This window comes from Pelophylax lessonae, assembly GCF_965119305.1.
Source record: "Pelophylax lessonae genome assembly, chromosome: 11".
Taxonomy (NCBI): Eukaryota; Metazoa; Chordata; class Amphibia; order Anura; family Ranidae; genus Pelophylax; species Pelophylax lessonae.
Window position 1 is genome coordinate 147,950,526 of NC_138778.1, and position 72,089 is coordinate 148,022,614.

At 43.0% G+C, this 72,089-nt stretch overlaps 1 protein-coding gene across 1 annotated transcript; it reads right to left on the bottom strand.

Annotated features, from left to right (window-relative positions):
- Positions 1-30,513: 30,513 nt before the first annotated feature.
- G6PC1 (glucose-6-phosphatase catalytic subunit 1) lies at positions 30,514-36,862 on the bottom strand. Its single transcript, XM_082271564.1, has 5 exons — positions 36,552-36,862; positions 35,658-35,767; positions 35,353-35,458; positions 32,892-33,007; positions 30,514-31,028 (listed from the first exon to the last, which is right to left on the bottom strand). Exons 1-5 carry the CDS (start codon positions 36,782-36,784, stop codon positions 30,517-30,519), a joined length of 1,077 nt encoding a protein of 358 aa, XP_082127690.1. The 5' UTR covers positions 36,785-36,862; the 3' UTR covers positions 30,514-30,516.
- Between the last annotated feature and the right edge of the window lie 35,227 nt (positions 36,863-72,089).

Genomic DNA, 72,089 nt, shown 5'->3' on the forward strand with positions numbered 1-72,089 from the left:
ACTGACACCCGTCCACTGACTCTTGTAGCTGAAGGGATGGCCCTCTAACGACAGGCCCTATGACACAGATCTGTACTCACTGTATGCAGAATCAGATCTTTTTCAGTGTCTCCCTTCTAGTCAGCTCTGCAGGACCTCCAGTTTCAGTTACTCTCTAACTCTTCAGCCCTCAGGTTGACCATCCAAGGCCGCATGGCAACCTCTACAGAGGAGGGGCAGCCACCCCCTCCCCCTGGCACTCCGCTCTCCAGCTGAAAGACCGCAAGCACATGTGCCCTTGCCATTTATACAGTATCTCAGCATGCATCGAGGCACTTTCCTCTGCCATTCACCAGGGCTGTACGAAATGCCTGTGCACTCATTTGTCAGGCTTCCTCCCACTGTCCAATATGCCTCACTATTGGACCAGTGCGAAACACTTCAGACAAACTGAGCTGCACCTGAATACCATGAGCAGACTTTACTAGCAGATCCTGCTCTCTGGTAGGCAGAGAACAATATAGATTTAGCTGGCAATCTTTCTGGTAAGCAGAAAAGATCCAAAACTATACTCTCTCTCTAGCACCTACCTAGGAGGGTGCTACATCCTCCCCCTGCCAAACTGAGCCATGTCCTTACTGTCTCTGGGCATTGGCCCCTACAAAAATACCTGTACAAAAATGTACATGGAGTATCCCCCAAACTTGGAAAGGGGGAAAAGGGAAATAACATTTGTACAGGGCCATGGGACATACCCCATAGGTGGCCAGTAGATACAATAAATTACATGAAAAAATATGGACCTCTGCTGTACAATATTTACAAATTTACACATAGTGTAAATTTACACCAAGTGCATTATATTAATGCACCCAGCCAAACAAAAATCTGTCTGACAGGAATAGGTTAAACATCCTGACTAACTAACATTTTATACATATATACATGAAATAGACAATGGATGACTTTTCAAAGGCATGAAGATCCTCTACAAGCCTGTAAAGGAAAAGGATGAGCACATAGTAACTCTAAATCCTACATACTCACAGTGAGACTGCCCTCTCCGCAGAGGCAACCTTCTCACCTGCAAAATCTCTAATTCTAACGTTCTCATAGAGACTTCTGATGTATCTAGCCCCCCTAAGGCCTAGCAATAGGCATATTCTCCCTCAATTACCAGGGCACTGACTCTTTCTTATTCTAGTCAGACCCACAAGTTAGGATGAAAAAGTGCGGAGTCCACCCGACTGGTGTTCACAGTGTCCTTCTCTCTGTAACACCAAGGCAACACATCTTCTCCTGGTGGCAGGCTATTATTGGACCTGAGCAAGAAAACTCTGGCATTCCTCTCTCTGAAGAGACAATGAGCCGCTACCCTTCTCTCACAAGGTAGCAACTCGCACAAAGTTTCCTCCAACATCACTCTGGCCCACTGGCCTAAAGGATCTTTGCAAAGTGTCCTTTAAACAAAGTATCTTTGTAAAGTGTCTTTTCTCAATACTTTACTTGGCAAGAGTGGTGGCACATGGCCAAAAAGATCTTTACAAAGTGTCCTTTAGCAGAGTGTCTCTGTGATTTAGGGGTTTACCTCCTCCAGGTAGCAGCCCCTGGCTTTAACAGGAGAAGTCCTTTGTGGCAAAATATATTTCTCCCAGGTGCAGAAACTATAGCAGTTTAGTTGATCCCCATCTTCTTTTGCAAGGATAGAAGGGAAAGGGGACTTGGGAAAAGGACATCTAGCCTTAACAGCAACATAGTATCAAAGGAACTCTTCAGGCACAGTAGCCCCTTTGTAATTCAATGCTTTTTCAACAGCAACAACAAATTCTTCAGGTTTACTAGCCCCTTTGTAATCCAGACTTTGTCAGCTGAAACAAGAACTCGGCATACCTCAGTAGTAATGGTCAGGATGTGATATGCGGACGTTCTTGCCTTCAGGACTCATGACACTGATGGCCCAGGCTTGGCCTTTTCCATCTATGCAGTTGACCTCTGCTCGGTCAATGTAAATGGACCACCCCAGGTTCCAATTCGCCTTGATAGACAGGAAGGTGTCCCACAACTAAAGCCTGGATTGGTTCCGATGTGACTTGGGGACATATAGTAAGTCCCAAACAGCTTCTTCACACCAAGCCCCTCTCTTACCCTCAATTTCCTCCATTACCTCCAAGGGAGCATATGGATAATCGTATCTGTACTCCATGGCCGCCATTCCTTTGGACAAGGCGTTGACAACGTGAGAACCTGGTGAGTTTTTGCCTGTCTCCTCTCCCAGGTAGGGTGTAAGGGTTCTCCACTTTCTTGAATAGTCTGGAGTAGGTGTCGTTCTGTGCCCAAGCAGGGCATAAGTGCGAGGTAGGGATAGATCCCTTGTGGCTTAGACCTCACAGAACCCCAGGTTCCTTGCGCACTTCATCCGAGCAACCACTGCCTCTGTCTCTTTAATGAGTGAACTGAAACTTGCAGGACTTCTTTTTCCTTCAATTCCCTAGTCCCACTCAGCCTCCACTTCTGATTTCCAGTCATTGATTCCCTCTTCCAGGGATCCACAGCAATACTGGAAACTAGGTGACCCCACATCAATGGCCCCTGCCTCCCCCTCACTGGCCAAACTGGAGGGCTTCATTTTTTGGGCCCATTTACTCTCCTCTGCCTCTTTAAGAGCTGGAATGCTAGTGGCTGCCACTACCACCAATGTGCCTTGTGACTGCTCAGCTTTTACAACTTGTGTGCATTGCACCTCTGAGATGTGGGTCTCCCTGGTTTGGCAGATGGTAGTATAGGTTTGCATCACTGATCCTGGCCCCAGGAGTACTCTTGGCACTCCTCGTGCTCTCCCAAGAGGTATAGCAACTCTGGGTGTCAGCAGTTTATAAGTGGTTCCTACTTCCCAGTTCACATACAATCTTCTGAGCTGGCAATCACTTTGTTCTAGCTGCAGCGACATGTCACCGCAGTGCCCACACTGGCCCCATGCTCGCAGCCGCACAGACACATTCAGGCATTTGCCACATACCAGTTCAAGGTGTTCTGTGTCTGACTCTCCGGTGGTTTCTCCTCCTGCAAGGCAGATCTCTTTCTCTCCCGCGCAGTGCAGTAACCCCTTTGCCGCTGCTGTAACACTGCCCAGGCTGCATGAATGGTACTGCAATGCAGATGGTGTTCCCTGCCACAGACACACATACATCTGCCTCTTCTGTCTTTACTTGAGCTCCAGTTGCACTTCTCCATTCACAAGCCAACCCAACTCCCTCACTGCTGTTAGAAATTGTCCTGCTCGTTAAACATTTTCTTCCACAGCACATGTACTGACGCAGCCCCTGACGCACTGATCCCTGCGTCCTGGGTCACTGCTTGAAAGCACACTTGCACTGATTACTTTAACCACTTGCCTACTGTGCACTTAAACACCCTTCCCATCCAGGCCAATTTTCAGCTTTCAGCGCTGTCACACTTTGAATGACAATTGCGCGGTCGTGCTACACTGTACCCATTTGAAATTTTTATAATTTTTTTCACACAAATAGAGCTTTCTTTTGGTGGTATTTAATCATCTCTGGGTTTTTTATTTTTTACAAAAAAAAAGAATAAAGACAGAAAATTTTGAAAAAAAAAAAAAGTTTTTCTTATTTTCTGTGAGTAAATTTTGAAAATAAATTTTTCTCCTTCACTGAAGGGCGCTGATGAGGCGGCACTGATGGGCACTGATAGGCTGCACTGATGGGCACTGATGAGGTGGCACTTATGGGCACTGATGAGGTGGCACTTATGGGCACTGATGAGGTGGCACTTATGGGCACTGATGAGGAGGTACTAATATGCCGCAATGATGAGCACTGATAGGCGGCATTGATAGGTGGCACTGATAGGCGGCACTGATAGGTGGCACTGATATGCGGCACTGATAGGCGGCACTGATGAGCACTGATAGGCGGCACTGCTGGGCACTGAGAGGTGGCACTGCTGGGCACTGAGGTGGCACTGCTGGGCACTGAGAGGCGGCACTGGCGGGCGGCACTGATGGGCACTGAGAGGCGGCACTGATGGGCACTGGCGGATGGCACTGATGGACACTGACGGGTGGCACTGATGAGCACTGATGGGCAGAACTGATGAGCACTGATGGGCAGCACCATCAGTGCCCACACTCAGTGCCCATAGTGCTGCCAGTCAGTGCTTATCAGTGCCTAGATGAGCAGGCACTGATGGGCACTGACTGGCAGCACTATGGGCACTGATTGTGGGCATTGATGGGGGACACTGATGGAGGGCACTGTGGGCACTGATGGGGGGGCACTGTGTATGTTTTTTACCTTTTAGTAATCAGGGCACTGGTAATCAGTGCCCTGATTACATGTCTCTTTGTCCCTGGCGCTGTGCAGCTCTCCCTCCTTCCTCACACTGCAGGCTCCGTGTGAGGAAGGAGCGCCGGCGATGAGAGATGATCTCATATGTTTACATATGAGATCATCTCTCATTGGATGATCCGATCACGTGGTGAATGGCCGCTGTGATTGGCCATTCACCACGATCTGTGATCGGCTGTGTCCAAGGGACACGGCCGACACAGATTCTCCCCGCTGCGCGCTCGCGAAAGCGCGCGGGGGGCGTGTCACTGGGAGGCCGTTTAAAAACGGCCTCCCGAAAATTCGAGTCTGCGCTGCAGCCGTATATAGGCTGTAGCGCGGATGGGAACTGGTTAAAGCAGACATGGTTTTCTCCTACAATACAGCACATCCTTTCACCACCGACACTCCAGCACTTTACTTGAGAAGACATTTCTTGGGTAAATGTCCCATCGTTGCAGGTAGCTTTCACTGCTGTAACCCAGAGGAAATCCCAGACGACGCCTCCAAATGTATCACTGTCCCTGTAGGGCTTGCTGTATGATGACTTCTTGGGCACCCTCTGATTTTCTGCAGACAGTCACTAATGGACAGGTCACACATCCATCCTTACTCCCAATGGCGCGTTACTCAATAAACAGTTCAGGGGTTTTTGGTATTTATTGTGAAACTTGGATGGGAGAAGGAAATAGTGGGATACTTCAACTTGAACTATTTACAGTTAATAAGAACAACTCTCACTTGGCCTCACCAGGTTACTTCACCAGGTGGAAGCAGTCACACTGCTTTAACCATACTGCCACTTGTATGGAGGCAGTTAAGTCTTCTTGCTCTTTCTGGCAACAGACTTGACAAACTACATTATCTTCAGGACACTTTCTAGAATCCCATTTACTGAGACCTGTCCACTGACTCTTCTAGCTGAAGGGATGGTCCTCTCAGGACAGGCCCCATGACACAGATCTGTACTCACTGAATGCAGAATCAAATCCTTTCCAGTGTCTCCCTTCTAGTCAGCTCTGCAGGACCTTCGGGTTCAGTCCCTCTCTAACTATTCAGTCCTCAGGTTGACCATCTGAGGCCACATGGCAACCTCTACAGAGGAAAGACCTCCAGCTGAAAGACCCTGACAACATGAACCCTTGGCATCTATACAGTATCTCAGCATGCACCGAGGCACTTTTCTCTGCCAATCACCAGGGCTGTACTAAATGCCTGTGCACTCATTTGTCAGGTTTCCTCCCACTGCCCAATATGCCTCCCTATTGGACCAGTGTGAAACACTTCAGACAAACTGAGCTGCACCTGAACACCATGAGCGGACCTCACTAGCAGATCCTGCTCTCTGGTAGGCAGAATATAGAGAACAATATAGATTTACCTGAAAATCTTTCTGGTAAGCAGAAAAGATCTAAAACTATACTCTCTCACCTACCTAGGAGGGTGCTACATATAATTTTTTTTATCTGCAATGGTGCTGAAAAACTAAAACAGAAAAACCATTGAAGTGATAGTAAACTCTGTTACACCTCTTATCCACACAGGTAAACCTATAATAAAGCTTACCTGCAGGTACTGTTAATATCTCCTAAACTTGCACAGTTTAGGAGATATTCGGAGTGAGGCTCTGAAGGTCTGGCTTTCAGTGATGCACTTTCAGAGCCCGTGCTGTAAAAGGCGGCTCCTGCGCGCATACGCGAGAGTGATGTCATTGTGCCCCATGTAGCCAGAGGCCGTGAACCTGGAAGGAAGACCGAGGGAAGATGTCGGTCCTGTTAGCAGTGACATTGTGGCGCTGGAGGGCTTTGTTCTAAGGTTGGTTGTGATGCATACTAGCACATTATGACATTGCCTTGCAGGAATTTTTTTTTCTAGCAGCTACGGGTTTACTACCTCTTTAACCACTTGCCGACCAATCGCCGCAATATAATATACTGCGGCAGGTCGGCAGGTTCCCGCGAATTCCCGTATCTGTACGGCCATTCGCTGAAGCAACCCTGGGGGTGCGGCGCGCGCTCACTCGCCAGCGGGGAAGCCGATTCATGGGGCTGACGGACGCGATTGCCACTAGGCACCCACAATCGCTCTCCATGAAGAGAGAACAGCGGTCTGTTGTTGTAAACATAGCAGACCGTTGTTCTCTCAGCTATCAACACAGGGCTCCTTTGATCGCTTCTAGGTTAACCCCCTCAATGCCAGTATCATTATTACAGTAACAGTGCATATTTTTAGCACTGATTACTGTAGTAATGTCACTGGTCCCCCAAAAGTGTCAAAAATGTCAGTTAGGGGTCTGATCTGTCCGCCAGAGTCCCGCTAAAAATAGCTGATTGTGCCATTACTATTAAAAAAAAAAAAAAAAAATGACAAATCTTTCCCCTAGTTTGTAGACGCGATAACTTTTGTGCAAACCTAACAAAATGCACCTATTAGGGTTTTTTTTTTTTTTACCAAAAATATGTAGCAGAATACAAAATTCCTAAAAGGATGAAAAATGTGATTTTTAAATGTTTTTTTGGGGAATGTTATATAGCAAAAAGTGAAAAATATTGTTTTTGTTTTCATAATTGTCGCTCTTTATTTGTTTATAGCGCAAAAAATAAAAAATGCAGAAGTGATCAAATACCACCAAAAGTAAGCTCTATTTGTAGGAAAAAAAGGACATACATTTTATTTGGGTACAGCGTCGCATGACCGCGCAATTATCCTTTAAAATAATGCAGTGCCGACAAAAAATAATAAAATAACTTCTTTAAAAAAAAAAGTAACACAGTGCCGAATCGCAAAAAATGGTCTGATCAATAAGGGGGAAAATCTTCCGGTCCAGAAGTCGTTAAGTGAACAAAAAAATGTGCATGGGAAACTTACACTAAAAAGAGCACTTAAGGTTGTGCAAATGAGAAGAAAACTGGTAGTATACCGCAATTGTAATCAAATAAAACATCCTCAATTCTTCAAGCATGGGACAATAGCGCAGTATAGGTTACAGGTAGGACCTCTCCCTGATCTCCCAAGGCGCAAGGCTAATGACAGGGACAAAGGGTACAACATGGTCAGCCTAGACAAAAGGCCTGGTGGACCACTTTCCTCTTGGTCATCTGAAGCCAACCACCAAGTACTAGGTCGAGGGGCTCTCCCGAAGAGAGACACCCCGTGTAGGATTGTCACCTCATCCCTTTAAACCAGGACACACATTAATTACACAGGTTCTGTGGCTGAATAAAGTGGTAAAGTGGGGAGAACAGACGCCGCAGACTCTCTGCCTTCCCAGCCCATGTCCAGGCAAGGTAGATCCATTCAAACCAGGAAGAACTGGGCTCATCATGTTTTCCCGGGGGAATTACTCCCGTGCCCTGACAGCCTGCGAAGTCTCGGTTTCTGTTCCAGCCAGTACTAGCCTTCAGAGCCCCCATCATTCCAGCGGGGATACTACATAGCCAGCCACTCCAGCTCCCAGTTAACCCAGGATGATGGCATTGCACCCATACTGGACACTGATAGGAACAGATACTACACCCGATCTTAGCCAAAAGGCTGAGAAGCGATATGTACTAAATATCACATTTATCTGTAGGCACTATTTAAATTAAAATCTATGTGAAGAAGAAAAGTCACCAGTTTCCATGTACTGTAATGACTTTTGCATATGTCTATATATTCAAATTGAATACATGATATATAGGGCAAGAAGCCTAACTGGGGTCCCCCAGGGTTCTGTCCTGGGACCAATCCTGTTTAATTTATTCATAAATGATCTAGAGGAGGGGATATCTAGTACAATCTCAGTATTTGCAGATGATACTAAATTAGGCATGCCAATATCTTCTATGCAGGATGTGGAAACCTTGCAAGCAGACCTGAACAAAATAACGGGGTGGGCAACTACATGGCAGATGAGATTTAATGTAGAAAAATGTAAAGTAATGCACTTGGGGGCCAGAAACCAGAAAGCAAGCTACTCACTAGGGGGGGAACCTCTGGGTGAGTCTAGGATGGAAAGGGACCTGGGGTACTGGTAGACAACAGGCTTGGAAGTGGCATGCAATGCCAAGCCGCTGCAAGCAAAGCCAACAGAATACTGGGTTGTATAAAAAAGGGGATTCACTCCAGAAATAAAGAGATTATTCTTCCACTCTACAAGACTCTGGTCCGGCCACATCTGGAGTATGCTGTCCAGTTCTGGGCACCGGTCCTCAGAAAGGATGTGCTGGAACTGGAGAAAGTCCAGAGAAGGGCAACAAAAATAATTAGGGGAATGGAGGACATCAGCTATGAGGAAAGACTACAAGCACTGAACTTATTCTCTCTGGAGAAGAGACGATTGAGGGGGGATATGATATCAATGTACAAATACTGTACTGGCGACCCTAGCATAAGGAACAAACTATTCAGAGAAAGGAGATACAATAAGACACGTGGCCACTCACTAAAATTTGAGGAAAGGCGGTTTAACCTTAAAGTGCGTAAGGGGTTCTTCACTGTAAGAGCGGTAAGGATGTGGAATTCTCTTCCGCAAGCAGTCGTATCAGCAGGGAGCATCGATAGTTTCAAAAAACTATTGGATGGACACCTTAAAGACCACAACATACAGGGGTATACAATGTACGGTTAAAAGCAAACACACACACACATCATAGGTTGAACTGGATGGACTTGTGTCTTTTTTCAGCCTCACTAACTATGTAACTATGTAACTATGTAACTGTGAATGACCAAGTATATGGCACTGGCTGGTGGCCCCTTCAAGTCGCATGGCAGAGTGTTTCCTGCGATTTGTTGCTCCCTTTTCTACAATCAACTGCATGCAGGGAGAGGAGAGCCAACGAGGACCTGGATTGGCTGCCATCACAGCCCAGAATATGTCTGCGCCTACCATTGGGTCAGGAGAGGATTCCTATTGGCAGCTGGGAACTAGTGGCTTCACCCAACGAGCCTGGGAAGGGACAGATCAGCCATGACATGCAGGCCGAAGAGTGGGAGCCCAGAGGACAGGTAATGGGACTGTTGTGTGAGGCTGCAGGACTGAGCTGCAGAGATCTGTGGAATTGTGCATTTGTGTGAGCTAAGCAGGCAGAACTTTAGGACAGCCCGCTGGACTGTAAGGTGGGATTTTGCTCCTAAGAAAGCTGCTGTGAAGAAAGGAAACCCCCAATGTGACACATAACCATTAGGTCACTTCTGTACCCTGGGCAGGGTGGGGTTGATTTACTGAAACTGGAGAGTGCACAATCTGGTGCAGCTGTGCATGGTAGCCAATCAGCTTCCAACTGGCAGCTGATTGTTTTTTTTTTTGCAGAGCTGCACCAGATTTATCCAGTTTTAGGCTCCTTTCACACATATGGTCCGTTTGTCCGTTTTTTCATCCATCCGTTGACGGATGAAAAACAGACATCAATCTATCTCTATGTAAAAACGGATGATCATCCGTTAACATCCGTTTTCATCCGCTTCCGTCAATGTCCGTTTTTTTGAACGGATGAATGCCCTTTTTTTCATCCGTCAAAAAAACGGATCGGACGAAAAACGGATGACAACGGATGAAAAACGGATGACAACGGATGAAAAACGGATGACAACTGATGAAAAACAGATAACTGACGAAAAACGGATAACAACTGACGAAAAACGGATGACAACTGATGAAAAACGGATGAAAAACAGATAACAACTGACGAAAAACGGATGAAAAACGGATAACAACTGACGAAAAACGGATGAAAAACGGATAACAACTGACGAAAAACGGATAACAACTGACGAAAAACGGATGAAAAACAGATAAGGCTCCTTTCACACTAAGTGTCCGTCAAACGGACTCCGTTTATCTCCCCGGATGAAAAACGGATAACAACTGATGCAAAAGGGATGACAACTGATGAATAACAGAAGACAACTGATGAAAATGGATGACAACTGATGAAAAAGGGATGAAAAACAGATGAAAAAATGGATGAAAAATGGATGGAAAACTGATAAATTTTGACATGACTGAACTGATGAACTGAACGGACCGTATGTGTGAAAGGGACCTTAGTAAATCAACCCCAGTGTGCTTAGAGTCCAGGGCCATATGCTGTGTGGGGGATCAAGCTGCAGAGACCACAGAGCTTCAAGTGGTCTTGAAGCTCTCTTCTGACTGACTTTGGGAAGTGTTGCTCTTGTAGCTTTGGATTTAATGCAACATTCACACTTAACAGTAACTGGACAAGGGGATATTGTTAGATCCCTTGTCAGATTCCTCCTCTGTAGTTCCTGTATGCATTCTGGGTGTCTGTAACCTAGACGTCTGTGCCATATATGTATACAGTCATTGTGCTTGTGTGTACATAATCTCACCTTTTCCTTCACTGTGTCGAGGTGATACAGATGATCATCCAGCTTGGCACTTGCTACTGTCTGGTTGCCGTTTAGGATTGAACACTTGTCACCTTGGAATGTTACAGTTAGTCCTCTGGCTGTCAGACGCTTCACAGATAACAGTCCTCCTTCTAGATTAGGAACATAAAGCACATCTTTCACTGGTATGGCTAGGTTGTGTCCCGCATCATCAGGGCATACAAGGGTTCCATGCCCATATCCTTCTGCATGTATTTTGCTTCCATCTGCAAGATAAATAGTTTCTTTGTTGTTCAGATCAAGTTCTGTGAAAAAACTTCTATCACTTGTCATGTGACTGGTTGCCCCCGAATCGATGCACCAGCCTTGACATTTATTGTTGCCTGTCGCTTTAAATGTGGCATTCCAGTTTCCTTCCCATGGATCATTGATTGTGGCTTTCACCTTTTGTTTAGCATAAGAGGGACGCTGTCTTCTTTGCTCTGCTTTCCATATAGTACAGTCTTTCTTTATGAGTCCCTGTTTGTGACATCTGAAACACACTCTGGTCTCTTTCCTGTGTAACCTTGCTTCTGTAGCTTTAAGAGCGGTTCTGGTGTCAGTTTCTGTGGAGTCATGCACTAATTCCTTTCTTCTCTGATACTCATCTATGAGTCTGGTTTTTACAAATGTTAGTGTCAGATCTGTCTCAGGTCGTGTCTCCAGTGCATTGATCAGTGCAGTATATGTATCGGGCAAACTGCATAACAACATGGCTGCAGCGTGGCTGTCTGTTATATTCTCCTCGATTGATCTGAGTTGTGCAATCACTTCCAGCATTGCATTTATATGTGCCTGCATGTCCTGTTCTCTGCTAAGTCTCAAACTGTAAAGTTTCCGCAGTAGAAACAGCTTGCTGTTTAAACTGGATCTTTCATGCAGTCTTTTTAGTATGTCCCACATGCCTTTCGCTGTGTCCTCATGGCGTATATGTATGAGCTGATCATCCTCCACAAGAAAGCTTATGGTGGCCCGTGCCTGTCTGTTTTTCTTGTCCCAGTCCTGATTATTGTCCTGTGGCCTCTCTGTAGTGGTAACCTCCCACAAGTCATCTCTTGATAATAGCATTTCCACTTTAAACTTCCATAGCTGATAATTGTCATTGTTCAGCTTGGCCACTGAGAGTTTAAGTTCTGAGTTTCCAGACATTTTTCCATCCTTTATATATAAACAGTCTTACTTGTCTATAGGAGATGTCACTGGAAGGCTTCCTTATGTCGATCTTTATCCGGATCCTGGGCCCATAACCTGTTGCAGAGTGCGATCACTGGGTGCAGCGGAGTCCATTCAGATCAGACATTGTGGAGTAACAGGAACTGGCTTCTTTATTGGAACATAACACAGAAAGCAAAAGATATCACCTTCTCATTGTGATTAGAACAACAGACAGGAAAAGATAACCAACAAGTACAGTACAGTGTACAGGAAATGACAACACATCATAGAGAATGCATAGCATATCACTAAGCATTAGCGACATCTAGAGTCCTATTTATGAACTGCAATAGGCTAATCTGCTAAACTGAAAGCTGTTGTATCTCCAACATCTTCATGTGTTATTTGGCTGTGGTTACCATTTCTTCTGTCTTCTGTCGGCTGAGCAGCTCTGCCCGAGGTGACTGGATTGCTTGTTTACCCCAGAATTACAAATGCTCCCATCTGGGAATGAGCATTTCACAATTAGTTAAGAGCCACAATGACGTTAGGATTGTACCTGTATATCCTCCTGGCCAGAGTTTGGTTGCTAATAAGACCTTATTGCTGCCAGTTCACATACACTCATATAGTATCTACCATAGTGTTTGTTTATCAGCCTTTTCTAATTTTATTTTGTTACCCTTGTGTGATTTGTTGCTGTATTTATTGTCAAAGTCTTTTTTCCTCTCAGGGCTTTGTTGTTTAACCACTTGAGATTTACCCCCCTTCATGACCAGGCCATTTTTTGCGATATGGCATTGCATTACTCTAACTGACAATTGCGATCATGCAATGCTGTACCTAAAAAAAATTGATGTCCTTTTTCTCCCCACAAATAGAACTTTATTTTGGTGGTATTTGATCTCCTCTGTGGTTTTTATTTTTTGCACTATAAATAAAAACAGAGCGACGATTTTGAAAAAAAAAATATATATTTTTTACGTTCTGCTATAAATCATATCCAATAAAAAAATGTAAAAAATCAAGTTCCCTCATAATTTAAGCCAATATTAATTCTGCTACATATTTTTGGTAAAACAAAATCCCAGTAAGTGCATATTGATTGGTTTGAGCAAAAGATACGATTGTCTACAAACTATGGGATGTTTTTATGGAATTTTTTTTATATATTTATTTTTAATAGTAATCACAGCGTTTAGAGACTTATAGTGGGACTGCGATATTGCAGCGAACAGTCAGGACACTAACGTGACACTTTTGACACTTTTTGGGGACCAGTGACACCAATACAGTGATCAGTGCTAAAAACTATCCAAGGTCACGTGTACTAATGACAGTGGCTGGGGGTAACATCAGGGCCGAACAAAGGGTTAACTGTGTGCCTGACAAGTGCTTTACTGCACTGTGGGAGGTGCTTGTACTAGGGGAAGGCAGAGTTGTGTGCTCCTGCTTATCAGGAACACAGGATCAATGTCTTCCCAAAATGACAGAACGGCAATCGGCCTTGTTTATGTAGCACCCACCTAGGTAGGTGCTAGGATAAGTATATGGAAGGCCCTGTCTGCTTATCAGGGGGACCTTTATTTTTCAGCTAGGCTGTCATGTGTTTCCAGGTTTGCCTGTTGAGCTTGGGGTGTCTCCACACTGTGTCCAATGAGGGCTCTCATTGGACAGTGGAGGAAACCTGGCAAATAGCACACCAGGGCTTGTATCTACCCCAGAGGGCAGAATCTGCTGCAGTGCATCCTGGGAGGAGGTATAAGTCTGAGGGGAGCACATGACAGAGCGTCTTTGGCGCTAAGCAGAGTCCCAGGAGGAGGGTGACGGCTGTCTCTTCTCCTGTCAGCGTGAGGAAAGGTCCTTGCCGGTCGGCCTGAAGGACAGAAGGTTGAGCAGAGCTGCAGAGAGGAATCCAGTGTGCTGAGGACCGAGTGGAGCTGCTGGGGCAGAAGTTTCCAGGAAAGCATTGTCATGAGTAAGAAAAAAGGGGGGAAGAGATCTGCCACAAAAAAGTTTAGATGTATGTCTGGTTGCCTCCATCCCTAAATTTGTATTGTAAAAGAAGAAGAAATGCGGGACTTTAAATGAGTTTGCAACCAGGCATATGTGTTTCCAAATGAGTATCATGTAGAAAACCCCCACACAAGGAGGGGGACCCATAAAGAGCTGACATAATTGTACAAATTTATTAAACCATATTTATTAATCACATATACAATTGTTGCAAATAAGGATAAATACACTTATTTCATATACAATAAAATCTGTAAAAATAGTAGGTTACATATGACATCAATTTCTCTATAGATACATGGTCTGGAAACATAAAAACACTTGAATATAGCTGAGTAAATATAGGCTCTACGCGTTTCGTGGACCTCCGTCCACTCATCAGATTACTATTTTTACAGATTTTATTGTATATGAAATAAGTGTATTTATCCTTATTTGCAACAATTGTTTATGTGATTAATAAATATGGTTTAATAAATTTGTACAATTATGTCAGCTCTTTATGGGTCCCCCTCCTTGTGTGGGGGTTTTCTACATGATACTCATTTGGAAACACATATGCCTGGTTGCAAACTCATTTAAAGTCCCGCATTTCTTCTTCTTTTACAATACAAATTTAGGGATGGAGGCAACCAGACATACATCTAAACTTTTTTGTGGCAGATCTCTTCCCCCCTTTTTTCTTATCCATTTTTGGGTGGAAGACACCCGTTACTTTAGAGGTCTGCCACTTTGACTTTTTTAGTCCTCTCTTTTTTACTCAATATAATTAATCTAGGGCTGCCACGACTCGTCGACTACAAAAAAACGTTGACGTGCGGAAAATGCGTTGACGCGTCAACGCGTGACGTCACACGCCCCCGGCCGGCCGCCGCGCCGCTTGAAGCATTGCCGGCCGGGTGAAATTCCCCCGCCGGGCTCCGTCGGAGACGAGAGGTGAGCGCTGACCGTCTCCAGCACCCCTGTACTCCCTGTACTGCCACAGCTTCTGCCGCAACACACATTCGCCATCCTCCCCCGATCACCCAGCTACTTAGACATGTCACATTTGCGGCGCTACACCGGCTTGTAATGGTCTGTACTAGGTGGGAGGGCTTACTGGGGGGGTCTGCACTGGAAGGGGGGCTTACTAAGTGGTCTGTACAGTACAGACCACTTAGTAAGCCCCCCTCCCAGTACAGACCCCCCAGTAAGCCCTCCCACCCAGTACAGACCCCTTAGTAAGCCCCCCTCCCAGTGCAGACCCCTCAGTAAGCCCTCCCACCTAGTACAGTCTGTACTAGGTGGGAGGGCTTACTGAGGGGTCTGCACTGGGAGGGGGGCTTACTAAGGGGTCTGTACTAGGTTGGAGGGCTTACTGAGGGGTCTGTACTAGTGTACTGTGAGGGGGGCTTACTAAGTGGTCTGTACAGTACAGACCACTTAGTAAGCCCCCCTTCCAGTGCAGACCCCTCAGTAAGCCCTCCCACCCAGTACAGACCACTTAGTAAGCCCCCCTCCCAGTACAGACCACTTAGTAAGCCCCCCCTCCCAGTGCAGACCCCTCAGTAAGCCCTTCCACCCAGTACAGACCCCTTAGTAAGCCCCCCTCTCAGTGCAGACCCCTCAGTAAGCCCTGTACTAGGTGGGAGGGCTTACTGAGGGGTTGTAACGCTCCTGCGTTTTATGTATAATGTGGATTTACAGCTGCAGAAATATTCCACTTCAGTAGTCATGTAGAGAAACGCTGAGACACCAATCCCAACTCCCAAGACTCATCATGTGTGGATAGTCTCAATTCAGCAAGTAAATACACACACTCAATAAGATGTTCCTAGAGTGACTTATATGTATAGTAATATAGTGATGATAGGCTGAAGAGACAGGTTGGGTAGAGATGGTAGATGACAGACACTTGAAAGGAATGTTCTTGAAAGTAAGATAGTAGCAGATGGGATGCAGATAGGTTTAGCAATCATGTATGGTAGCAGATGAAAGAGTAGCAGGTGAACATACAGGATAGACCAACCCAGTGCAAGAGCAGATGGTATTAGGCTCAAGAGCTAGCAATCTTAGTTAGTGCAGATGTAGTAATAGTCCTTAGTATGCAGAGCTAGATAGTGTAAGCTTTAGTATGAAGGTTATAGAGGTTTCCCCTGTGGGGTACTTATCACTAGTAGCAATGTAGTAGAGGAGAGGTTCGGCAAGAGCGGATGATCCGGTAACGGGATACAGGGATCAGCAGCGTGGTTCCGATAGCGAGGTATGCTTGCAAGCATGAGAGCTTCAAGGCAGATTATGCGGCGTTGAACGAACATGTGAGTGAGACCGCCGGAGGTTGAAATAGCCGCTCCATCGGCGCTCAGTGATGACAGCATCGGTCTTAAAGGTGTATGCGCACCTTACCAAAAGAGAATGGTGGGGCGCATACACTTAGGAAAACTGGAATTAGGGTACCAAAGGTACCAGAACATTACAGTACCCCCCCCTTAAGGCCGGCTCCTGAAGGCCTCTGGAGCTGGTTTGTCTGGGTACTTCGCATGAAAGTTGCGGATTAATCTAGGGGCATGTATGTCAAAGGTGTTTAGCCAGGTGTCGTCTTGGGGCCCATAGTTCTTCCATCGAACTAAGTATTGAAGTTTTCTTCTGTGGATACGAGAATCCAGAATCTCTTTTATCTCATATTCTTCTCCACCTTCAACTTGTACAGGAGGAGGAAGTGGGATAGTAGGCCTCATTCCTTGGTCAGGAACATGGGGCTTCAGTAGCGACACATGGAAAATGGGATGTATTTTGAGGTCTATTGGCAATGTAAGCTGTACTGCAGCTTTTCCAATAAGTTTCTTGATTGGGAAAGGTCCCAAGAAGAGAGGTCCAAGCTTTTTGCTAGGGATTTTCAGTCTTAAATTTTTTGTTGAGAGCCAAACGAGGTCCCCAATAGCATACTGAGGAGAAGGTCTTCTGCGAAGATCATAGTACTTCTTTTGTTGACTGTGAGCGTGTGCAATGGTAGTATTAAGCAAACCCAGAGAGTCCTTTATTTGGGTAAGATAGTCTGAGGCTACTGGGTTATTTGAAGGAAGGATGCGTGGTGGAAGAATAGAGGGATGAAACCCATAGTTCAAGTAGAACGGACTCTGCTTGGTCGTACTGTGGTTTGCGTTGTTGTAGGCAAATTCTGCCAGAGGGAGAAGATCCACCCAATCATCCTGTTGGTAAGAAGTGTAACAACGTAAATATTGCTCGATGCATTGGTTGACTCTTTCAGTCTGTCCGTTGGTCTGCGGATGGTAAGGAGAAGTGAGCTTCCGCTCAATTCGTAGTATGTGACATAGTTCTTGCCAGAACTTGGAAATAAATTGTGATCCACGGTCAGACAGAAGAGTTTTTGGGATACCATGTAACTTAAAGACATGTTTCATCAGGAGTTCTGCCGTTTGTTTGGACGAAGGTAGTCTGCGAATAGCAATGATATGTGCCATCTTTGGCAGATGGTCCACTGACACCAAGATGGTATTAAATCCTTTGGAAGGAGGTAGTTCTACTATAAAGTCCAAGGACACAACTTCCCATGGAGTTTGGGGTATTGGTAGACTGCATAGTAGACCGGATGGTCTCGTAGTGTCAATTTTGGACCTGGCACAGACATTGCATGAAGAGACGAATTTTTGTATAGATGTTTTCATGTCAGGCCACCAGAATTGTCTGGTAATCAGATTAAGAGTCTTTGTCATACCCATATGTCCTGCTATAGGCACATCATGCGATAATTCCAAGATCTTGGTGCGCATGGTAGGTGGTATGTAAAGTTTGTCGTTGTAGTAGAGGAAGCCTTCTGCATCGGTATTTAGTTGTGGTGGGGGTGAATCCAAACTTATACCATGCAAAACCTCTTCCTTCAAAGAACGGACAACTCCAATAATACGCTTGTGAGGTATTATAGGAACGGAAGGGATTTCAAAGTAGTTTTCTTCAGTTAGTCGTGATAGTGCATCTGCCTTTTTGTTCTTATCTGCAGGTGTGTAGGTCACTAGGAAGTTAAACCTTAGAAAGAATAGTGACCACCGTACCTGTCGGTGAGAGAGAGTTTTGTTAGTCTGAAGATATTGAAGATTTTTATGGTCCGTGTATATAAGTATTGGTAATCGGGTGCCTTCGAGTAGATGTCGCCAATTCTCCAGAGCCAATTTTATAGCAAGCAGTTCCTTTTCACCCACGGGGTAATTTACCTCTGGACTGCTTAAGGATTTAGAAAAGAAGGCGACTGGATGGAGTGGTGAAGTGTTAGTTGGTCGTTGGGAGAGTATTGCTCCTACTGCCATGTTTGACGCATCTACTTCCAGAATGTATTGGAGGGATGGGTCTGGATGGCGTAGTATGGGAGCAGAAGCAAACCTTGTCTTTAACAGGTGAAAAGCTTTATTTGCTTCATCTGACCATTTGAATGGTCTCTTAATGCTAGTGAGCTGTGTGAGGGGTCTCACAATGGCAGAGAAGTTCCTGATGAATTTCCTGTAGAAATTAGAAAATCCAAGGAATCGCTGTAGCGCCTTGCGGGTGGTTGGTGTAGGCCAATCCTGAATGCAGGATATCTTACTCATGTCCATCTTGATTCCTGTTTTGGATATGATGTAGCCTAGAAACAGTACCTCTTCTTTATGAAACAAGCATTTTTTCAGTTTCACGTATAGGTTGTGTGCAAGCAATCTCGATAATACTAGTCTTACATGTCTTATGTGTTCAGACAAGGATCGTGAATATATAAGTATATCGTCCAGATATACCACAACACAGACATCTAGTAAGTCTCTGAAAATATCGTTTATAAATCGTTGAAAGGCTGCAGGGGCGTTGCATAGCCCGAATGGCATTACAAGATATTCGAACAATCCGTATCTGGTTCTGAATGCAGTCTTCCACTCGTGTCCATCACGGATTCGAATGAGATTGTATGTTCCTTTCAGGTCCAATTTTGAAAAATAGGTAGCTCCACGCACCTGCTCAATGAGCTCAGGGATAAGCGGTAGAGGATAGCGATCTTTTATTGTAATAGCATTCAATTGCCTATAGTCGATAAAAGGCCTGAGACTTGAGTCCTTATTGCGGACAAGAAAGAGTCCTGCTGCTGTGGAAGAAGTGAAAGGTCTAATAAAACCTTTTTTTCAAATTCTCATCCAAATATTCTTTGAGATGGGAAAGTTCATCCTGTGAAAGAGGATAAACATGACCGAACGGCAATTTGCTATTTGGGAGTAGATCAATACTACAATCATAGTCTCGATGGGGAGGTAGTGCTTGAGCATTTTTCTCAAGAAAAACCTCAGAGAGATCCTGATAACATAGTGGTGCAATCTCATCTGTCACCACAGACAGGATCTTCCCGGAAGACGGGAGGTTACACGTACCCTCCCAATAGCAAGAGAGGAAGGCCAGGGTCCGTTCCTTCCAATCTATGGTTGGTTGATGTGTGTGTAACCAGGGAAGTCCCAAAACAATGGGAAAGTGGGGTGAAGGTATTAGATCGAAGGTAGTGGTCTCCATATGAGACCCGTTAGTAGTGACTAGGAGTGCCTGTGTCTGATCAGTGATCGGACCAGAGGATAAAGGAACACCGTTAATAAGACTCACTGAGACAGGTTTAGGTTTAGAAATAATAGGGACTTTATTTAAAGCAGCAAAACGTATGTCAATATAATTTCCACAAGATCCTGTGTCAATCATGGCCTTAGTAGTAATCCTGTTCTGGTCCCACTGTAATGTTAAGCAAACAAAAAGGTAAGGGTTAGTAATTGAAGTTGTCAATCCCCCTAGGAGGACATGTGAACACTCACCCTTCTTTTTGTAGACTAGGGGACAGACGTTTATCTTGTGATCCGGGGATGCACAGTACAAGCAGAGATTACCAGATCGTCTTCTGGCTCTTTCCACAGTTGATAGAGGTGGGCGTATGGTTCCTACCTCCATAGGAGTGGGGTCATCGGCCGAAATCCGAGAAGAACTGGATAATGGCATTCCCATTTTTTCAGCCTTTCTTTCTCGTAGTCTTCTATCTATGGTGATACTGGGTTGTATCAATGCATCCAGGGTTTTTGGCAGATCCGCTCGGGCGAGCTCGTCTTTAACGGCCTCTGATAGGCCAAGCCTAAATTGAGTTTTCAGAGATGCATCATTCCATTCTGAATCAAGGGTCCATCTCTTGAATTCTGCGACAAAGTCTTCCACAGGTCTCCTACCTTGTTTCAAGGACCTTAATTGAAGATCAGCAGTACTCTGCCTATTGGGATCATCATATAGGCTAGTAAGTTCTGCTAGAAATAAGGCATAGGATTTGAGAAGCTGATCGTTTTTCTCAAAAAGAGAGTCTGCCCAGGCCCGAGGATCGCCTGTTAGGTAAGAAATAATAGTACAAACCTTAATGTGATCAGTAAGGTAGGTACGGGGTTTTAGCAAGAAAAGTAACTCACATGCGTTTTTAAATTCGCGAAATTTTTTGCGATCGCCTGTAAATACCAAAGGAGGATTTATTTTGGGTTCAGGGGACTGAGCAGTGGTAAGTTGTGTCAGTCTGGTTACCTGCTGCGTCAGAGCCTGATTTTCTTCTCTTAATTCAGCAAGTGCGTGTATTAACGCAGTTACTTGCTGTTTTAATTGTGTCTCCTGAGTGGTTATTTCTGCTGAATCCATTTGAGGTTCGTTCAATCTGTAACGCTCCTGCGTTTTATGTATAATGTGGATTTACAGCTGCAGAAATATTCCACTTCAGTGGTCATGTAGAGAAACTCTGAGACACCAATCCCAACTCCCAAGACTCATCATGTGTGGATAGTCTCAATTCAGCAAGTAAATACACACACTCAATAAGATGTTCCTAGAGTGACTTATATGTATAGTAATATAGTGATGATAGGCTGAAGAGACAGGTTGGGTAGAGATGGTAGATGACAGACACTTGAAAGGAATGTTCTTGAAAGTAAGATAGTAGCAGATGGGATGCAGATAGGTTTAGCAATCATGTATGGTAGCAGATGAAAGAGTAGCAGGTGAACATACAGGATAGACCAACCCAGTGCAAGAGCAGATGGTATTAGGCTCAAGAGCTAGCAATCTTAGTTAGTGCAGATGTAGTAATAGTCCTTAGTATGCAGAGCTAGATAGTGTAAGCTTTAGTATGAAGGTTATAGAGGTTTCCCCTGTGGGGTACTTATCACTAGTAGCAATGTAGTAGAGGAGAGGTTCGGCAAGAGCGGATGATCCGGTAACGGGATACAGGGATCAGCAGCGTGGTTCCGATAGCGAGGTATGCTTGCAAGCATGAGATCTTCAAGGCAGATTATGCGGCGTTGAACGAACATGTGAGTGAGACCGCCGGAGGTTGAAATAGCCGCTCCAGCGGCGCTCAGTGATGACAGCATCGGTCTTAAAGGTGTATGCGCACCTTACCAAAAGAGAATGGTGGGGCGCATACACTTAGGAAAAGTTGAATTAGGGTACCAAAGGTACCAGAACATTACAGGGGTCTGTACTGGGAGGGGGGTTTAGTAAGTGGTCTGTACTAGCTGGGAGGGCTTACTGAGGGGTCTGTACTGGGGGGGTGCTTAGTAAGTGGTATGTACTAGGTGGGAGGGCTTACTGAGGGGTCTGTACTGGGAGGGGGGCTTACTAAGTGGTCTGTACTGGGTGGGAGGGCTTACTGTGGGGGTCTGTACTGGGAGGGGGGCTTACTGAGGGGTCTGTAGTGGGAGGGGGGCTTACTGAGGGGTCTGTATTAATTACAGGATTAATTAGCTAATCAAAAAAACACTAAATTAAGCAAAAAAACAATAAATTTAAATAATCGTTAGATTAGTCGACTAATCGTAAAAATAATCGATAGATTAGTCGACAGACAAATTAATCGTTAGTTGCAGCCCTAAATTAATCCCCATTGCTTTATTTCCAATATTCATCTAATTCCAGAAATTTGAGTTTTACAAATCATTTATTGCCCTTATGTAATTCAGAGTGGACCTGGATTATGGGAGCTGGTCCGGGTTTCTTGTTCCGGGGCTGCGATGGTTGTTTAGCCGCTCCTCCCCCCTACTTGCCTCTGCCTTCTACATCCAGGTGGGGGGCTGGGCTGTGCTACAACCATCGGCGCCATAATCTGCTTACCATGGAGATGGCGCCATCTGGCGTCATATTGCCATGGTAACGTTCTTTTCATCTGCGTCTGTGGCGGCTCTTTCCAACCAACATCCGGTCTGTTGACCGGATATGGGAGGCTTGATTTCCGACTATTTAGATCAGACGCCATTATGGCGTTGGCGTGGACTCATTTCTGCCCATCGGGATATGCAGCCTGGTTACCATTTCAGTTTACTTTGCTATCAGATCGTTTTTGATATTCTTTATACTGTGGAGGTGGGAATTGTGGTATGTATCCTCTTGTGACTGTTTAATACACTCTATATTATCTTTATGCACCCCTTTGTCAATCCCTTTCACTATGAGATGGATATGTATACCACTTTGGTTCCTACAATTCACTGCCTCCTCACTTTCTCTTCCATTCTATTCCTCCTCATGGGTTATGTCACTCTTCCTATCACTATTCCTTTTTCATCTGTCTCCCCATTCTGAGACACTCAGTGCGGTTTCCCCACTCTCTTTGCACCCTTCACAATCTGGATGCTCACATTTCCTGGCAATTCTCTAGATTCTCTGGTTCCTATTTATTCTTCAATAGATCTGGTGGTGGTTTTAAATTAATTAGTTTCCTTACTTTGAAAGGAATACATAATAAAATTAAGCAATATATATTTATAGATCCTATTGATCCCAGTACATCTGTCATATCATCAACCACCTACCGGTTCTCCACTTCTTTGCTGCTTTTTCCCCCCATGTGCTGGATGATGTCCATGCCTCAGCCCCGGGTCAGGCATTTCTTGGATCAGCCTTTGTTTCCTTTTTCCCTAATTGGAATATTTCTGGATACGTGACACTATCTCAGGTAGTGCCCATTCCATTAATTATCAATTTATTCCCCTTTTTTCCCCCCTCTCCCCTTTTTTTCCTTCAACGTTACTTTGATATAATTGAGATTCTTTATTTTTTTTAGATACCCTGTTTTTCTCTAAGCTCCTGATGAGTGGACGGAGGTCCACGAAACGCGTAGAGCCTATATTTACTCAGCTATATTCAAGTGTTTTTATGTTTCCAGACCATGTATCTATAGAGAAATTGATGTCATATGTAACCTACTATTTTTACAGATTTTATTGTATATGAAATGAGTGTATTTATCCTTATTTGCAACAATTGTATATGTGATTAATAAATATGGTTTAATAAATTTGTACAATTATGTCAGCTCTTTATGGGTCCCCCTCCTTGTGTGGGGGTTTTCTACATGATACTCATTTGGAAACACATATGCCTGGTTGCAAACTCATTTAAAGTCCCCCATTTCTTCTTCTTTTACAATACATTGTCGTGAGTACTGTAAACTGCCCAGGGGTCTGTATAGGATAGGGGACCACTCCAGAAGGTCGGAGGGATGCGGGAGCCAGCTAACCAGTAGGAGGCTTAGAAAGGGGGTGCCAGAGTCTAAGCCCTGAAGCGAAGTGTATGTGTAAAGAGGGCGCCGGTGCGGACCCTGAAGTGTTAAGCGTTGCAGCAGATGTACAAGAAGCTACCTCAAAGGAAAGTGTTAAGGGAGCTTCTACAAGGACTTTGTGCCACAGGAAAGTGACAGGAGTCAGTACAGTGCTAACAGACTGCAAGTCAGCGTTAAATAGCGCCAACTGGCGTTGACCTGCATTCAGCCAGCGTCAAGTCAGCGTCAGCAGGCATCTTTTCAGTTGTTCCCCTAATATTGTGCATAGTTGAGCCAGAAGAGTATCCCACTCATCCCTTCTCCCATCCAAGTTCTCAATAAACCTAAAAACCCAAAGATACTGGACTGATTCTTGTCTCATACTTGGAGAATATGCCTAACTGTGCTGCTGTTGCTAGCAATAACCCTGGCGGACCCACATCCGGCAAAACGGCTGGGAATCCTGCTACATTTACATAGGCAGACTGCCGTCCTGCCTGTGTTATGAATAATCGGCAGGTGCCAGTGAACATTGAGTCTTCGATACCGGTTGATTAGCTACCTTGTGTCAATTCAGACACGGAGCTGCAGCTCTGCTCGGGTGCTCCCATAGCAAGAAGCAGGAACGAGGGACCAGAGAAGAGGAGGATCTGGGCTGCTCTGTGCAAAACCAAGTTCACAGAGGAGGTAAGTATTAGGGATAGACCGATTATCGGCAAGGCCGATATGCACTTTCCCTGATATATCGTTATTGGCCCCGGAACTGGCCGATATTGCTGATATTTTTGTGACGTCATTCTGCCTTCTTAGGCCGCCTCCCTCGCCTTGGACAGCCTCGTCTGGAGTCGGGACTAGTCTCGCGGGAATGTATCACAGCCATACACCCATCCACAGCCAGCCAACCACATCCACAGGCCCTGTACCAGCCAGCCAGCCAAAGGCACTGTACCAGCGAGCCAGCCAGCCACCCACAGGCTCTGTACCAGCCAGCCACCCACAGGCCCTGTACCAGCCAGCCAAAGGCACTGTACCAACCAGCCACCCACAGGCCCTGTACCAACCAGCCACCCACAGCCCCTGTGCCAGCCACCCACCCACCACAGGGTGCCAGCCAGCCAGCCACCCACCACAGGGTTCCCGAAAACCAGTCACCCACAGGCTCTGTACCAGCCAGCCACCCACAGGCCCTGTACCAGCCAGCCACAGGCACTGTACCAGCCAGCCACCCACAGGCCCTGTACCAGCCAGCCACCCACAGCCCCTGTGCCAGCCGCCCACCTACCACAGGGTGCCAGCCAGCCACCCAGACACAAGGTGCCAGCCAGCCAGCCACCCACCACAGGGTGCCAGCCAGCCACCCACCACAATGTGCCAGACAGCCAGTCCTCCACCACAGGTTGCCAGCCAGCCAGCCACCCACCACAGGGTGCCAGCCAGCCACCCACCACAGGCTGCCAGCCAGCCACCCACTTACCACAGGTTGCCAGCCACCCACCACAGGGTGCCAGCCATCCACCACAGGGTCCCAGAAAGCCAGCCAGCCATTAAGCATTAAACAAAAATTAACATGTTCAGTACCAGATTTGTGTCAAAAATTGTCTTTATTTTTCAAAACTTTAAATGTAAAAAATATCGGCCCATATCGGCCGATACCGATGCGTTGTGACCAAAATATCAGTATCTGTATCGGCCCTGAAAAAAACATATCGGTCTATCCCTAGTAAGTACGGTATATGTTTATTTAAAACAGTGGTTCTCAAATCCGGTCCTCGGGACCCACTAACAGGCCAGATTTTAAGTATTACCTTGGGGGATGCAGACTAGAATACTGCAATCACTGAGAAGCAAATGAGATCACCTGTGATGTAATTTAGTTATCTTGCAAACCTGGCCTGTTGGTGGGTCCCGAGGACCGGATTTGAGAACCACTGATTTAAAAAAAGAAAAAAAAAACAAGACTTTACAATCACTTTAAAATTTGTTTGATCATCTGAATAATTTAAGTGTGTCAAATATGGAAAAAATAAAAAATCAGGAAGTGGGCAAATACTTTTTTTTTTTACAGCACTGTATATACAGTATGTGTGTGTGTTTCTTGATTACTGGTGGTTCGGTTCAGATATATTTGTCAATTTGGAATCATATGAGGCTTGGCATTGCCTATAGATGTTTGTTAGAGCATCTTTTTTTTAGATTTTTAAAATTATATAAATGTATGTAATCATTTTTTTTTTCTTGTCGATATCCTTGGCTAGATTGACTAACATAACCCTGAATTTGGTGTCCAGTATTTCTAGGAAAAAGTTAGGTTACAATCTGCAGGGCTCTGGTGTCTGATGGGATTGTGTATATCACATGTACATAATATAACTGGATACTAATATTCAATGGTAAAGTTGATCCAGAGAATATCCGTCTGCCGCTTGGGGGATCAGAAAGGAATTTTTACCCCTGCTGGAAGAAATTGGTTCTTGCTTTGCTGGTTTTTTTTTTCCCTTCCTCTGGGGGTATAGGATTGTGTATATGGGATTGTATGATTTTTTTTTTTTTTTGGGGGGGGGGGGGTTCTTTTCCCTTTTATTGGTTGAACTAGATGGACTTGTGTCTTTTTTTCAACCAGACTGACTATGTAACTGGATCAAATGGATAGAAAGAAAGATCTTTTGGAAGGTAAAATAGCTCCTTAGTAGTTTTGTGTTTGTCTTGGGTTCAGCTTTATTGTTAAGCTAGAAAGTGTGAACTTCTAATGTTTGTAAAATAGAAGGAGGGTGTAAAATTGTCAAGTTTTAAGAAGATAGTGAAATGATGAGCTGACAAAGACATTTAACACTAGCATGAATTGATGAAAAACTTTTATGCAAACAATCAGGTTTTTCTCTGACTTCTTAAAGGATAGCTTCACCTTTAAAATAAATAAATAAATAAATGCACATCTTTTTGCAGGTAAAAATATGTGCATTTATTATATTTTATTGGGGGCCTGTAAAGCATTGTATCGATCAGCAGACTACGGGTGCAATCTTAAGCTCCTGCAGACTGCCAGTGCAGCTGTGTGCCCAGTTTGAATGACAAGAAGGATCAATAAACTACCTAGAGCTCTCATCCCTGTCCTGGTAGTTTATTGAGAACTACAAGCCATCTCAAGGGGGGGGGGGGGTCATGGTGTGCGGGGGCTTTTCAGTTAGTAACATGTTCAGGGCCCACCCAGGCAGAACTTGGAGAGGGGCAGCAAATTGAAGCCCAAGATCTTTCTTCCAGCAGTTTTGTGTGTCATCACTTTGCAGTGCGTTACGGGCGGCATTTTCCCATCTCATACTGCCACCCGTAGAGCAAACTGATGAGAATGAGGAGGCGGAGTGTCTTCTTCGGGGAACGTCCCTCGCATGATCGTGGTGTGCCCAATGACGTCAGACATCAGCATACTCCATCTCACGCAGAGCAGGCTGGATCTTCTAGGTTGGTGGCCACGGCAGACAGGAGTGACAGGAGGACTGAGGAAAGATAGTGGGTGAAGATAACAGTATATATATTTTCAAAAATTTTTTTTTTGTTTTAACATAGTTAATGAGGTTGAAAAAAGACATCAGTCCATCCAGTTCAACCTATGATGTGTGTGTGTGTTTGCTGTTATCCGTACATTGTATACCCCTGTATGTTGTGGTCTTTAAGGTGCCCATCTAATAGTTTTTTGAAACTATCAATGCTCCCTGCTGATAAGACTGTTTGCGGAAGAGAATTCCACATCCTTACTGCTCTGACAATAAAGAACCCCCTGCATATTTTAAGGTTAAACCGCCTTACCTCTAGTTTTTGTGAGTGGCCACGTGTCTTATTGTATTCCCTTTCTCTGAATAGGTTTTTCCATATGCTAGGGTTGCCAGTACAATATTTGTACATTGATATCGTATCCCCCCTCAGTCGTCTCTTCTCCAGAGAGAATAAGTTCAGTGCTTGTAGTCTTTCCTCATAGCTGATGTCCTCCATTCCCCCAATTATTTTTGTTGCCCTTCTCTGGACTTTCTCCAATTCCAGCACATCCTTCCTTAGGACCGGTGCCCAGAACTGGACAGCATACTCCAGATGTGGCCGGACCAGAGTCTTGTAGAGTGGGAGAATAATCTCTTTATTTCTGGAGTGAATCCCCTTTTTTATAAATCCCAGTATTCTGTAGGCTTTGCTTGCAGTGGCTTGGCATTGCATGCCACTGCCAAGCCTGTTGTCTACCAGTACCCCCAGGTCCTTTTCCATCCTAGACTCACCCAGAGGTCCCCCCCCCCCCCAGTGAGTAGCTTGCTTTCTGGTTTCTGGCCCCCAGGTGCATTACTTTACATTTTTCAACATTAAACCTCACCTGCCATGTAGTTGCCCACCCCATAATTTTGTTCAGGTCCGCTTGTAAGGTTTCCACATCCTGCCCAGAAGATATTGGCCTGCTTAGTTTAGTATCATCTGCAAATACTGAGATTGTACTAGATATCCCCTCCTCTAGATCATTTATGAATAGATTAAACAGGATTGGCTCCAGGACAGAACCCTGGGGAACCCCGCTTTACACACCCGCCCAATCCGAGTACTCCCCATTAATCACAACCCTCTGGACTCTCCCCTGGAGCCAGTTCTCTATCCAGGTACTCACCTTATGGTCCATACCTACCTTCCTTATTTTGAACAGTAAGCGTTTGTGGGGAACGGTGTCAAAGGCCTTTGCGAAGTCCAGGTACACCACATCCACAGGCTTACCTTTATCTAGGTGGCAGCTCACTTCATCATAGAAGGTTAATAGATTGGTTTGGCAAGAACGATTTTTCATGAATCCATGCTGATTACTACTAATAATACCGTTTTCATTACTAAAGTCTTGTATGTGGTCCCTTAACATCCCCTCCAAAATCTTGCAGACTACTGATGTTAGGCTGACCGGCCTATAGTTACCCGGGATATATCTCGGCCCTTTTTTAAATATTGGTACCACGTTGGCTTTTTTCCAATCAGCTGGCACCATACCCATCTGTAAACTATCCTTAAAGATCAAGAATAATGGTCTGGCAATCACCTGGCTGAGCTCTTTAAGAACCCTCGGGTGCAAGCCATCCGGTCCCATTGATTTATTTATGTTAAGTTTCTCTAGTTTAGTTCTAAGTCTATTTCTGTTAGCCATGGCGGTACTTCCTCAGGTGTGTTCTTTAGTTTGGCCTTACAAGCTGGGTTAGTGTAGCCCCCCAATTATTTTGTGAAGACTGAAGAGAAGAATTTATTTAACACTTCCGCCTTTTCTCTGTCCTCTGTGGCCAAATCTCCCTTATCGTCTTTTATGGGGCCAATGTGTTCTGGCCTCGCTTTCTTATTGTTTATATACTTAAATAACTTATTGGGGTTCTTTTTACTCTCTTCCGCTTTTCATATTTATATAAACTAATGGATGTTGGGGCCTTTTGGTGGACCTGATTTTTTTTTTTTTTTTTTTGAGGGGGGGGGGGGGGCAGCAAATATTCTTTCAGTTATACCAGATAAAATTGTAATATTTCAGCATATCAGTAATTTTATGTGGTTTGCCCGAAGTCTGTCACATCACTGAACAATGTTATCATTCACACAAATAGTACTATAAAACATAATTCATTTCATATTTTTATTACAAAATGCCATATTTAAAACCTCTTCATGAAATATCACACAATTAGCTATTCAACATTGGACAAAACAACCCAATACTTCATGGTGCTAACATGCATGAATAAATAAATATATGAAAAATAGATGCTAAAAGTAACAAAACAACAAAAACATTTGAACATACACTGACAATTAAAATGCCAACTCTTTGGTGGCGGTGCTGGGGTATTTAACTAAGTAACTTTTTGGGGTTTATATATTTGTCTAAAAACACCAATCATGTTCAAGATTTTTTTTTTTTCTGCTAAGAAGTCAACACATGTTGACTTGATAGCTCAAAATGAAAGCTTTAGCAAATCACATCCTTAGTGATTCCATTACTAAAACTTTTTAAAGAAAGGGCCAGTTTACTGTCCTCCAGACTTTAAGTAGGCCAGTCTGTGCCCAGTGGGAGTAAATCATGGCTGATGTTTGGTATAAGGGGGAGAAATAGTACCCCATTTTTGTTGTCATTCTAAGGAATTATGCCCCATTGTTTGTGTCACTGGAAGGAATAGTGCCCCATTGTTGGTGTCAGTGGCAGACATTATGCCCCATTGTTGGTGTCAGTGGCAGGAATATTGCCTTTAAGGGCCGGAAAAAAGCAAACCAAGGGCAACATCCGACCCCAGGGCCACAGTTTGGAGACCACTACATTAGACAACTGTCTTTAATAACACTATTTAAACACTACCAATCTGTATACTGCATCCAAGCTACCAGTCAAACATTTCCTTCCAGTCTCAGTAAAAATAAAATATAAATAGCTTTCTTTGTACTGAACATTTTAGGTTACTTCCCATGTACAAGTGAAGTATTTTTTTTTTTTTTTAGTACTAGAGCATCTAACCTGTAATCTCTGGTATATGCAATTATAAAAATCCTAGTGAGCACCTGCTACTGAGCCATAAATTATGGAAGTTGCAATTGGAGAAAAGATACCTTCAAAAATTTGCAAGAAAGTATTAACAACTCTTACAGGCTATGGGTGTTTGTTTCAGCCATTCATTCTACATGTTCAGGTCCCATGGCACAAACATTCTGAGAACCCTTAACATGTGTTGTGGCTCACTAGCTTAGAAGCTTCTTAGGTTCCTCAACAGAATTTTTCTTTAAAATTTAGTGAGCTAATAGAACGTGGTAGCTTTAAAAACTTGCAATACTTTTAATACAATCCATTTAAACTCAGCAAGTCCACTCTTCAAAGTTGTCCAGTCTGCACAAGCCTCCAACATTTTTGGAATTCTTTGGAAATCCATGGATGCCAACCAGATAAAAGCATTACATCTTTATGTTTCCTTTGGATAACTATCCCCTTTTCTAGGCAGGCAGAAGGTACTTGCATTTTATAATGGTTGTGTGAAGTTTGGACTGTATACACCAACAATAAAATGTATTAAAGCTATATCATTACAAAAACAATATACAGTATAGACATTAAAGATTCTTTTTGCTCTCTTGGTGAAGAAGCTGAGAAACACAGTAAGGGATGATCCCCACAGCAGCCAGGGGTACAGCAGCACTTTTGCAGAATAAGAGAGCATAGAAAATAAACTCCACTTTAGTTGGTGGATTGAACGAGTCAAAAAGGTGTAAAACAATAAGAGAAGCAGCAATGCAGCACATACGGAAGGTAAATTCGCTTCCTTGCTTTCCGTGGCAGCTTTCTTGGTAAAGTTTAGAGCTGAGAGCTAGTCCTAAGCCAAAGAAGATGCCCGTGTTTCGAAAAAGACTAGCAAAAGGAGTCGTTTCAATATGTACCCACTCTGGTCTGGCACACCATCTTTTTGCCCTCTCCATGGTCCACAGGAGGTCCACACCTGAAGCTTTTAAGACTAGAAAAAGGCCAACAGCAAAGGAGGTGAGGAAGAGTGTAGTTAAGATGTATTTTTTCAGGCTGACTTTATAGATTGATTGTGTGTGTTGGAATGCTTCAGCAACAGCTATTCCTGTAAAGATAGAACCAAAATCTCAATGAGATTATGACAATTTCAAGTGATATATATATAGATATCATAATCGTTTACAGTATATATGAAATAGCAATTATTGTATACTTTTAAAAAAAGGATAGCTTTGTAATCTAAAATGTTCCATGCAAAAAAATATCATTTTTAAAAGTATACATGAAATTTAATTAAATAAATATATATATATGTACAGGGCTTTTTTTCTCAGAGAATAGGTGCAGGAACTCCTCCCTTCTGAGTCACCCCTTGACTCCGTCCCCTACCCACCTCCGAACACCGTTCCTTGGTTTCACCTCCTACCCACCTCCCAGTACCACCCCTTTTAGAGAATTAACAATAACAAGAAAGGCAATATAATAGATCTAGAAACAATGGACACCCCAGCGACAATAGATCCACCCCTGCAACAATGGACTTCCAACAGCCAGCATCAATAGACCCTCCAGCAGCCAGTAACATTAGACCCCTCGTTTAACAGTAGATCCCTCCCAGCAATGATTGATGCCCTGCAACATAAGACCTACCCCAGCAACAATAGATACCCCACCAACAACAACAGACTTCCCCAGCAACAATAGATCCTCTGCGCAAATAGATCCCCTCCAGCAATACTAGAGTACCCAGTAGCCAGCATCAATAGACCCTCCAGCAGCAAGCGGCAAAGACCTCTCCCTCAACAATAAATCCCTCCCAGCAACAACTGACCCACCAGCAACATAAGACCCACCCCAGTAACAATACATCCCCCATGAGCAACAGAAGACCTCCCCAGCGACTATTGACCCCCATCCTCCACAAAAATAGATCCCCTCCTCAACAATAGATTTCCTATTAGCCAGCATCAACAGACCCACCAGCACACCCGAGCATCCCTTGCCATTACATACATTCAGTTCTGGAGGTGCCGGAACTGCGTTCCCCCGCATTCCCGCTGAAAAAAAGCCCTGTATATATATATATATATATATATATACTGTATATATATATATATATATATATAATAGAGTAATACCTTGGTTTGCGAGTAACCTGGTTTATGAGTATTTTGAAAGATGAGCAACATTTTAAAAAGAAAAGTTTGCCTTGATAGCGCTGTCTTGATATACAAAGAGCTGGAGTCACGTGAGTGCCGGGAGGCGCTCTGGTACAGTAGAAATCAGCATCTTTCATATACACAGCACAGACACAGGGACACATAATGTTATTTAACAGAGGGGATGGCATGCTTGTACTGTAATAAACCAAATTGTGAGTCTTATACTGCTCATATATCAAGACAGCGCTATCATGGCAACATTTTTGCTTGCAGTGCTGTACTTTAGATATGATAGCACCATATCTTTATTTATGCCAATAAAGGGTAGAGGAACGAATCATCTGAGTTTCCATTATTACTTATGGGAAAATTTGCTTTGATATGGCTCTATAAGAGGGTGAATTAAAAATGCTATAGTTCCTGAGGAAGCTGGAGTATTCCCGCGAAATGCATAGAACAAAGCAATCACCCATTTGATTACCACAACCACGACATGTGAATAATGATGTACTGTTTTTTGCTATGTCATATGTGCTGATTTTAATATGAATTATTAATAAATACAATTTTTTTTTATATCTTGCTCTTCTTTGCTTACCATTATACTTTTGACAAACAAGTCCACTATAGTCCCACCCCCCCTCCTTTGATTCAGTGGGTTCTAGGACCACTGACTTGGAATTTTTCTTTCTATTATGTATATATATATATATATACATATATATATATATATATATATATATATATATATATATATACATTTTTCTATAGATATTTTATAATCTAAAAATATTTATTCTGTGTACCTGAGATAACACCAGCCACAACTTGATGTGGGAAATGTGCAGCCAAGAAGATTCTGGATAGGCAGACGCAGATCTGGACGGCCCAAAACCCAGACCAAAGCACTCCTTTCAGGCACCTAAGGCAAAGGACAACAAGGTTTATATAATGCACCAGTACATACTATGCTAAATGCATCTTACATCACATGCTAAAAGGTGTTGTTATTCATAGCAACTGATTTGATTCCACCGTTTTTGGTGTATATCAGATTAGCTGCAATGCATAAAAAAAGAGATTTTCTTTATTCTAGTAAAGAATTAGTGGGTTTTATCTAATAACTGAAGAAAATATAATCTTCTGATGATGTTATGGAAATTGCAAACCTGTTATCCAGGCTGCATGGAAAACTTACAGGTGCCATGGCTTCAATACTTTGAGTTACTTATCTGGAAAAATTATAAAACCTGTTTTTTTTTTTTTCTGACTGGCTGCATGCTTGTTCCAGGTCTTTACTCCAAAGTATTGAGGCTAGACACAGAAAACTTGCATTTTCAGAAGAAATGAACAGTGGTGGTCCTCTATTAATTGCCTATGATGTGTACATTTTGTTTTAAAAAAATGTACTTATTATGCTTTCTGCATAAAATATTGTAAAAAAAAAATACTCTTTAGGATTTTCTGTTACTAAATAGAACTATGCACAGAGTTGTATAAAGTACTCGAAACCCATACTTGAGTAGAAGTGGAAGTGCTCAATCAAAAAGTGACTTGAGTAGAAGTACTAAAGTATTCAACATTTAAGTATTGAAAGTAGTTTTTTAAAAAATTTTGCTACTCAAGTACTGAAAGTAAAAGTACCAGTAGTTTTGAAAAAAAAAATGCTACTCAAGTACTGAAAGTAAAAGTACAAGTACTGTGTTATGTAGTTATTAAAGAAAGAAGTCAAAAGTTTGAACATCATATTGTTTTTTTATTATTTAAAATGCAGCTTTTATTTATACATACAGTGGCATTTATTTTTGTATGCGCTGATAATACACATGTTTTGAGCTTCATGAAACCTGCCATCTACTGTTCTGGCAGTGGTAATTTTTATAATAGTAATGAGTAACTATGCAGCACAAAACAAAATATCGAAGTAGAAGTATTGAAATCATTGAAAAAATGTAGTGAAGTAAAAGTGGAAGTAGGAGAAAAAAATTCTACTCTAGGAAAGTACAGATACCGCCTTTCGGTACTTAAGTACAGTAGTGAAGTAGTTCTACTTAGTTACTATACATCTCTGACTGTGCACAACAGCTAAAAGTTTATGAATATTTTATGGTGTGAACTGAATTTTGCTAGGAGCTATTTCCACTATGCTCAAATCAGCAAAAAAATAAGTGCAGTCTACTGCCTGTTTAGCTGATGTTTTTGTTTGTAGATATCGTCAAAAAATGTATGGTTCACTCGGTTGAGCGCCCGTTCACACTGGGGTCGCCTCACAGGTCGCCGTAGGTCGCCTGCCATACAGAAGCTATGGACCCGTTCTAATAGGAGCGACACAAGTCGCTCCGACTTAGAAAAAGGGTCCGGAGCTTCTTTGGGGCGACCCCGGAGCGACCTGCATAGACTTCAATGTTATGAAGTCTGTGCCGGCCGCTCCGAGGTCGCGGTGCGAGCAGCCCGCCGCGACCTGTGTGGTCGCCTGGGGAAGTCGGATCGCCCCAGTGTGAATGGGGCCTAAGGGTAAACAGTTGCCACCGTCCCTGTATTTCAAGCAATGAGTTTTATTTTATCTTCTATGGGATTTTGAAGGCAACCAGACAAAAAAAAAAAACGATTTTATCTAAAAGTTCCATTCTTTAATTGAAAACTATTTTAAAGGACTTTAAAAATGATTTCACAAAATATCCATTAAATTACATATAAAGGTTTAACAGTGAGTCCAATATACATGCTGGCTGGTACTCCCAAAACCATTTCTTAATCAACAGCCCCATGATGTTCCAAATCAAAGCCTGCTTTCATGGCATGAGAAATCATCGTTTTTTTAATCTTTTAAAATAGTTTTCAATTAAAGAATGGAACTTTTAGATAAAAAAATCTTTTATTTTTTTATTTTTTTGTCTGGGGTCCAAAAAGCTTCAAAATCCCAAAGAGGATACAATAAAATGTATTGTTTATAGATAGTTTAAATTTTAAATTAAAATAGATAGATTAAATTTAAATTTTGAATTAAAATATATAGTTATATAAAATAGATAGTTTACATTTTAAATTAAAATAGATAGATTACATTTAAATTATGAATTAAAATATATAGTTATATAAAATAGATAGATTAAATTTAAATTATGAATTAAAATATATAGTTATATAAAATAGATACTTTACATTTTTTTTTTAATCGTTTTGAGTCAGCATAAGATCTATGATATTAATTTATGATATATGTAATATCTGCATTATATGATGACACCTAAAGACGTGAAAACTCACCAGCTTTTTATTGATGATTCACTTTTCTTCAACATGATTGTAAGAATGGCAGTTACCATGACGTAATAGATTGCTGAAGACCCCATAGCGTGACCTGAAGGGCTTCCTGCAATACCAAGACAAGAAATCAATTAGTGACGGATGAAGGCTGCAGAATCTCACATGTCAGCAACACCTCTATGTTTGGGTTAAGAGCAGGAAATTTTTTTATGCTCTGTTAGTGTTCAGCAAACCACAAGTTTGGTGACAACTAATGTATTAAAAAAAACTTTAAATTTTTTTTAGAAACTATATTTTTTTATTACCTGGTCCAGTTTCACATGTTATAGGAAACTGTTCAATGACTGGAGCAGAGGTGTTTCCATAGTGACCAGTTTCATGAACCCACCAGTATGGTCTTTGTCCAAAAAGAATCCTGCAAGCAAAACGAAAACTTAATTAAAATTAAAATTAAAAATTAAAATTAAAAACAGTAATTCGCAATACCTAACAAAAATGTATTGCATATGTTATATACAATTGTCAGATTTTTTACAATATATAATGAAATTCCAACATGCAGTTTTTTTACTGCTAGTCCTTTCAAATACTTGGCTTTATCTTTAAAGCAACTGCATGTGACATATTATATTTTGTGTTTATTATTAAAATAATAAGGTACTAATTATGCCTTAATTATCCCTATTATTGTCTTGTTTGTTCAATAAAGCAGTCCTGATTTGTAAAAAAATGAATGAATAAAAATAAGGTAACTAATTAAATACACTCCTTAGAGATGTTCTAGATTTGTCACCTTTGGAATACAGGACTTGGGAGACAAAAGTTAAGTATGTTAAAAACAATTACTTAATTTTTCAGTGAAAAACAAAATTTTTTTTAGAGTTTTTGTAATCATCTTTGAAAATCATTTTTTCCTTTTTTTTATAATAATTCATACGTTTTACTATTATTGTGAAAATTGTTTTTATCAACAGAGCCAAAAGCCTAAAAGTAATTTGTTTTCAGCATAACGTTGGCATTATTTTAACATTTCTTTTTATTTTATAAAATAGAAAAAAAAAAAGGTAAGGATAGGTAGCATTTATATTCTGGCTATAACATATCAATTACACGTATATTCAATGTGTCTACATTTTTACAGAAATAGAAACAAGAACATAAAACAAATTCAAGCTGTTACTTGCTTATAATATACTCACCATTTAAAGACAAGATTAAGCCAGTCGTTAATCACCGCCACCCAAATGAGTTTGATGCCCACTGATTCACAAAGGTGGAACCAAATGGGAAAGAAGATGAAGAAGGTATTTCTGAGATCTGCAGCATAGGAGATGAAAATGAACCAGTCCTGGGAACTCATGTAGTTACTCTGAAGGTAGTGGACCATCTGGATTCCAGAACCATGTAGGGCGTCCATTCCATTCTCCATCATTGTATCTGTTTATGAGCTGTGAGGCTGTACCTATTGGAATCGGTATTTCTCTTTGTGTGCTCTGCCTCTCACTGGATGCCTTGAGCTGTATTTATACTGTCCCCGTCCTCCTGTTTACAACAAAAAAAAACCTGCTTGCTGACCTTTGGACCCAAAGAAAAAAAAGTTACTTTGGTCAAAGGAAAAAAACAGGGCTGTCGATCAAAGGTAATGTCACAAACATGTTTGGTACAATGCAAGTGAAAAACAGTTCAATATGCCAACTTTGTATTCTGGAAGAAGATTGTTCAACCCTGACCCTGAAGATCGTTTTAGGGTATTGGGAGTGGTGATATGACATGATTTATGTAATAAAGCAGTAGGAAATAGGTGAAACATAAACATATTTTTTTAGCACCATGTATATTCCTGAACAAGTTATATTTAATCTGGAATTTAGTGGGTTTAGCTTTGTAAATGAATAAAAAAAAAATCAGAAAAAAAGACAAAGCAGTTCTGTTTTTTATTTATTTTTTTTATTTTAATTAAATAATTTTATTGAGAAAAAAAATCCAAATGCTAAGGAAAAAATTCCAGCATTCAAAATATGAATGTGAATGTGTGAACCCAGCTGCCGCTGTGATGTAAAAATGATAATCCGCGCAGCGCATCTAATAAAAAGAAAAAAAAAGTAAAACTACACAATTTATTGTGTTTCTGTGCAAACACTTATAAGCACAAGGCTCTGTTCACTTATATGCAAATATGCTTTGAACTGCATTCGATTCACCTGTCGTGTGAATCAAACCGCCTTTCTATGGAGCCAGTTCACATATATGCGGTGCAGCAGCAATGCGAATTCGATGCAAATTTAAAGAGTCCTGTACATTTTCTAAACACTGCGATGCTGCTTTGCTTTCTATGGGAATGCATCTGAATTGCAGTTTTGAACACAAATTTGATCTGAAGAAAAAAAAAGCATGGGGTCCCCCCAAATCCATACCAGACCCTTAAGTCTGCTTTGGATTTTGAGGGGAACTCCCACACCAATTTTTTTTTTTTTTTAAAAGGCATGGGGTCCCCCCCAAAACCGATACTAGACCCTTATCAGCATGCAGCCTCGCAGGCCAGGAAAGAGGGGGATGAGCGAGCTCCCCCCCCCACCCCAAAGCACTTTGTCCCCATGTTAATGGGCACAAGGGCCTCTTCCCCACAACCCTGGCCAGTGGTTGTGGGGGTCTGCAGGCAGGGGGCTTATCTGAACCTGGAAGCCCCCTTCAACAAGGGGGCCCCCAGATCCTGCCCCCCCCATGTAAATGAGTATGGGGTACATTGTTGTACCCCTACTCATTCACCCAAAAAAGTGAAATGAAATAAAAACACAAAGACAGGTTTTTGACAATTCCATTATGAAAAACCAAAAACAATGTCCCCTGGTGTAGATCCATCGTCAATCATGACGCGCGCCGCCACTGCCGACCCAAAAAAAGGTAGGAGAGGATGGGTACCTGTAAATAACCTGTAAGTGTGAAGTCTTATGGCATCAAGCGCTCATTGACCTTTAGGCCCCTTTCACACATGCGGACCATTTGTCCGTTTTTCATTCAACCGTTGACGAACGAAAAACGAACATCAACGCATCTTAATGGAAAAACAGAAGCAAATGGATGATCATCCATTTACATCTGCTTACATATGCTCATGTCAACATCTGTTTTTTGGAACAGATCAAAGAACAACAGATAAAACAAAAACTGATTGGACGAAAAATGGATGTAAACGGACCAACGTTCCGGGTTTTTCCATGAAAGAATGGCTCCAGGACTCCAGTGGTTAGGGAAAGGGATTCTAGCTGGGAGATGTAAAAAACTGATAAAAAAACGGTGGAAAAACTGATGACAAACTGATGTAAACTTCATACATTGAACGAATGAAACGAACGGTCTGCATGTGTAAAAGGGGCCTAAGTTTGTAACCAGAACTACTGTTACTGAATTATGCAGATCTTCTTTTCCACCACCAGACGACTGTAGTGGATATGTTCTAATATTGAATTTTGAACTTGGAATACTAAATGCTAGGAGATGTAGTCTGAGCCATAAAGGGGGCCGTTATTATTGCGGGACAAAAAAACTACTAGACCCAAAGTATCTGGGAGCAGGAGGAGCCAAAGAAGGGGGTATAAATGATAAAGCCTGGGAATAAGCCAGGGAAGTTGGAGATTGCCACCAACCAGGGAGGAGAGCAGCTAAGGAGTGAAAAGACTTGTTTGCGGGTTTGCTGCCTGGAAGTAGCTCGGGGAGCCACTGGATCCCTCTGCAGATTGGTGGACTGAGCTGGCCAGGGTTCTCCACAGCCCCTCTAATCCTGTGATAACCTGAAGCTGCCGAATCATTGCTGTGGTGATCTGCCTTTACCGCAATGCCTCATGATCCTGACGGCCCGCTGTCCCAGGCCTGCTGCAGGTATGAGCAAAGTACCCTACCATTACAGAAAAAAGGGGAAACAATTTTGCTAATCCAAAAATAAAATAAAAGCAGCAACCTCAAATGAGACTAGCACCCAAAAAATGTCCAATATAAAATAAGTTGCGCTGTGGATGATGTATACAAGTTGATTGTATGGTGAAATAGTAAAGAATCCGAATAATGTCCAGAATATGGAAACAAAACGGGTAACTTGTGCAGGTACCGCTTACCGGAAATAAGATAAACAAAGGCCCATCAGTATGTTCAAAATACGTCCTAGGGATGAGGTCCAGGTGGACTACCAGGTTCCAACGCGGATCCCTCAATGGAGTGGTAACATGTGTGATACAAAAAAATATAGCGTAAAACCAAAAAATATGTGTAAAGAAAGGACACCCAAAGTGCATGTGACCAGAGGATAGACTAGTTGTAATAGCACAAAGAGACTGAAAGAGCAAGAACTTTTAACAATTCAATAACGGAGCTCAACTTTTCCAGAAAATAGCCTGTGCAGTCCTTTCTGGTTGTTATGGAGCGGGGCGGGAAGCCAGACACTGCGCCCCTAACAACCGCTATGGTTGATCCAATACCGTCTATCTGAGTTCCCTATCTGAGTGAGGAGACACAACGGATCGGTTCCATACATATCCCTCCTGCCTCCTTATCATCGGGAGTCGGTAAGGGTGTTTTATCCATCAGAGGTGTCCCCCCACTTGCTTGCATGTTCAAGTCACACCTATCCAGTCTTATATAAGCTCTCCATACTCATCCTTGTGGTAAGCTGCTGTCCTATTGGGGTGATCCCCCTTCCCCCCTTTTTGGTGTATCTGCTATTTTTCATCTATATTTTGGTAAGGAGTACCTATTGGGGTTCTGTGGCATCCTTTATCACATTTATTTCACTACGGGAGCAGTGGTGTTCTCAATGCACTTTGGGTGTCCTTTCTTTACACATATTTTTTGGTTTTACGCTATGGCGGTATATTTTTTTGTATCACACATGTTACCACTCCATTGAGGGATCCGCGTTGGAACCTGGTAGTCCACCTGGACCTCATCCCTAGGACGTATTTTGAACATACTGATGGGCCTTTGTTTATCTTATTTCCGGTAAGCGGTACCTGCACAAGTTACCCGTTTTGTTTCCATATTCTGGACATTATTCGGATTCTTTACTATTTCACCATACAATCAACTTGTATACATCATCCACAGCACAACTTATTTTATATTACCCTACCATTACAGCCTGTAACCTCCTTCCTGCCAAACAGCTGAAAGACACCAGATAGCACTGTCCACGCACAGAGAGAGGCCCCTTCAATGATACGGGGAGACAGAGGTGGTGGTGAGGGGGTCCCTGATCACCAGTTAGTCTGGTTGCTGACATTGACTATACCCTTCCTCCCTTAAGGAACTTGCATGTATACCCAAATGCCCTAAGGATCTGCTGTTCTTCTAGACTAGGCCCAAACTGACCCCCTGCCTCACAATCCCAAATCATTTCTATAGTGTCTTAAAGACTCCTACTACCTTCAATCTCATCCAAATGGGTGCAGGACTATAAACACTTAAACCCATAAAAAATATCTCTATCATGCGTGCCAACATCTTCAAGGGCCCTACCATACCCGCCAGAAGAGTACCTGGACTGGATTCAATTTACATGATCATGAGGGCGGATCTGCATACTAATTTAAGTCTTTGACAACAGGCATTGACTTTGCCCCTCATTGCGGGAGCTCACAAGTGACTTAGCCTATATCCAAATTAGTACCCACCTGTGTCACTTGCTGTCACTCATCTTGTGAGGAGAGCTACAGTTTATGCTGTTGGGGTTACAGTGCATGCTGGGATTTAAAATTTTTACAAGGAACCCTGTACAGTGAGGGAAAAAAAGTATTTGCTCATCTGCTGATTTTGTACGCTTGCCCACTGACAAAGAAATGATCAGTTTATAACTTATATAATGGTAGGTTTATTTTAACAGTGAGAGACAGAATAACAACATAAATATCCAGAAAAACGCATTTCAAAAAAGTTATCAATTGATTTATATTTTAATGAGTGAAATAAGTATTTGACCCCTTCGCAAAACATGACTTAGTATTTGGTGGCAAAACTCTTGTTGGAAATCACAGAGGTCAGATCTTTCTTGTAGTTGGCCACCAGGTTTGCGCACATCTCAGAAGGGATTTTGTCCCACTCCTCTTTGCAGATCCTCTCCAAGTCATTAAGGTTTCGAGGCTGATGTTTGGTAACTCGAACATTTAGCTCCCTCCACATATTTTTATGAGATTATGGTCTGGAGACTGGCTAGGCCACTCCAGGACCTTAATGTGCTTCTTCTTAAGCCACTCCATTGTTGCCTTGGCCGTGTGTTTTGTGTCATTGTCATGCTGGAATACCCATCTACGACCCATTTCAATGCCCTGGCTGAGGGAAGGAGGTTCTCATCCAAGATTTGACGGTACATGGCCCTGTCAATCGTCCCTTTGATGCAGTGAAGTTGTCCTGTCACTTTAGCAGAAAAACACCCCCGAAGCATAATACTTCCATTTCCATGTTTTATGGTGGGGATGGTGTTCTTGATGTCATAGACAGCATTCCTCCTCCGAACAAACACGGTAAGTTGAGCTGATGCCAAAGAGTTCAATTTTGGTCTCATCTGACCACAACACTTTCACTAAGTTCTCCCCTGAATCATTAGATGTTCATTAGCAAACTTCAGGCGGGCCTGTGCTTTCTTGAGCAGGGGGACCTTGCGGGCCACTGCAGGATTTCAGTCCTTCACGGCGTAATGTGTTACCAATTGTTTTCTTGGTGACTATGATCCCAGCTGCCTTGAGATCATTGACAAGATTCTCCTGTGTAGTTCTGGGCTGGTTCCTCGCCGTTCTCATAATCATTGAAACTCCACGAGGTGAGACCTTGCATGGAGCCCCAGATCGAAGGAGATTGACAGTTATTTTGTGTTTCTTCTATTTGCGAATAATCGCACCAACTATTGTCACCCTCTCACCAAGCTGCTTGGCAATGGTCTTGCAGCCCATTCCAGCCTTGTGTAGGTCTACAATCTTGTCCCTGACATCCTTGGACAGCTCTTTGGTCTTGGCCATGGTGGAGAGATTGGAATCTGATTGATTGCTTCTGTGGACAGGTGTCTTTTATACAGGTAACAAGCTGAAATTAGGAGCACTCTCTTTAAGAGAGTACTCCTTATCTCAGCTTGTTACCTGTATAGAATACACCTGGGATCAAGAAATCTTGCTGATTGATAGGGGATCAAATACTTATTTCACTCATTAACCACTTTCCGCCAGCCCTATAGGCTATTGACGGCGGGACAGCGATCTGTGCTGGGGTGTGTCACTCTAAAACACTGCATCTCCGATCTCGGTAAAGAGCCTACTAACGTCACTAACTAACGTTACTAACTTAGGCTCTTTACCATGTGACCAGCTGTGTCCAATCACAGCTGGTCACATAGTAAATAGGAAGAGCCATTGATCGGCTTTCCTCAGTTCATGCCTGACAGGCACAAGTAGAGGAGAGCCGATCCGTGGCTCTCCGGATAGGGAGGGTCTGCTCTTGTAATCAGAGCATTTATTACCAGTGCAGAGCCTTGGGGGGGTGCCACTAGAGCCACCAGGGATGCCCACCTGTGGCCACCAGGGATGCCCACCCATGACCACCAGGGATGCCCACCATGGCCACCAGGGATGGCAATCAGGGCTCAGGGAGCCTGCCAGTGGTGCCCTCCCCATCAGTGCTGCCCACCATTGCGATCTATCAGTGCTGCCCACCAGTGCCCATCATTGCCATCTACCAGTGCCCCCCACCAGTGCCCATTATTGCCCACCAGTGCCGCATATCAGTGCCGCACAACAGTGCTGCCCACCATTGCGATCTATCAGTGCTGCCTATCAGTGCCCATCAGTGCCACCTATCAGTGCCCACCAATGCTGCATATCAGTGTTACCTATCAGTGCCACATATCAGTGCCCATCAGTGCTACATATCAGTGCCGCCTATCAGTGGCCATCAGTGCTGCATATTAGTGCCACTCCATCAGTGCCACCCCATCAGTGCCACACCATCACTGCCTCCTCATCAGTGCCTGTCAGTGCGGCCTCATCAGTGCTCATCAGTGCAGGAAAAAACGTTTTGGTCTTTTTTTATTTGTTTAGCAAAAAAGAAAAAACCTTGCGGTGATCAAATACCACCAAAAGAAAGCTCTATTTGTGGGGGGAAAATTACATAAATTTGGTTTAGGTACAGTGTTGCATGACCGCTCAATTGTCATTCAAAATGCAACAGCCCTAAAAGCTGAAAATTGGCCTGGGCAGGAAGGGGGTGAAAGTGCCCTGTATTGAAGTGGTTAAAATGAAAATCAATTTATAACTTTTTTGAAATGTGTTTTTTTGGGATATTTTTGTTGTTATTCTGTCTCTCACTGTTGAAATAAACCTACCATTAAAATTATAGACTGATAATTTCTTTATCAGTGAGCAAACGCACAAAATCAGCAGGGGATCAAATACTTTTTTCCCCTCACTGTATACATTGTGCATCCGACTATGTTCTTCATTCCCATACTTTATTTCGATTGACTTAACTTGTTAATACATTCTGCTACTTACTACTCTTAGATTGTAAGCTCTAACATGCAGGGCCCTCTGATTCCTACTGTGATTAAATGTGTTGTATTTGTAGTGTCTACCCTCAAGTTGTAAAGCGCTGCGTAAACTGTCGGCGCTATATAAATCCTATATAATAATAATAATAATAATAATATAATATAGAGTTGTGAGACTAATTTCTGGGTGCCTCTAAAGTGCATGGAAAGTATTACTCTGCATCTGTTGACAAGGAATACTGACCGTGTCAGAGAGGTTAAGGCCTTGAATAGGGTTGGAAGAGCACTGGACCTGACTTAACCAGTGGCTCCTATAGAGGTGGCGCTTCAAGTGTACAAAAGGTCACTGGGCTTCTTGTGAGTGAGGATTGTCTTCTAAGGGTACGTGGTGAATCGCACAGCATAGGAGGAAGATGAAAGGGATTTCCTCTGACACTTGGACACATATGGAATTTTATTAATTAACTGTTCACAATGAGCACTTTCATGCTGTGTAGCACTATATATATATATATGGCACTGTTTATGTCTTTAAGCTTATAAGCATTTGCACAGAAGCAAAAGGAATTGTATAGTTTAATAAAAAAAAAGCATATTAGAAGCGCTGCTACTATTATCATTTCCACATATATTGCTGAGAGACAGCTTATAGCTGTTTTACTGATAAATACAATTTGCGCTGTAGAAATGTATGGCGTGTTTTAGGGGCATTTTGAATTTTATTATTTTTTTTGTGAATGATTTCATTTTGCATTTATGGCTATCATACAATATTAATTTTTAACATAGAAGTTGAAGTCAATATAACTTAGAGTGTACGTTCACCGAAAATCCCCCTAGGCATTTTCATATCTTCTTAATAGTAGAAATTAGGGATAGACCGATATGGTTTTTTCAGGGCCAATACCGTTACCGATATTTTGGACACAACGTATCGGTATCAGACGATATGGGCCGATATTTTGTACATTTAAAATTTTGAAAAATAAGGACAATTTTTGACACCAATCTGGTACTGAACATGTTAATTTTTGTTTAATGCTTAATGGCTGGCTTGCTGGCAACCTGTGGTGGGTTGCTGGCTGACTGGCACCCTGTGGTGGGTGGGTGGCTGGCTGGCACCCTGTGGTGGGTGGCTGGCTTGCTGGCACCCTGTGGTGGGTGGCTGGCTGGCACCCTGTGGTGGGTGGCTGGCTTGCTGGCACCCTGTGGTGGATAGCTGACTGACTGGCACCCTGTGGTGGGTGGCTGGCTGGCACCCTACGCTGGATGGCTGGCTGGCTGGCACATTGTGGTGGGAGGCTGACTGTCTGGCACCCTGTGGTGGCTGGCTGGCTGGCTAGCCCCTGTGGTGGGTGGCTGGCTGTCTCGCACCCTGTGGTGGGTGGCTGGCTGGTACAGGGCCTGTGGGTGGCTGGCTGTCTGGCACCTGTGGTAGGTGGGTGGCTGGCTGGTACAGGGCCTGTGGGTGGCTGGCTGTCTGGCACCCTGTCTGTGGGTGGCTGTCTGTCTGGCACCCTGTGGTGGGTGGCTGGCTGTCTGGCACCCTGTGGTGGGTGGCTGGCTGGCTGTCTGGCACCCTGTGGTGGGTGGGTGGCTGGTACAGGGCCTGTAGGTGGCTGGCTGGCTGCTACAGTGCCTGTGGCTGGCTGGTACAGGGCCTGTGGGTGGCTGGCTGGCTGGCTGGTACAGAGCCTGTGGGTGGCTAGCTGGCTTGCTGGTACAGTGCCTGTGGCTGGCTGGCTGGCTGGTACAGGGCCTGTGGATGTGGGGGGTTGGCTGGCACCAGGTGGGTGGGTGTATGGCTGTGATACACTCCCGCGAGACTAGTCCCGACTCCAGACGAGACTGTCCAAGGCGAGGGAGGCGGCCTAAGAAGGCAGAATAATGTCACAAAAATATCGGCAATATCGGCCAGTTGCGGGCTGATACCTATATATCGGGGAAAGTGCATATCGGCCACTGATATATCGGCCTTGGCGATAATCGGTCTATCCCTAGTAGAAACGTATGCCTCCTTTTTTTAAATGGTGCATGCTCTCCCATTACAGATGCAGCTGAAGAGGGAGCTTCTTCACAAAAACTATATATGGAATGAGTATCAGCGCTGCTCTTATTGCAAAATAATGCCTCCCTATGAATAAATAAGTGTACAAATTCCTGGTGCTAGGCTGCTGCTGATATGAGGCAATGTGGTCCTTTAAAATAAACAATGTGTGTATCAGCGCTGCTCTAGATGACAAATGACGATAATTAACAATGCATAATTAACAATAAGTGTGAGTAATCAATAATTCAACAATTCATAATAGTAATAAATAAATAAAATTGTCCTTGTAATGATCAATAAATTAATTTTCTTATGATGTGCTGATCTTTAAATGGAAGGTCCTCAGTGATAACTTCCCAGTTCGAATATACGTAATCAGAGAGAGATCTCCATAGCATAAAATTTTATTTTATTCCATAGTAAAAAAACAAATAATCCACTTACATACATTTAGTACAATATGCTTTGTTCCGTGTTGAGAGCACCGAGGATTTCAACCACCAACCGGAAGTGACGTTCGGTGCGTTCCACCAACCAGAAATTACATCTGATGCTAGATTCCTGCTTTACGCGTTTCGCCCCTCCTCCTGGGCATCATCTGAAACATTTGTTGTTTTACTATGGAATAAAATAAAATTTTTCGCTATGGAGATCTCTCTCTGATTACATATATTTGAACTGGGGAGTTATCACTGTGAGGACCTTCTATTCAAAGATCAGCACAAGAAAACGGAAAGGAAAGACCCTCAATGCTGAATCGCAATACCTGCACTGTTTCCCATCTGTTTGGTGAGTGGGGACACAGGAGGGGAGCACGGAGTGATCCACACAACAACTTGATTTACAGCACGGGCACTTTATTTATTATCACAAGGACTATTTATGAATTTATTAATCATTACAAGGACAATTTTATTTATTAAATACTATTTTGAATTGTTAAATTATTGATTACTCACACTTATCGTTAATTATGCATTGTTAATTATCGTCATTTGTCATCTAGAGCAGCGCTGATACACACATTGTTCCTCACAAAAACTGCTGGCTGCTCACCGCCTACCTTCTGCCGTTTGCAGGATGGGCTGAAGAATGCGCCCTCTAGGGACTGTTGTGGGATGTTCAAATTGCATGCATGCGCAGTGCATACTCTCCTCTAGCTGAGGCCCTTCTTCCATACTGTCCCTCAGGCCTATAAATGAAAGCATCATAACTTAGACGGCTGGTCACTTCATGCAACCGGCAGCAAGCAGACATACACGCGTGGCTTATCAGTGAAGCAGTTTTCGTATTTCAGGCCCAGTATACTTTAGAGAAATCTGTGTCACATTATCTGGTTATTTTTAGAAAAGCTGATTTTGCAAGGCAACTTCTGGTTTTAACACGAAGCGATTCTGCTGGTGTTTACATTTTCAGCTTCCAGACAACGTTCTGCCTATATATACTGAATGCTTCTCCTACAAAGTGTAAGCTCATCAACACTGTTGACTCCCTTCGTAAAAATGTGACAGCATGTATGAGCTGCAGTAACAAAGGAAAAAAACAGGAACAGAAGGTAACAGGAGCCTTGTGCTTCCGTCACTCCATGTCAATCTTCATCTTAAAGATTATATAGATTAAACTGACACTAGAACGTTCTGTTTCACTGGAGGAGTATGTTCATTAACCTTTAGAGTCCAGTCTCCAGAGAAATTGTGTTGACCCTTTTAAAGAGGTCATCACCACTCCCACCAATCCCAAAACCAGCTATTAAAGCGGACCTTCAGTCATTCTTTCATCTTTCCATCTATTAAATCCTCTGCCCTCGTTGTTTCAACTTTGGATAGTAAACATTGTTTTTCTGCCAGTAAATACCTTCTACCCCACTTCCTCTTTCTTGTCTGGTAATTAGCCTAGGCCAGTGATGGTGAACCTTGGCACCCCAGATGTTTTGGAACTACATTTCCCATGATGCTCAACTACACTGCAGAGTGCATGAGCATCATGGGAAATGTATTTCCAAAACATCTGGGGTGCCAAGGTTCGCCATCACTGACCTAGGCTAATGACATCATGCACAGCTCTCTCTCTCTCACTCTCGTGAGAGTTTGCCAGCAAGGGAGGAGGGATAAGTCATAGGAGAGCCAATGAGAGCTGCAGAGCTGGAGTGGGCTGGGTGAGGGCGGAGATAACAGGAGACTGCAGAGATCCATGAGTATTAATCGAGAGGAGAAATGTGCAGCCAAGCAGTGGTGTGAGTGTGTCTGGTGTCTGTCTGTCTGTGTATATATATATATATATATATATATATATATATATATATATATATGTGTGTGTGTGTCTGTATATACAGTTGTGCTCATAAGTTTACATACCCGGGCAGAATTTATGATTTCTTGGCCATTTTTCAGATATTATGAATGATAACACAAAACTTTTCTTTCACTCATGGTTATTGTTTGGCTGAAGCCATTTATTATCAATCAACTTTGTTTACTCTTTTTAAAAACATAATGACAACATAAACTACCCGAATGACTCTAAACAAAAGTTTACATACCCCAGTTCTTAATACCATGTATTGCCTCCTTTAACATCAATGACAGCATGAAGTCTTTTGTGGTATTTGTGGATGAGGCTCTTTATCCTTCTAGGATGGTAAAGCTGCCCATTCTTCCTGGCAAAAAGCCTCCAGTTCCTGTAAATTCTTGAGCTGTCTTGCATGAAATGCACATTTGAGATCTCCCCAGAGGCCACTCCAGAACCTTCACTTTATTCTGCTGTAGCCAATAACAGGTCGACTTGGCCCTGTGTTTAGGATCATTGTCATGTTGGAATGTCCAAATATGTCCCATGTGCAGCTTCTGGGCTGATGAAAGCAAATTTTCCTCCAGTATTATTTGATAACATACTGCATTCATCTTTTCATCAATTTTGACAAAATTTCCTGTGCCTTTGTAGCTCACACATCCCCAAAACATCAGTGATCCACCTCCCTGCTTCACAGTAGGAATGGTGTGCCTTTCATCATAGGCCTTGTTGACTCCTCTCCGAATGTAGCGTTTACCAAAAAGCTCAATTTTGGTCTCGTCATCATTCCAAATGACTTTGTGCCAGAAGGTTTGAGGCTTGTCTCTGTGCTGTTTGGTGTATTGTAAGTGGGATACTTTGTGGCATTTGTGTAGTAATGGCTTTCTTCTGGCGACTTGACCATGTAGCCCATCTTTCTTCAAGTGCCTCCTTATTGTGCATCTTAAAACAGCCACACCACATGATTTCAGAGAGTCCTGTATTTCACCTGAAGTTATTTGTGGGTTTTTCTTTGCATCCCAAAAATTTTCCTGGCAGTTGTGGCTGAAATCTAAGTTGGTCTACCTGACCGTGGTTTGGTTTCAACAGAACCCCTCATTTTCCACTTTTTGATTCGAGTTTGAACACTGCTGATTGGCATTCTCAATTCCTTGGATATCTTTTTATATCCCTTTCCTGTTTTATACAGTTCAACTACCTTTTCCCGCAGATCCTTTGACAATCCTTTTGCTTTCCCCATGACTCAGAATCCAGAAACGTCAGTGCAGCACTGGATGAAAGATGCAAGGGTCTGTCAGGAGACCAGAAACTCAATGACCTTTTATACATACACATACTAATTACTAGCAAACAGATCACAGGGGAGGATGGTTACCTTTAATAGCCATTCAAACCCCTTTGTGTCAACTTGTGTGCATGTTATCAGGCCAAAATCACCAGGGTATGTAAACTTTTGATCAGGGTCATTTGGGTAGTTTCTGTTGTCATTATGATGTAAAAAGAGTAAACACAGTTGACTGATAATAAATGGCTTCAGCCAAACACTAAACATGAGCGAAAGAAAAGTTTTTGTGTTATCATTCATATTCTTGGAAAAATGGCCAAGAAATCATAAATTCTGCTAGGGTATGTAAACTTATGAGCACAACTGTATGTGTGTGTGTGTGTGTGTATATATATATATATATATATGTGTGTGTGTGTGTATGTGCGTGTGTGTGTGTCTGTGTAAATCCAGGAAGTGAACAGGCAGCAGCTTCAGCTGCCAACAGTTAAAATGGCTGCAGCCAGATTTAGTGAAGGGAGATTTCTGCAGCATATTTGGAAAGTACAGGATCACAGTATATATAAAATAATATGCAAAGTGGTTGGAGGAAAGCTTCAGAATGGTAAAGATGTTTTTATTACAAATGATGTGAGCAGACTGCAGCTGCTCTTTAACAGGATCTCCTGTTTTCAGGTATAGGCTGAGCATGAGTCATTTCTATTATCTTTACTTGAAAGCCATGGGGCTTTACTGCAGTATCCAACTGCCTGCAGCCTTTACACCTACTATCACAAGAAACTCCTTGCACTGAGCACAACATCAGAGGCAGGATTGCATTCCTTAAACTAGTTTACTGAACAGTTTTTTTTTTGGTAGCAAATAGATAATGCAGTACACAACATTCCTAATTAGTAATAAAGTGCCTTCCTAAACATCTGGTTGTATCGGCCGGGCCCCAGGAAAGTAGATAAAGTCCAAACCTATTCAAAGTTCACAGTCCATCCCTTTTTTCATTCAGGGGTTAGCTGCTGCGTTGCCTCAGCATTCCAAAATCATAGTTATAGTTTCCCTTTTTAGGCCATAAGCCTCACCACCCCAGATCGCAAGTAGTTGTGCTGCAAGTTGAAAAATGATTTGCTAAGCTATTGCTAGACTTGCCAGACTTCACAAGTTTGTTGCACATGTAGCACTGTCCCCATAGGGCTTGCTGTATGATGAGGTGAGATGTAAGGTCTCCTGGCTCTCTCTCTCTCTCCAGCAATAGACTTGGTGATTTAAATTATCTTCAGGATACTCTCTAGCATCCCCTTTACTGACACCCTTCCACTGACTCTTCTAGCTGCAGGGGTGGCTCCCCTCAGGTCAGACCCATTGACACAGATCTGTACTCACTGTATGCAGAATCAGATCCTCCAGTGTCTCCCCTCTCGGTCAGCTCCAGAGGACCACCGGGTTCAGTACCTCTGTAGCTCTCAAGGCCCTCAGGTCAACTACCTGAGGCCGCATGGCACTTCTATAGAGGAGGAGGCAGCCGCCCCCCTCCCTCATAGACTCCACTGTCCAGACGAAAGAACCCCAAGCAAATATGGTCCTGGCATTTATACAGTATCCCAGCATGCACCGAGGCACTTTCCTCTGCCAAATCACCAGGACTGTATTAAACGCCTGTGCACTCATTTGTCAGATTTCCTCCCACTGTCCAATATGCCTCCCTATTGGACAAATGTGAAACATTCTGCAGGCAGACTGAGTTGCACCTGAGCAAATTGAGCAGACCTCACTAGCAGATCCTGCTCTCAGGTAGGCAGAGAACAATATAGATTTATCTGCAATCCCTCTGATAAGCAGACAGGATTCAAAAACGATATACTCTCTCTCTAGCACCTACCTAGAAGGGTGCAACACACAATTGCAGGAAGTCTGCATTGCATGACTTCAGATTACCTTTCTTTGCAAACATTCTGCAAGTTCTGGTTCAGTTATGTTGTTCAATAGTCATCCCACCACAGGGGTCACTGTGGCTGAATTTGGAAAACTGTCAACTAGAACTTGTGCCTCAAATGCTCTGCAAGGGTAAAGGTGTTCTATCGGGTTGAGGTGCAGGCCAATCAAGTTCCTCCACCCCAAACTCGCTCTTCCATGTCTTTATGGACCTTGCTTTGTGCATTGGTCCAAATCATTTGGTGGATGGGGGGATTTTGGTGTGGGTTGTTTTTCCGGGCTTGGGCCTTAGTTCAAGTGAAGGGAATTCTTAAGGTGTCAGCATACCAAGACATTTTGGACAATTTCATACTGCCAACTTTGTGGGAACAGTTTGGGGATGGCCCCTTCCTGTTCCAACATGACTGCACACCAGTGCACCAGGCAAGGTCCATAAAGACATGGATGAGCAAGTTTGGGGTGGAGAAACCTGACATGCTGACATCAACACGATAGAACACCTTTGAGATGAATTAGAGCGGAGACTGCGAGCCAGGCCTTCTCGTCCAAAATCAGTGCCTGACCTCACAAATGTGCTTCTGGAGGAATGGTCAAACATTCCCATAGACACTCCTAAACCTTGTGGACAGCCTTCCCAGAAGAGATAAAGCTGTTATAGCTGCAAAAGGTGGGCCAACTCAATATTGAACCCTACGGACTAAGACTGCGATGCCTTTAAAGTTCATGTGCGTATAAAGGCAGGCTTCCCAATACTTTTGGTAATATAGTGTATATAGCAACTTTGCTTTCCATTGTTTTGTTTTTTTTCACATGTACACATACTTTTCCTTTTCTACTGCTGATGGAAATACCCTTTGAATAGTTGTCACAAGGTGTCTCTACTGGAAAATTTCCCTTCTAGTCCTGCTCTGATGATAACTGTAATAGTTTCTAATGTACCATTAAGTTTTAGGTCCATGTGACAATTGTCATCAAGACATATAGATAGAGTGAATGTCCCCCAGGGGGGACATGGACAACAATGAAAACTCTGTTGTCTGGCCTTACCACTCAATACTTTTTTTTTTTTTTTCAAATATTTTACTTTATTAATGCAGGAACAGGCAAAACCAAGCCAATACAGTCATGGTATCAAACAACTATACATCGAAATGTGTAAGGTCAAAACAGGGTGAAGAAAAGAGGCTATCATAAAAATTCAGATAATCAAAGTGTAAAAGTCTTCAAACTCTGTAGGTACCAGCATTAAACCGTACCCAATGTGGTATAGGAAAGAAATCTTATTAAGGCCAAGGAGGAGTTGCCCACTCCCACAACTAGTTTTTTGACCACTCAATACTTTAATGCTAATAAATACATTTTGACATTTAATTATATTTGATAAGCTTTCCTTAGAAACTATCATATGTTTACTTTTTAAATATATTAGGCCCATTGTGAAATAGCACATTCACAACTTACGCATTTACTGAGCACTGCAGATTGTGAATGGTTTGGAAACTTTATTGGCTCCCTTGCTGGGATGGGTACCGCTGCCAAGTTAAATCATTTTGTGAGTATAGGGACACATAATTAACCATTTTCTGTATGAAATATTTTTTCTGACACCTATGTGAAGAGTTCCCTGAAATCTGGGACCTAAATTAGACTCTTTTATTGTTTTGGACAGACTGGGAAAAGCTAATTGTTATCTCTTCCAGTTAGAGAGGTTTCCCCTCACTTCCTGTGTGGTCATTGTCAAGGAGACATTCCAAGAACAGGATGAACAAAGTAAATAAATCAACCCTACAACCTGTTGTGCTATTTTCTTTCACTTTGCCACCCCAAAATCCAGACCCGACAGAGTGATGGAATCTAGTCTAATTAAATGAACATACCCGTGTTTCCCCGAAAATAAGACCGGGTCTTATATTAATTTTGGCTACAAAAAACACACTAGGGCTTATTTTCAGGGGATGTCTTATTTATTTACGGCATGTACAATAATTTACATTTATTCAAAAACAGTCATGTCACCATGACGATATTAAAGTGTTTGTAACCCTAACAAAAAAAAAATCCTGATTCTTTAAGGCATGATAGACAGCACAGTGCTTGTATTGTGTCATTTATCCCTCTCTTTGTTCTAAAAAACCTGGAATAAAACAATAAAATGTTTTTTAAAAAGTTCCTGTGTCACCTGTCTTCTCAGGAGTCAGCATTAGGACATTCAGTAATCCCAAAAATAAACCTTGATTAAATCCATTATAAAATTATATAATCCGTTTTGTAAAAAGATTATAGAGTGTGCAGTGTGTCTCTTTTTGTAACTTTATAGTAGAAAATACCTTATTTACAGTGCCATTGGGTGCTCACATGACCCACCGGAGCTCTTCTTCCCCGCTTTCAGCACTGCAGAGTGAGGGACCACTGACGTAAACCGAGAGGAGAGGAGAGGAGATCTACCTCAGGTCATATGAGCGCCCAGCGCGCTGTAAATAATCTATTTTCCACAATAAAGTTACAAAAGGAGACACACTGCACATTATATAATCTTTTTACAAAATGGATTAAATGTTTTTAGAACGACTTTAACTAGGGCTTATTTTTGGGGTAGGGCTTATATTGCAGCCATCCCCAAAATTAATGCTAGGTCTTATTTTCAGGGTAGGGCTTATTTTCAGGGAAACAGGGTAGCTGTCTTTGTACTCTCCTGTCAGGTACACCCAAAATGCCAGACAAGAAAAAGAAATATTCAAAAAACCCTCCACATGCCAGTGTAACTTCCTTGACTAACTAGATAGAAAAAGAAGGCAGTCTTCTGGGAAGGGTTTAAATGCCCAGCTGGGACTAAGGAAGATCTGCTTTGGGGCCTGATCTGCTAAGGTAAGTCATTATTACCTCATTGTAGCTAAGGTATTGCTGAACCCTGCTTGTTTCTTTAACAACCCATAAAATTTACTGCTTAGCGGACTGCTAAGGGGGCTCTCGTGGCCACATCTGGAAGTTGTGGACATTGATTGTAAGCACCAATTCAACTTGCACAAAGTGGTACCTTTCCTGCTGTGATACTTCTGTTTTTGGGTTGCTGACTCCTTAGAACCACCGCTTATTTTCTTAAATAATAGGTACAGGTAATAGAAACACAATATTGCTGCGCTAAAAATTATAAATGATTAATAATCAATAATAACATAAAGAAGGGAAGCAGCCACACTAATCTGGAAGATTACAGATCAAACAAAAATAGAACAATAGCTGTGGCGCTAAACCCTAAAAGATTGTCCCAAATAAATGAACAAAAAGCAGTCCTTAAGATGTATCTCCACACTGAAGAAAGATGAAGTAACCTCAGAGTCGAAGAATCGCCACCAAAAATCACTCCAATATCACCACTGCTTACCAAATGTTGTTGATCCCCATAACAGAGATCACATAAGCCCAGAAAACAGGTTTGGAACGGAACCTCCCACTCACTGATCCCGGACTGGCAAACTCAATAGATGGTGTGATCTTGAGAGTCTGGCAGACTGGCTCCACAATGATCGCTACTCCTACCTCTGGTATCGATAAATCCACCACTCAATTTCTACATGAGACATTATTTCTCGCTAGGAAATGCATTGCACGACAATGGATGCGGACCACCCCTCCGTCCTTCCAAGACTGGCTTAGGGCAGTCAACGCTGCCTTACCCTATAAAAAACTGATTTATGCCCACCGAGGCTGCCCCACCAAGTATAACAAGATCTGGGATAGATGGGTACAGGCCCCGGAGACGTGTATCTAGATCACCTCCTTCATTTGTTACACAGGTTCTCGCTATGTGCAAGATGTTTTCCATTGCTGTCCCTCGGGTACCCCGGTACTCACGACTATTTACGGACATATTTTGGTGGCTGTCCCTGCCTGCGGACATTTGGTACTCTATTACTTTGCCTCTCCTGTTGCTGCTTTGCAGCTCCACTGTACTCTAATACTGTTGTTACTGTTTCTACACGGCTGTATTCTGGAGATATGTCATCACTTTATATTGTACTCCACTACAAGCACTCAAGATCCTTGTCAATGTGTTTAATTTTTTTCAATAAAGACTATTGTTTAATATAAAAAAAAAAAAACCTGACCTATCTCTGAGCACTGTCTCTTGTCTTCGCCTCCTATCCACCTCCTAGTCCTGCTTCTTTTGGAAAAAACAGAGCCAAGAATCCCCCCACCAGGGCCATCTTACCGAATGGGCTAATGTTCGACTCAAACTCGAATCTCATCTCAATCTCATCTCATCTCAATCTCATCTCATCACGCAGTTGCCCGGGGGGGCCCCACCTGCCCCATTAGTCCCGATTCCCATGTGCATCCCCCTGCCAAAACTAGCAGGTGGTAAGCGCCTGTCAGCCCTGCACCGCTGTATGGTCACTTGGGCCGTGGAGGGGGAGCCCACAACTGCAGGAATGCTTGTCCGTCTCCATGGGAACAGGCACACACAGGACAGTCGAGTCTGACTCCCGTCCATGTGTGTGTGTTCACCGGATCCAGCCGCCGATCTTGAAAGTTGTCATTAGCCTGGCACTGCTGTACCAATAAATATCGCCTTATCAATAATTTGAATTTTTTTTTGTTGTGGGTGATTATGTAGGCGGGGCCTCAGTGCACTGCATTGCCCGGGGCCCTTTAATGCTCTTAAGAGGGCACTGCCCCCCACAGCAGTAGATCTATCCAGCAACAATACACCCCCCAGCTACAATATATACCCAGCAATCAGCATCAATAAATCCTCCAACACACCCCACCCATCTTTGCCAGTACATACATTCTGTATATATCAGGAAAGAGTTAGAACCTCTCTAAGATTTATATTGTTGTCCATATTCCTGCTGTAAAGGATCCTCTAATTTCGTTCTATGGTGGCTGGAAGTGGGGGGAATTAAAAAAGATATCTCCCCAGTGCAAATACATACAGTGGAAATAAAAACTGTCAAAGGTATAACCCCTTAAATTATCTAAAACAATTGAGACAAGAAGATCAGACCTAGATGATGGTGCCAGCGAGAGAGCAAGGACAGGTGAGTATAGTTCTACTTAAAAAAACAGTTTACAAGAACATTGTTATTTCCCGATCAGACAGTTTTCAAGTGTCCCTAAGGGCAAGAGAGTTCACTGAGTGCTTTCTGTTTTGTTTCCGCAAGTAAAAGCTTCTTCTCTACATACAACCACGTATTCAGTTACAGACAACATGCCCCTATTGTTTTTGCTGGACTTTGGCTGGATAAAAGTCCGAGCTGGTAAATAATATAATGTTGAGCAACTGACTACTAGTTTTGCTGTGATTCGGACGTCAATATGTTTGGCCAAACTGTAATGACGTGTCAAAATGTCTGTATTTAATGAGAAAAAAAGCTGCAGACAAGAATTTTCATAACCCTGACCTTTATTATTAATATTAATAACACCTTTATTTATTTATTTTATTAACCACCTGCCCATGACGGCGGAGCAGTAGGGCTCTCGTTCTGGGACGATGTCAGAGCCCAGTTTAGCCACGATTCGTTCCTGGGACACGACGCGACCCCAATCTCAGCAAAGAGCTGCGGCTGTGGCTCTTTACCCATGTGATTGGCTGTGTTTAATCACAGCCAATCACATGTAAACAAGGAAGGGCCATTTATTGGCTTTTCCTCTCTCACACTGATAAGCGGCATCTCCTCACATGGAACACATGTAAAGGCAATCAGGTTACTGATCATCAGTGCCCTGATTACAATGCAGCCCCAACTGTGCCTATCAGTGATGCCACCCTGTGCCCATCAGGGATACCAGGCTCTGCCCATCAGTTATGCCAATCAGTGCTGCCTTTCAGTGCCCATCAGTGCCTGCCGATCATTGCCACCTATCAGTTCCCATCAGTGACGTCCATCAGTTTCCATCAGTGCCACCTATCATTGCCCAAAAGTGCCCCCTATCAGTGCCCATCAGTGCCGCCCATCAGTCCTACACATTAGTGCCTCCTCATCGGTGCCACCCCATCAGTGCCCTTCAGTGCCACCTCATCAGAGCTCATCAGTGCAGCCTATCAGTGCCCATCAGTGCGGCCTCATCAGCGCCCATCAGTGAAGGAGAAAAATGACTCATTTACAACATTTTCTGACAGAAACTAAGAAAAACATTTTTTTTTCAAAATGTTTTATCTTTTTTCATTTTTTTTTAGCAAAAAATAAAAAACTCAGAGGCAAATACCGCCAAAAGAAAGCTCTATTTGTGTGAAGAAAGTGATAAAAAAATTCATTTGGGTACAGCATTGCATGACCACTCAATTGTCATTCAAAGTGTGAAAGCGCTGAAAGCTGAAAATCTGCCAAGGCAGGAAGGGGGGTTAAAGTGCCCGATATTGAAGTGGTTAAGAAAGCAACCATTAACACACTGTACATAAATTGGGTTTCAGTCAATTCACACTGGTGCGATGCGGGAAACCCTGCGATTCAGTGCCGGTTCCCGCATCGCACCTGAATCACACAGTGGTTCACACTGAGATCTGTGAATCGCTGGGGTGTCAATGTAACGTTAATGACACCTTCCTGACCAGGGCCTATTTTGCGATTCGGCACTGCGTGATTTTAACGGACAATTGCGCGGTCGTGCGACGCTGTACCTAAATGAAATTTATGTCCTTTTTTTCCCACAAACAGAGCTTTCTTTTGGTGGTATTTGATCACCTGTGGGATTCTTTGATCATGCGATATAAACAAAAAAAGAGCGACAATTTTGCAAAAATAACAATATTTTTCACATTTTTTTAACTGAAATTCCCCCCCCCAAAAAAATGTAAAAATCTAAATTTTTTAACATTTCAGGCCAATTTGTTTTCTGCTACATATGTTTGGTAAAAAAAATCACAAAAAGCGTATTTTGATTGGTTTGCGCAAAAGTTATTGCATTTACTAACTAAGGGAAAGATTTTTGTCATTTTTATTGTTTTTTTTTTAACGAGTAATGGCGGCGATCTGCAATTTTTTTTGCGGTACTGCGACATTGCGGCGGACAGATCGGACCCTTGACTGACATTTTTGACACTTTTGGGGGTACCAGTGACATTACTACAGTAATCAGTGCTATACATATGCACTGTTACTGTAATAATGACACTGGGAGGGAAGGGGTTAACTTTATTGGAGAGGGAGGGGTTAAGTGTGTCCCTAGGGGCGTGTTTCTTACTGTGATTGGATGTGGCTTTGTGTGTAAAAGCACAGATCAACGGTCCTACATAGCAGGACCGAGTGATCTTTGCTTTTACACAGGGGAGATTGACCCTTTCTCCCTCTCTACCCGACGATCGCGAGTGACTGGCGGACATCGGGTCTGCCGGTCACACGCGCCGGCTTCTTCGGGTACGAGCGGGGGCGGGAGCGCGCCTCCGGCGGCGCACGCTCGCCCCCTATTCGCTCCTAGGCTAGTGATGTACCGGTACGTCACTTTGCCTGGGAGGGGCTGACCGCCGCCGTATATAGTCGGGCGGCGGTCGGCAAGTGGTTAAGGGATTCAGAGGTGATAGACTCGGATGTATGGTTATATAGAAGAAATCTAGTGATATAATAATAGGGTTACATGAGTGGAGAACATTGTGGACAAGCAGAGAGACTGATACTTCTGGGGGCACCTATAGTTTTTGTGTCTTTTGCCTGGGTAGGGGGAAGAAAGTCTAAGGTTTTACAAAATCTAGGTTACTATTATTTTCATAAGTTGTAGACTTCCATGAGTTAGGGTTACGCTGTAAAAGTAGAAGTAATTTGTTATGACTCATGTACTGAAGAATTTAGCTGTATGTTTGCTGTAGTTTTCTTTTAGTTGTTGTAGCAAGATTCCCAGCCATTTTGCTGGATATGGGTCCGCCTGGGTTACCGCTAGTACCAACAGCACATTTAAGCTTGTTCTCCAAGTGTGAGCTCTGAGACAAGGAACAGTCCAGTATCTTTGGGTTTTTAGGTTTATTTAGGAACTTGGATGGGAGAAGGGATGAGTGGGATACTCCTCTGGCTCAACAATACACAATTTGAGTGGGACAACTGAAAAACGCCCGTTGGCGCTGACATGATGCTGGTCAATGCTGGTTGACGCTGGTTAACGCTGAACTGACTTCTGACACTTTCATGTGGCACAAAGTCCTAATTAAAGCTTCCTTTACCCCTCCTCACTGAGGTAGCTACTTGTAAGACTGCTGCATTGCTTAACACTTCAGGGCCGCACCGGCACCCTCTTTACACACACTTCTCTTCAGGGCTTAGACATTGGCACCCCCTTTCCAAGCCCTCTCTACTGGTTAGCTGGCTCCTGGATCCCTCCAACCTCCTGGAGTGGTCCCCTATCCTAGGCAGACCCCTGGGCAGTTTACAGTACTCACAAAACTGCTTTCCTGGAAACCTCTGCCCCAGCAGCTCCACTCGGTCCTCAGCACACCAGATCCCTCTCTGCAGCTCAGCCCAACCTTCTGTCCTTCAGGCTGACCGCCAAGGACACCTTCTCTAGCACTGACAGGTGGAGAAAAAGTAAGAAGGTCACCCTCCTCCTGGGACTCTGCTTCTCGCCAAAGACACCCTGTCATGTGCTCCCCTCAGACTTATATCTCATCCAAGGATGCATTGCCCTCTGGGATAGATACAAGCCCTGGTGTGCTATTGGTCAAGTTTCCTCCACTGCCCAAAAAGAGCATTCTTTGGACACAGTGGGGGGACTCCCCAAGCTCAACAGATACACCTGGGAACACATGACAGCCTAGCTGAACAATCAGACCCCCCTGATAAGCAGGCTTATGGGTTTTCCTAGCACCTACATAAGAGGGTGCTACATCGTAATTGAACAATTTTGCTAAATCAAGAGTAATAAAAAATACATGTTCGTAAGGAAGCTCTAAGGGAGTCACCATTTAGCTTCAGGTGCTACAGGTTGTGCTACACCAAAACGAAGATCATTTTGTAATGGAAGCTCATTTTTAAAGTATAAATCCTGCCAATAAAGGTGAAAGACAAGTTGGATCACAATGATTTGAACCACAGGTGGGTGATTTCAAGGACAGAGGTCCTAATAAACTCAGTACATATTGGGTTTTTCCATTTAAACAAGTCAAACAAGTATAATGTATATGACGATTGATGTAAAAAAAACAATAACTTAAAATTTTTATAGCCAAAATGTTTATTAAATTTGAATAAAGCAAAGAAGGGTCAGAATTCCTTCACTGGTATTTTTGCTGTCCTTGTACTATTGGGGAACTTTTCCTTGATTTACTGTCACTGACTTGCAACAGGACGTTAGAGGGAACCTCTCAAAGTAAGGGGGATTTCCCTCTTAGACATTTGTCCCTAAAACAGATGTGCCCTAGTGGAAGATCTTCTCTTGCCTCTTGTTCAGGGTAGATCCCCTCACTTTCTTTCTTTGTGACAAAAGTCACCAGTAAAAATAAGGTGTTAAATCTCCCCAATGTAGACACAGACAACGCTAAAAACTTGACAGAATATCTAACCCTTCCCCATTCTGTCAAAAACAAATAGGGTATTCCTAAAGACACTTACATTTTATAATATTTATACAAAAATATGGTTTTGTTTATTTCCTTTCATTTTTTTGTAGTGTTTAACCACTTCTGGACTGGAAGGTTTTACCCCCTTAATGACCAAGCCTTAATGACCTTCGTTACTTTAACGGACGATTGCGCAGTCGTGGGACACTGTACCTAAATAACATTTGGCACTTTTCCACTGCAAGTACCGGCTCGGCTCTACTTGGCCCTGCTTGGCCCGGTTTGGTTTTCCACTGCTGGTACCACATGGTACGGTGTTGGAACGGTTCGGTACGGTACGGTATGGTTTGCTTTTCCACTAAAGTAGTACTAAAGTTAAGTGGGTGGGATAACAACGATTCTCTGACCAATCAGTGGCTAGTAGTGACTGCATGCAAAGGATTGTGGGATATGGTACCGGTATGGTACCTCTTGGAACCATAATTGAGGTGGTACTGTTTTAGAGAGCCGTACCGTTCGGTTCCATGCAGTGGAAAAGGGCCGCCGTACCATACCGTACTGAATCGTTCCTACACCGTACCATTCGGTTCCATGGAAAAGCGCCAATTGATGTCCTTTTTTTCCCACAAATAGAGCTTTCTTTTGCTGGTATTTGATCACCTCTGCGATTTTTATTTTTTGCGCTATAAACAAAAAAAGCGACAATTCTGGAAAAAAAATATATATATATTTTTCATACAAGTAGATTTTCACATTCTGCTATCAAAAATTCCCCCCAAAAAAAGTGTAAAAATCAACATTTTTTTCCATTTTAGACCAATTTGTTTTCAGCTACATATTTTTGGTAAAAAAATATCGCAATAAGCGTATTTTGATTGGTTTGCACAAAAGTTATCGCGTCTACAAACTACGGGAAAGATTTCTGTCATTTTTATTTTTATTTTTTTTTTTTTTTACTAGTAATGGCGGCGATCTGCGATTTGTAGCGGGACTGCGACATTGTGGCGGACAGATCGGACCCCTGACTGACCTTTTTTGACACTTTAGGGGGGACCAGTGACATTACTACAGTAATCAGTGCTAAAAATATGCACTGTTACTGTCATAATGAAACTGGGAGGGAAGGGGTTAACACAGTGGGTGCTCAAGGGGTTAAATGTGAGCTTAGGGGAGTGATTCTAACTGTATGGGGGCGGGGCTTGTGAAATGACCATAGAGACCTGTGATCCTATATAGAAGGATCACAGACGCTCTGTGGTCATTCCAGAGAGAAGAATGGTCGGCTGTGTTTATAACAGCTGACCGTTCTTCTCTCTCAGTGGGGAACGATCGTTGGTGTCAGGCGGCAATCGGAGCCGCCTGCCCTGTGCATAGGAGTCCCCGCGGCGGAGTGGGGGTGGGAGCGCGTCTGCGGCGGTGCATGCTTGCCCCCTAGCTGCAGGCGCGCGACCGACGTATACCTACGTTGGTTTGCGCAGGAGGGGCTGCCTGCCACAGTATAACTGCAGCGGCTGGTCCTTAAGTGGTTAAAAACACCTTATGTACATGTTAGAATGAATTAATTTGGAAATTGAGTTAAGACTCAGAACTGGTTAGTGGAGGTGGTAGCGCATAAGTCATTTATAGATATGCCACCGGCTATAACCGCAAACAGTGACCATTGTGTTCTGCCAACATGGAAGGCACCTCATGCTCCCACCATAAGAACACAATAGGACTGTGGGAGGAATTCCCCCATCAACATTGACTGTGTTGATGGGGTAATTGAGCAATTAAATTTCCCTCCACCCATGGTGGAAAGAAAGAACATTTTATAATCTATGGGCTGCTTAAGAGATGGGAAATCGCTCTAATTGAGGACTGGTTAACAGTTAAAACCATAAGTGGTTATAAAAAAAGTAGGTAATATCTGCGCTCAGACTAATAGCATAAATACATATGTAGATGAATAATTGAATATATCAAATAAGTTGATTATTCAGCCAGCTAAAAATGTGGATTACAAACTTGTAGCTATAAAAAGAGATAAAAGCAGCGCCAAAAAATTAATAAAACGTCCAATGAAATACAGTCCAAAATGTCCAATACGGTATATGGAGAGGGAAAGATCAGAGCGAGATCCCGGATACCAATGGTGAAGTCAGGAGAAGTATGCACCCAGTCGTGATGATCACACAAACTGCTTACCAGACGGTGGTCAAAGACAAGCGATGTAAGAATCTCAAACAGATAAACCAAGGGAAGGAAATGCCACTGAATCTAATTGGGTCGAACCTTTCCACTCAATTCCGAATATACCTCAAAGAGCAAAGGAGGACAATAGTGTAGACTGTACAAATAAACTTTTATTTAATAAAAGTAATGTACTCACAAACTTGCGAATGTTTCAGAGCATGACATAAATTCATAAAAAACCGCGGTGTACATAGCGTGCTGATCGTTCTGGAGAAGGAGGAAGTGGACCAGAAATCAGATGTCACATAAGCAATCGCATAAAGGAAGGGTTAAAGATGGACGTCTCGATTCCTCCGTTTATCCAAGAATAGGTGTTCCTTAAAGAATCCTGCCTCTTAGGTGTTGAGCATAAACCTGGTGCTTAAGATGGCTCCCAATAGGCATCCGCAGGATAGCTCCCCATATGTCAAGAAAATATAGGCAGACAATAGTGCATTATCTTCTTAACAACAGAATTTATTAAAGGAAACACACTTACATGGATGGAAAAAAAGCTACATCTGTTATCTGTCCATTTTTTTTCCATCCATGTAAGTGTGTTTCCTTTAATAAATTCTGTTGTTAAGAAGATAATGCACTATTGTCTGCCTATATTTTCTTGACATATGGGGAGCTATCCTGCGGATGCCTATTGGGAGCCATCTTAAGCACCAGGTTTATGCTCAACACCTAAGAGGCAGGATTCTTTAACCGCTTGCCGCCCGCCCGCCGTCATATTACGGCGGAGCAGTGCGACCATTGTTCTGGGCCGCCGTCATATGACGGCGGCACTTTCAGCAGGGCAGGCGCGCGATCGTGTGCGCGCCACCCTGCACTGCCGGTGTCGGCGTGTCCCCGGGACACAGCCCGTCACCCTCAGGGGGGAAACAGCCAATGGGCATGGCTGTTTCCCACGTGATCGGCTGTGTTCCAATGACACAGCCGATCACAATAGAGGAGCCCAGAAGATGACCGCGCATGCACAATCGGGAGCGCGCAGCGCGGACATGTCGGTGGCTATGTGTTCCCTGGGAACACAGCTGTCACCGGCAGTAGTAAACAGTCACTGACAGTGACTGTTTACTATGTGATCGGCTGTGAATCCATTCACAGCCGATCACAAAATGTAAACAAAGAGCAGTAACTCAGTGTTATTAGCTCTTCTCTCCTCATACAGCTTCCAGTATGAGGGGAGAAGAGCTAGAAATAGTGAGTTACTGCTCTGTGTACCTGTAAAAAGTAAAATCACACTAAAATCACACTAATAAAGGTCCCCACACAGTCCTCAGCCCCCCCCAATGTCACCTGTCACCCAACAGTCACCTCATCAGTTGACACCCATAAATTGACACCCATAACGTTCACATGTGAGCGTAGCGATCGCAGGCAGAATCACAGCGATTCTGCCCGCAATCCGGAAATCATTGCAAATCACGGGGCGCCTGTGCGTTGCCCGTGATTTGCAATAGCACCCCAAAAGCTGTGCGATGTTGCCGTGATTTCCGCCTGCCGAATCGCGGTAACATCGCGCAAACATCGCATGATGCCCAAAAAAGGTACAAGAGCTTCTTTGGGGCGTCATGCGTTGTTTGCGCGATGTTACAGCAGGCGGAAATCGCGGCAACATCGCACAGCGTTTGGGGTGCTATTGCAAATCACGGGCAACGCACAGGCGCCCCGCGATTTGCAATGATTTCCGGATTGCGGGCAGAATCGCGGTGATTCTGCCTGCGATCGCTACGCTCACATGTGAACGTAGCCTAAAGTTCACCGTGCACCATCGCCCGTCACCTGTCACCCATCAGTGACCATCGCCCGTCACCTGTCACCCCATCAATCATCGTCACTTGTCACCCCATCAGTGATCGTCATCTGTCACCCCATCAATCATCGTCACTTGTCACCCCATCAGTGATCGTCATCTGTCACCCCATCAGTGATCGTCATCTGTCACCCCATCAGTGATCGTCATCTGTCACCCCATCAGTGATCGTCATCTGTCAACCCATCAATCATCGTCGCCTGTCACCCCATCAGTCATCGTCACCTGTCACCCCATCAGTCATCATCATCTGCCACCCCATCAGTCATCATCACCTGTCACCCTATCAGTCATCGTCACCTGTCAAGCCATCAGTCATCGTCATCTGTCAACCCATCAGTGACCGTCACCTGCCACCTATCAGTCACCTGCCACCCATCAGTGATCATCCGCAGTCAACCGTCACCCATCACACAGCCCATCACAGCCAGCATGTCAAAAAGGATGTACAGCAACAAGGAGGCCCTTCAGGCCCTCTCCATGACTGATGAGAGCACCGGGGAGCTCTCATTAGTATCCAAATCCAATTCTGAATCTGACTTGGAATTTGAAATCTCTATTAGTAGCGGATTGGAGATGGACTCGGACTATTCCTGTACACTTTCCTTTATAGAATGTATTTTGGGGTGCAATTTTTGCTATATAGATGCAACCACTTACCGACCGCCTAACGACTATATACGTCGGCCATTTAAAGCTAAATACTGGGGTTATGGCAGCAGATAGCTGCCATAACCCCGGTATTTTTTTAAACGGCGGGCGGTTGGCTTTCAGATAAGGGTGGTCCCAGTGGCGGATTCGCCGCAGAATTACCCTTACAGTGCAGGGGAAGAGGTGCCCCCCCCCCTCCCGCCGCGTCCCAGACGTTTACCCAGCTTACTGGACCCGCCGGCAGCGAGGAAAACTATCCGGTCCCGGATCCTCAGAGACAGGAAGTTGAGTGAGGGCAAGATGGCCCTCACTCGACTCTATGGTCTTGGAGGACCGGAGCTACATCAAAAGTCGTTGCCTAGCAACCGGTTTAAAGGGCCGCTTTTTTTTTTTTTCAAAAATTTTTTTTTTTTTTTTTTTTTTTTTTTAGTGTAGTTGTGAGGTGTGAGGTCTTTTTGACCCCAGATCTCACAATAAAGAGGACCTGTCATGCCTATTTCTATTACAAGGGATGTTTACATTCCTTGTAATAGGAATAAAAATGATAAAAACATTTTTTTTTTTTAAAACTGTGTAAAATAAAAAAATAATAAATAAAATAAATAGGAAAAAAAAAAATGAAAGCGCCCTGTCCCCGTTAGCTCGCGCGCAGAAGCGAATGCATAGCCAAGTCCCGCCCACATATGTAAACGGTGTTCAAACCACACATGTGAGGTATCGCCGCGATCGTTAGAGCGAGAGCAATAATTTGAGCCCTAGACCTCCTCTGTAACTTTAAGCTAGTAAACTGTAGAAATTTTTAAAATGTTGCCTATGGGGATTTACCAATGTTTGGCGCCATTCTGTGAGCATGCGCAATTTTGAAGCATGACATGTTGGGTATCTAATTACTCGGCGTAACATTATCTTTCACATTATGGAAGAAAATTGGGCTAAATTTCAAGTTTTCTTATATTTTAATTCAAAAAAGTGAATATTTTTCAAAAAAATTGCATTTGGAAGACTGCTGCGCAAATATAGTGTGGTAAAAAATATTACAACGATCTCCATTTTATTCTCTAGGGTCTCTGCTAAAAAAAAATATATAATGTTTGGGGGTTCTAAGTAGTTTTCTAGCAAAAAAAATGATTTTAGCTTGTAAACACCAAGTGTCAAAAATAGGCCCAGTCTTAAAGTGGATAAATGGACAACTTTGTGTAAAGTGCTACTTGGATGTTAGGACTCTGTATGTGGCTAGGCTGTGTAAAAGTGTTACACATGTGGTATCGCCATACTCAGGAGGAATAGCAGAATGTATTTTGGGGTGCAATTTTTGCTATGTACATGCTATGTGTTGGAAATATTTCATTAATTGACAACTTTGTGTAAAAAAAAATGCATTTTCATTTTCTTTCCACATTTTCCAAAAACTTGTGGAAAAAAATGACACGTTCAAAAGACTCATTATGCCTCAAAAATTATACGTTGGGCTGTTTGCTTTCCAAAATGGGGTAATTTTATGGGGGTTTCCATTGTCCTGGTGCTCCAGGGCCTTCAAAAGTGCGATAGGTTGTCAGGAAATTATATGTGTAATTTATGCTCCTAGAATGCCGGACGGGGCTCCTTGAATGTTAGGCCTCTGTATGTGGCCAGGCTGTGAAAAAGTCTCACACATGTGGTATCGCCATACTCAGGAGGAGTAGTAGAATGTGTTTTGGGGTGTAGTTCCAAGTATACATATGCTGTGTGAGAGAAATAACCTGTTAATACGTCAATTTGTAAAAAAAAAAAAAAAAAAATCTTCATTTTGCAAAGAATTGTGGGAAAAAATTACAACTTCAAAAAGCTCACCATGCCCCTTATTAAATACCTTGGAATGTCTACTTTCCAAAAAGGGGTCATTTGGGGGGTATTTGTACTTTCCTGACTTTTTAGTGTCTCAAGAAATGAGATAGGCCTTCAGTACATCAGGTGTGGTCAAGTGTGATCAATTTTCAATGAATAGCACCATAGCTTGTGGACTCTATAACTTTCACAAAGACCAAATAATACACACTTATTTGGGTTATTTTTACCAAAGATAAGTAGCAGTATAAATTTTGGCCAAAAATTTGTGAAGAAAAATTACTCATTTGCAAAATTTTATGACAGAAACAAAGAAAAATGCGTTTTTTCACAATATTTTCAGTCTTTTTTTATTTATAGCACAAAAAATAAAAAACCCAGTAGTGATTAAATACCATCAAAAGAAAGCTTTGTTTGTGTGAAGACAAGGACACAAAATTTTTATGGGTACAGTGTTGCATGACTGAGTAATTGTTATTCGAAGTGTGAGAGCGCTGAAAGCTGAAAATCGGTCTGGGCAGGAAGGGGGTGAAAGTGCACTGTAGGCAAGTGGTTAAGGAACACCTATTCTTGGACAAATGGAGGAATCGAGACGTCCATCTTTAACCCTTCCTTTATGCGATTGCTTATGTGACATCTGATTTCTGGTCCTCCTTCTCCAGAACGATCAGCACGCTATGTACACCGCGGTTTTTTATGAATTTATGTCATGCTCTGAAACATTTGCAAATTTGTGAGTACATTACTTTTATTAAATAAAAGTTTATTTGTACAGTCTAAACTATTGTCCTCCTTTGCTCTTTGAGGTATATTCGGAATTGAGTGGAAAGGTTCGACCCAATTAGATTCAGTGGCATTTCCTTCCCTTGGTTGATCTGTTTGAGATTCTTACATCGCTTGTCTTTGACCACCGTCTGGTAAGCAGTTTGTGTGATCATCACGACTGGGTGCATACTTCTCCTGACTTCACCATTGGTATCCGGGATCTCGCTCTGATCTTTCCCTCTCCATATACCGTATTGGAAATTTTGGACTGTATTTCATTGGACGTTTTATTAATTTTCTGGCGCTGCTTTTATCTCTTTTCATAAGTGGTTATAAGCCTTCCCAACTCTACTTAAAACTAAAAAGAAAGAAAAGTTTTGGCTGGACATACACTTTAAGAAAATGTAGTAGCAGTATTCTTAAGCCCCGTACACACGTACCGAATGTCGGCCGAACGATCGGCCGTCTTTTGTCCAGGGCTGTCCTGTCGGCTGAAAACTGCAAAAGACTGCACATGAATTTTGTCGGCCAACAACAGCCGACTGCAGAAGTGATGTCATGTGATGGTTAACTTTCCTTGTCTTTTTTCTTTTCTGAGCATGCCCAGTCTTGTTAATCGGCTGTTTGTCGGCCGAATTCTGTACTGACTGGCGAACAATCGGCCGTTCTGGTGTTGGCCAACAAAAATTTAAATGCCTGCACACCAGATTCTGTTCGGCCGAAAAGTCGGAGTCAGTTGTCGGAAGCATCATACTAACAAGCTGACAATCGGCCGATCGTTCGGCGGCCGAATATTTACGGCCGACAATCGCTACATGTGTACGGGGGCTTTACACAAAGCAACAGACCTGATACTATTCAAGTAGGATCAAGCTTGGGTTGAAATGTCTATGGAATTGTTTGTAATCCAGCAGATGACATCCTGTGGGTTGATAAAAAAAAGTGGACCAATATGGATGCTCAGTTTTAAGCGTGGCTGTGAATAGCATAGTGTGTTGTAAAACCTTGGAATGCAGCAATTGCTTAGCTTCAGTAAATTGTGCGTGTTTTTAAAGGATGCCTGTGGCAAAACTATGATGGTGTTTACTGACAGCTGTGAGACTTGATTTACACCTGTGCACGCGTTGTGATGTACATCGACATGCCTTGAACACGTGCATTTTGCGTGATTTTGGAGTGCCTGTTCCCTAGTTTGTGTGTGTTTTTTTGCTTATTACCTAGTGTATTTTGTTGTAATTTGAGTTTTTTTAAAAACAATATGGAAAAAAGCATCGATTATTTTAAAAACAATACCCAAATAAACACAAAATAAGCCATATCATATTTATTTTAACATTTAATGCAATAGTTTTTACTTATTTGTAATGTTTTGTTTTTGTTAACCCCCCCCCATAACTTTAAAAAGAAAATCTTGAGGGTTAATTTGGGCCTTAAGGAGGCACAGATAAAGTATTAATTAAATTCAATATTCTGTATGCTGATATGCAGAAAGTATGTAAAGGAGTATGTTTTGCTTTTTGTTTTTTGTAAATACTCCTTTGCCTTAAAGTGGAGTTCCAGCCTATTTTGCAACTTTAGTGATTCCTGGAGTGCTCGCTATGTTGATCAACAATTGGGCATTTTCAATTTTTTTCGGGGGTCTCTTGCCTTATTTTCAGGGCATTTTTGATTGTACTTCTTCCTTCTCCCCCCTCTGTGGCCGCGGCCACCGACATCACTTCCGCCTTTGCATTGCATCCTGGGAGCTGTTTGTCATCACTCCCAGGAGGCTGGAATCAGGAAGAACTCCCAGAACACTCCCTGGAATCAGGAAGAAGGACACAGCAGATTACACTGCGGCTTCAGATGCCCACATCCAAGATGGCCGTGCCCAGACAGCGTTTTTAAAAGTAAGATTTAGACTAAAATCCAATACTGTACACCTTGTAAGTATGAGAATAGCGGTTCTGTAAAGGGCGATGGATTGGTATTATAGGGGTATTTTTAGTTAAAAAAGGTATTTGAGGCCGGAACTCCGCTGTAATGTTTATGCATGTGTGTGTGGCTCTCAAGTATAGTACAGTTTGTGCACAGGTACTGTATATTACAGGCATACCCCATTTTAAGTACACTCACTTTACGTACACTCGCGAGTACGGACAAAGCCTGGTCAGCTTGGCATGGCACTACTCCTGGTTTTTAACATTGGCGTCTATGGGAAATCTTGGTCAGCTTGACATGGCACTGCTCCCAAACCATAAGTGACAAGGACACCAAACTTAGGGAGCACTGAGAGGGGACCCAGTTTGGTATCCCCAGGTTGGGAGCAGTGCCATGTCAAGCTGACCAAGATTTCCTATGGAGCTAGTGTATTTACATGCATTGAGAAAGGAAAAAAGGTATTGCTTCACTTTAAGTACATTTTTGTTTTACATACATGCTCCATACAAGCTTTTAGATACATGCTCTGGTCCCATTGTGTACTTAAAAGTGGGGTATGTCTGTATTATTATAATTATGCAGGATTTATATAGCATCAACAGTTTGCGCTCATTTTCCAAAATGACGGCAGACAATACAATTTGGTACAAGAGGAATCAGAGGGCCCTACTTCAGGAGTTCCCAAACTGTGGGTCGGGACCCACTGGTGGGTCGCGAGCTGCGTTTTAGTGGGTCACCCTGAGCTGGAAATCACTGAGAGCGGGCCCGCTTAAATTGTGCTGTGCGAGCCCGCACAAATTACAGAGAGCCAGAGCAGTCAAATAGCGATGGATTCAGGACCCCGCCCATGCAGTTTACAGAGGCTGATCTGCATTTCCTGCAAGGAGGATACTTGCATCAGTGAGTACGTATGTCGGCTGTTATGTAGGACATGTTCATGGGGTGCAGAGCCAGCTCCTCGGTCCTGCTGGTGGCAGCAGTGGTGGCTAGACTGGCGTTGGGATTCTCTCAGCTATAGCGGGCAGAAATGGCAGCCTCAGTGTCATAGGAGGACCAGGTGGCCTGGCGGTGTCAGGAGTTCATGGCAGCTTCTGTGACCCCAGTAGGGAATCTGAAGGAGAAAAGCCAGGACACCAAGACCAGCATAGAGCTCCTCATCATGGAGACTCTGGGTGAGGTGTGCTGGGCCCTGGAGAGGGCAAACAGAGGCTTCACCTTCACTGTGGACCGCTGGGAGAGAAAGGAGGGTGAATGCCATATAGCCTGCAGATCACTGTCCTGGGGTGGTTGATTTAATTCCTCTTCCTGCCTTATACTGTCTATGAGGGTGCTGATTACTTATAACTCCGCTTATATGCTACACATGCCACAGGTTTCTGACCCCTCACTTAGAACATCTGGCAAGTGTATTCAATAATTAATTAAAAAGTAGTAAATTGATATTTTAATTTACCATCCCCCTCACTTTAAAATATGCATTATTATTATTTGCATTTATATAGTACCAACAAATTATGTAGCGCTTTACAATATTCAATTACAAACAAGTGGGTCCCGAAAAATAACTGTATTCAGAAGTGGGTCTCGGCCCAAAAAAAAATTGGGAAGCCCTGCCCTACTCATTAGAGCTTACAATCTAAGAGGGAGGGTCAAGTCATACAAAAGGTAATACAGTAAACCCCCCTCTATCGCGGGGGTTACGTTCCGGACACACCCACGAAAAGTGAAAAGTGTAAAATACATTGTAGGCATGTTTTTTTTACTGTCACTGTACTTTTAAAAGCATTTTAAAGTCTTTAAACACACTTTCAAAACAATAGAAACTCATTTAAACACATAAAAGATACTGAGAGACAGCGCAAGAGTTATGGAAAAAACAAAAATATTTAATTTTCAATGATTTAATTAGTAAAATAACAGAAAAAAACGCAATATACCGGGACCACAAAAACTGAACCGCGATGGAGCGGGGGTTTACTGTAACTGCGG

What these genes read in the sequence shown, in the direction of transcription:
- G6PC1 (XM_082271564.1), bottom strand. Translation starts at nt 36,784, where the DNA reads ATGATGGAGAATGGAATGGACGCCCTACATGGTTCTGGAATCCAGATG. An exon ending in CTTAATCTTGTCTTTAAATG is followed by an intron (nt 35,768 to 36,551) that starts GTGAGTATATTA and finishes TTTTGCTTGCAG; the next exon opens with GATTCTTTTTGGACAAAGAC. An exon ending in GAATCATCAATAAAAAGCTG is followed by an intron (nt 33,008 to 35,352) that starts GTGAGTTTTCAC and finishes CCTTTGCCTTAG; the next exon opens with GTGCCTGAAAGGAGTGCTTT.